The sequence below is a fragment of the Pezoporus occidentalis genome, unplaced genomic scaffold (genome assembly GCF_034315485.1).
Source record: "Pezoporus occidentalis ecotype Australia unplaced genomic scaffold, CSIRO_AGI_Poc_V1 ctg72, whole genome shotgun sequence".
Taxonomy (NCBI): domain Eukaryota; kingdom Metazoa; phylum Chordata; class Aves; order Psittaciformes; family Psittacidae; genus Pezoporus; species Pezoporus occidentalis.
The window spans coordinates 2,682,539-2,743,486 of record NW_026916072.1 but is presented as its reverse complement, the minus strand read 5'-3'; the positions used below and the strand labels follow the sequence as shown (position 1 = coordinate 2,743,486).

The window sequence follows — 60,948 nt, the reverse complement described above, 5'->3', positions numbered from 1 at the left end:
AAGGGACCTTAAAGCTCCTCCAGCTCCAACCCCTGCCACAGGCAGGGACCTCTTCCACTGGAGCAGCTTGCTCCAAGCCCCTGTGTCCAACCTGGCCTTGAGCACTGCCAGGGATGGGGCAGCCACAGCTTCTCTGGGCACCCTGTGCCAGCGCCTCAGCACCCTCACAGGGAAGAGCTTCTGCCTAAGAGCTGAGCTCAGTCTCCCCTCGGGCAGGTTAAAGCCATTCCCCTTGGCCTGTCCCTACAAGCCCTTGCCCAAAGCCCCTCTTCAGGTTTCCTGCAGGCACCTCAAGCCACCAAACTCTTTAACCCTGTTTCCATGCTTTCCACCTTCATTACAATTAAACCCTTCTGGGATGCTCTAAAAGGAGCCATCTCCATCCCAGCAAGACAGCAGCTCACGGGGGCTCACCTGTGACCATGCCCAGGGCAGAAGGTACCAAGGGGAAGAACGAAGACGCCCCATGTCCGTCTTAAGATAGAAAAGTTTATTTTACAGTCTTATAAAGCAGCTTTACATGAAGCACAAACAAACGTTGAGCCATTTACTTTGTATAGAAACATAGTAGAACCTTTCCCGCTGCAAAAAGTCATGTCTGGCTGGATATAAAACTAACGTGTGCACATTGTGCTTAAACTGCAAAGTCTGTACAGCTTTACAAAGGACTACCCTTCACAAGAGCATCCTGTAAACAATTTATTGCATATTTAACACATGGTGGATACCCCACATGTAAAAAAGGAAACGTAGAAAAAAACCTAAGGGACAATTACAAGGTGAATGAAAATAGCAGCTTTCAGTGAATGTCTTGCACAATGAGGGAAAGAGCACTGTCACACTTGTACACTTGTGCTTGTGTGTCACTGGGTTGCACGTACCCATGCTTCCAATGAAGTCTATGTACAGTAAACCCCAGGGAAAGACTAAACAGGGCTTAATCCCCAAGGGCTTTGTCAGTTTGAGCCTGAAAACGGAGGAAAAAAAACCCCAAATTAAGTGAATTTGATGAAATTATGGGCACCAATGTCCAAGAATCCTCTTCCACCGCACAACTGAACTAAAAGCAGTAACAGCAGAAACCCCACGCTACCTCTCTTGGGTGCTGCAACCTCTGGTGGCGGTTGCTTGGAGTTACACGAGTGCTAAGACCGACAACAACGCAATGGAGCTGTTAAGGATAAGGTGGTTTGAGAACACGATGGTGTTGGCCCGGCCAACCCACGCTTCTGAGCTCACCCATCCAACAGGGTCCGGGCTGACCCGCACCGTAAGAGAGCAACACTGCCATTCTCCAACTGGCATTCATTGAAACAACAGAACAAGGAAGTGCTGGCCTCCATAAGGCACCAAAACCATCTCTTGAGCAGTACCCAAAGAGCCTCTCTAGATCCTCCAAAGCCAAACTGGGCAAAAGAAGGAGGAAACGTGCGGGAGAAAGATGCTTGTGTTTGTCAAGGAAGCACGTTCTGGGGTTCGTGTGCGTGTGTGTGTGTGTTCACATGGACGTAACAAATTCACCTCTGCTACCTTTGGTATTGAAACTTCTCCTGTGAGAGCCACTCCTGCAATGAACTGACACGATCACAGCATGCATTTGCAAAGATCAAGTAACGAAACGCTTGCGTCTGCGAGAAACAAGAGACAGCATCAGAAAACAAGGAAAAAGGAATCACGACGCCCATCGTCCTTGTGCCCAGCCTTCCGGGGATGCGAATGAGCTTCATCCTCAGCGTGAACGTCTTCAGCTTAACCCCCACCTACATGTACAACATGTAACAGGATCAGCCAGGACACTGCCCGCCGAGAAGGCAGAGGAACGGTGGGTGTCAAGGGCTGCTGACCAGGAAAAAGCAAGCTCCTGGTTTCTTCTGCATTGCCACGGGATGGTGGAAGCATTTGGGTTTGGATGCGTGTATCGGGTTATTGCACGGGTCCCCTTGCTCGCCTGGCAGAGCCACAAAGACAAAGCCCACCCCGAAGCCACCGCTGGAGATGCAGCGGCCCCTTACACCATGAGTAAGACAGTACGCAGAGGTGAAACTTGGTATTAAAGCACAAGTGGAGCTGGAAAGCCCTCTTGGGGTGGTTTTCCTTCTTAAAATGCTTGATTTTGAACCTCAAGCAGGTTAAAAACGAAAACCACCCTCGGAAACCCTTCATTCATCCAACCGAGCTTCCTGCACGCTCCTCAGGGAGCTCCACATCACACCCAGCGACTCGGGTCTCCCGAAGAATGAAGTTGCCAAAGCTCAGAGGAGCCTCTCAGGCGTAATTAAAACCCACAGCACAAACCACGGGGCACCAGGATGAGAGATCCCAGGTGCCCAGGCGGAGGTGACACCAGCAAACCCGATGGGTGATGGTGAGTTGGGCTTTACAGCAGGGGGTGGCGTGGTCGCAGGCTTTGTGGCGTCCCACCGGGTTGTGCTTGGGTGACGGGACTCTGAAGCCTGGCACGCGGCTTGAGTGGCTGCTGTCCCCACGTCTGTGTAGAAACCATCCAGCGTCAGGACCTCCACGCTGGGGGGAAGACCACAATAATGGGTATTTTCACCCCAAGAATAGGACCTGCATTAAAAAAACACCTTTAAAAAGATACACTGAGCACCACCCAGGCTGTAAGTTGATACACATCGACGGCGTTACATCACATGCCCTGCTCCACCGTAGACACAGATAACCCCATTTTAAGAGGCCATGGACTAACGCTTCAGGCAAGTGCTGGACTTCAGAGACCTGTATGGCTTCTGCAAATGTCTTCCTAGTAAAAGGAAAAGAAAACCCCAACCAAAACCCACCCCCAAACTCAGGAGCACCCAAGGGCTTTGCTTCGCTGTGGAGCGCTAAGGACAGGCTGAAGCTTCCGAATCCATCCGACCCAAATGTTTTCACACTGGAATGCAATGATTTCCCGAGATCAGTTTTAAGGATCACTTCTTTGAAACGGTCCATAAAAAAAAACAATCAGGATGCCACCTCGGACACTGCAGCTCCGGGAGGCAGCAGGACCCAGGGGTTTGGTTGTGAGCTCTAGTTGTGCTTCGCCCGCCCGCCTCGCAGGTAGCTCTTCCACCGCTTGACGAACTCCTTGAAGATGGGCGACTCGTCAATGGTGCTGAGGAGCTGGAGCTGGTTGATGTGGGTGGTGTGATAGTCCCAGCGGGCCAGGTTGGGTGCGGTGCCGAGCATGAAGTGCCGGAGGTCGTAGATGGTCCCTGACCCGGTGTCGTAGAGGGGAAGCATGGCCTTGAGGGAGTCCATGCCCCGCTCGTAGAGGACCCGCGCCTCCTTCCCCAGCTTCTCCCCAGCCGTTTCTTTCAAGTCATAGAGGCCGATTAAGGAGTACATGAAGCCATTGAGCACGAAGGAGCTGGGGGAGGTCGGGTACTCCTCGTACCAGTCGTGCCTGTTCATGAAGACAGCCTTGACGCCGCGCTGCTCCGACGGCAGCTTGTACGGCGCCGTGGCGCGCAGAGCCGAGCTGAGGAACGCGTGGTCCTTCGTCAGCAGGTACGCCCGCACCAGCGTCGAGATGGCCTGGCCTTGTGCCATGGCCGAGTACCAGCCCGGCTCCAAGGACTTAAAGCCTTCCCCCAGCTTCCTCGTCACCATGATGGGCCAGCCACCCCTCTCGTCCTGGTTCCTCACCAGCCAGTTGCTGGCAGCGAAGAAAGCCGCCATGTGAGCAGTGGCCGAGATGGTGACGTTGTCGAGGAAGCCTCTCCCCTTTGCCACCAGCCTCACCACTCTCTTGGGCATGATTTTGGTCTGCTTCACAGCTTTCGTGTTGGAGAGCCCGACGCCTTTGCGCAGGTCGGTCACCAGGTCTCTGGTGAGGGTGCTCCAGCTAGTCCTGGGGCCGATGCCGTAGTAGATGTCTCGGTCCTTAAAGGCGATGAGCTGGTTGTTGGAGACGTAGTGCACGGTGAAGAGCTGGTTCTTCTCCGTTGTCTCGAGAACCACGGAAACGCTCCCGTTTGTGATGAATTTGAGATCAAAGGAAATGATAAAATCTCGGGTGTTCCCAAGCTGCAGAGATATCCCCTCGGTACTGTCTGCAAAACAAACCAGGAGAGCCTTGTTCAGTGCTACAGCACTCGTTTCTCCTAAGCATTTAAGCTCTGAAGTGCAGCTTCCAGAGGCAACCCCTCTTACCAGGCGGGATCCAAAAGCTTTTAGGGCAGCCCATCAATAATTCAATCACTCTTTCTGTGCACATTCATGTATTATTTAATTAAGCACAAAGTGAATCCATGAGCAAAGGCCGACTCCTTTGCATCTTACATTAACGCGCTGCAGCACTTGGCTGCCGAGCAGACGTGCCAGGGGCTCCATCGACGGCTTTAGCAGATGCTTCTGGTACCTGATTGATGGAAGAGGGTAAAGGACACCAGAAGATCCAGGGTAAGGGAAATGGGGGGTTCTTCCTGCTGCCTGCAGCTGGCAGGACACAGGACAGGCAGAGCCAGACTTATGGGGCACATCAGCGTGACTTTGTCTTTCCCAACCTGACAGTTATAGAATCATAGAATCATAGAATGGTTAGGGTTGGAAAGGACCTTAAGATCATCCAGTTCCAACCCCCCTGCCATGGGCAGGGACACCTCACACTAAACCGTAGCACCCAAGGCCTTGTCCAACCTGGTCTTGAACACTGCCAGGGATGGAGCATTCACAACCTCCCTGGGCAACCCATTCCAGTGCCTCAGCACCCTCACAGGAAAGAATTTCTTCCTTATATCCAATCTAAACTTCCCCTGTTTCAGTTTTAACCCAATACTCCTTGTCCTATCACTACAGTCCCTAATGAAGAGTCCCTCCCCAGCATCCCTATAGGCCTCCTTCAGATACTGGAAGCTGCTATGAGGTCTTCACACAGCCTGATTAGTTTAATGCAGTAAAGGAAGAAAATAATATGGAAAGACCGATGCTAAAGTATTTATTAACCTCTGCGTTGGCAAAACTCAGTTTAATTAAAAACCATATAAATCTAGATAAAGCTCCCAGGCAATGCCACAGAATAAAACCCAGTGTTCTCTCGCAGGCTAGATTTTAGACTGCAAAATCAACTTCTCCCCCCAAAAGCCTCTGTATTTGGCAGATCAAAGGGCTAATTAGTTTGTAAGGCTGCGTGCAAATCCTGTAGCTTTGAAGGCACAGAGGGATGATGAACACTTAAAGACAGGCATCTTCATTTAACAGCTTTCCATAGGGTAAAACTCTCCCACGCAAAGCAATTGTTTCCCTTCTGTACAGCACCCATCATTTTGACCCAAAGTCATATTTTCCAGTCTTTTAAAGCAAAAGCTTCATTCCTTTGAGCTCTGGAGATCAGCATCTGCTTCGGGAGGAGAAAGCAAGCGCTTTGCTACACATTGTGCTCCTATGAAGAATCTAATTAAAACAACCCCCACTCACAATTCCTGTCAAGTAAGTTTCATGGTTCCCTGTAAATAAATGCTTGTGTGATAAGGAAGGGAATTATAATAGAGAGGAGGGAAAAAAACAGAGCTTTGAGAAGAAAGGCTGCCTGTTGTTTGCACTGCCTTGAGCGCCTGCAAATCCCTTACTTAAGGCCATCTAAGACGAGTGGATGCAGCCCATGGCCTTCGAGCCCTGCAGATTACTCTGCCATCAATAAAGGATGAAGAGAGAATACATAAGAGATCTTTTAGCCTTCTCTCTCCCTGTATTTATCTACTACAAAGAGACGAGAGTGTTCGACAGCTCTTTCCCTGGAGACCCAGGCCTAAGGTGCCAACTGAAAATTACTTCATTGTCTTTTTAAGTAATGGACTCATTAATTCTAATGGGTATTGATTGAGGAAAAACACAATCCCTGCTTATTAATGAGCCTCTCCTGGCACAAAGGAAACTCGCAGGAAATAGTGAATTTCCCTGCTAAGTACGAAACAGGACATGGTAAATGGAAGAGATGGTAACAACGCATCTCGAACGGCTGCAGGGGATGGGGAGCGCCTGTGTTCAGTCCCACATCAACCCCATTCCCCCCTCCCTAACCCTCTGCAAATACCTACACACCATGGGGGCAGCTGCAACCTTGTTTAAGGCAACTTGGGTTAAGCAGAACCAAGACCTCACATTCTGCAATATCAGTTGCATCCCCGTGAAGAGAGTGATGCCAGGTCCAACAGGAGAGCTGCACGTGCTGAGCTGGCTCCAGGCTGAAAATAGACCTTATCTCTCCTCTGTCAACATCTGCTTATCACACGTCAGTGCTATTTCCCAGCTGCACAACTGGTTCCTCTTTTTCTACTTCTTTTGTTGCTGCTATTCTGAGGCAGGAGCTGAAAGGCTCGGGAAACGTGACTGCAGCTTCTCACTGCCCTCCCTGTGTGCATCCACCCATTGGGTCACGGAAGTAGTGTTGGGAAAAGCAGTGATGGGGAGGAAAGAGAAGACAAGACAAACTGCAGAGATACAGGAATGAGGTGACGTTCTCAGGTGAGCTCTCAAGGATGAGGAGTCACGGAGGGTAAAAGAACACACATTAATCCCATGTACCTAAAGCTCCCCAGGCACCATCTGTGCAAATCAAAGGCTTTGCTGCCCCGCTGGGGAGAACCCACCTGGAGCGATGAACTGCTTGACACTGGTGAACTTGGCTCTGTCAGACACTGTGGACAGGGAGCAGCCTTTGGGCACCGTCCACTCCGCAGACCTGCTGGCTCTGTCCTTCTCTTCGGCTGTTTCATACACCTCCACGTGAGGGGGTTTCTCGGTCAGGTTCTTACTGTAGTGACTCAACCCGTACTGTGCAATCTGGATGGGGTAGAAATAGCCTTGAGGGCCCCACTGCGTGGACAATGGCACACCTGCAAGAGAAGGAAAAGGGGGACGTTATCAGGAGGCTTTCAAAGACCAGCGCTTGCAGCTCTGCACACTCCTCCTCCACAGCCCATCGCTCCTTTACTCCTAGCAAGTGGCATTCCCAGGCTTCACCATTAGCTGGGCTCAAGGAAAGCCGTGTTCAAGGAGTGAATTGCTCCCTGGTCAAAGCAAAGCAGATTTGAGTGGCAGAGGAAGTCCTTATCGTGGTCTCCCATACATTCTCATTTACTGAAGCATCACACTTGGTTTAAAATACATTAAAAAAAGCCCTAACAGACGTTTTTCCCCATGCCCCAGGGACCACTCAGTCTCCAAACGATGTTACATCCAACATGATCCCTTTAACGCCACATCAATCTTTGCAAATCAAGTGCATGTGTTCCTGCTGGATTTGGGGAAGTTACTTGATGCTAAAGGATCAATTCACCCCGCATCCACGAATCCGCTCCAATTACCTCGGCTCCCCCAAGAGCACTACAAGCACAGTCTGCAGTGATGCCTGCACAAACCAGCCAGGCTCTCTCCACCCAATACCAGCACAAAATGCCCCAGTCCTTCCCCCCAAAGCTGTCCCTTGTCTTCAGAGGCACAGCTCCAGCCCAGCTGTCCTTGGGATTAACCCTCCTCACACAACTCGCTGTTGTTGGTGCCCTGTAGCAGAGCACGCTTCTTCACTCTTAATTCTGTGTTAAGGTGAGTTAGATTTAAGAATCTGCATGACCCATGAGAATCCCAAGCTGGTTTGTGTTGGAAGGGAACTTAAAGCTCCTCCAGTTCCAACCCCTGCCACGGCCAGGGACACCTTCCACTAGAGCAGCTTGCTCCAAGCCCCATCCCTCGAACACTGCCAGGGATGGAGCGTTCACCACTTTGTGTCTCACATGATGGCAGCAAATATTAGGAACCATTTCAACCATTAAAAAGAACTTAAATAACCGGACACAAACCTTCAACACCACTTATGCACTTCACTCTGTCCCGAACCTCCACGTTGTAGCCCTCGAAGGACATGAAGACCCCATCGGGGTGGTAAGGTGCTCGCTGTGTGTATACTTTGGAGTAGCTATGAGAGAATTCAAACCTGTCATAACCATCGTACTGAGCAATTTTCCCATAAACCTCAAAGTATTTCTCTACCCAGCTGAACGGCAGGAAGACCTCGTTGCCTTCCCTCCTCCCTTTAACGGTGTGCTCGTCATTGATCAGACAGTCTATCTCCTCGTACTTCAGCCCCGGGCCTTTGTTGAAGCCCCCTGCGATGGGGGGAGCCTTCTGCTGCTCCTGGGGGGATGCCTCCTCGCTCTGCTGCCGGGCCAGGTCGCTCTCGGAGGCGGCAGCTCGGCGCTCGGGGCCGGGCAGGCTGCGGGGGAACGGGCCGGCTCTGTCCGAGGAGCATCGGTTCCAGAGCAGCACCATCACCAGGGTGAAGAGGGCGCAGATGATGATCAGAGTCTTGTAGTTGACCCGAGCTGCCAAGCAACGCATATTCACACCATACCTGCAGGACAGAGAGGGGAGAGCTGCGTAAGGAGTGGTGCTCACAGCCACAGCTCTTGGAGCATCACTGAGGGCCCCATGTGCACACCATGGTAGCGGTCGGTAGGAAAGGGACAGGCAGGAGCACGTAGAAGAGAACTTGGGTTTTCCCAGTCCTCCATAAGCAACCAGATCAAAAGGTACCAAGTCCTGATTCACCTCCTGGCTGCGACAACGCCACCGAACGCAAAGGATGCAAAGAAAAGGTGGCAATCACAGGGCAAACACTTCTACATGAAAAGCTTGATGACAGCGACCTGCTCGGCAGCTCTGGGAGCCAGAACAAACCCTCAGCACAGCACCAGCGCATAAGGGGAAGGGAAGTCCTCAAGACAATGTCATCACCACCTACCCAGCACCGTGGAAAAGGGATTTGCAACAAAACAGCTCTACAATCCAAACCTGAAGCCTGGAAATGCTCATAGCTGGCTCTGAAGCTGAAGTCACAGAGATACCTACAGGAAAAGGCAGGGGATGGAACCAGCGGCCCCAAGCCATGAGCATCCTAGAGAAGAAAAGGAGGGACTGGGAAAGTATGGGACCGCCCTGGGGACAGGACCTCTGCAGACACGCGTGGGGACTCGTGTTGTGGTCCCCAGGAGAAGGCAGGAACTGTGTAAACCCCCCTTGGGATCTTTGATTATTGCTTCTTTTTGTGAGATAAACCTCCTGGTGCACGAAGCACCTCCAAGACCGGTGCTACAGCTCAGCACCTTACCTTAGGAACAAGGATACAGGTGTCAAAATAAACCCAGCAGCTGATTTAAGCACACTTGCTCAGAAGAGCCTACTTTCGCCACAGCATCATGGAATGCTTTGTGTTGGAGGGGACCTCAAAGCTCCTCCAGCTCCAACCCCTGCCACGGGCAGGGACCCCTTCCACTGGAGCAGCTTGCTCCAAGCCCCTGTGTCCAACCTGCCCTTGAGCACTGCCAGGGATGGGGCAGCCACAGCTTCTCTGGGCACCCTGTGCCAGCGCCTCAGCACCCTCACAGGGAAGAGCTTCTGCCTGAGAGCTCAGCTCAGTCTCCCCTCTGGCAGGTTAAAGCCATTCCCCTTGGCCTGTCCCTACATCCCTTGTCCCAAGCCCCTCTCCAGCTTTCCTGCAGCCCCCTTTGCAGGACTGTTACATGCTCTCCCTCCTAACACCTCCTTAAAGGGATGATTCCTTCACATGACACACGCATCGCAATGAAGTTTTAATCCCATCGTTTAAGTGCAGCCCCATCCGATGCCCCCAGGGCCAGGCAGCTTGTGCAGCCCAGGAGGCTTCAGCAAGGACCCCCTAGCTCTCAGGGGTAGCCTGGTGCTCAACAGGAGCTAACCACACAGCAATTAAAAGGAGTTTCCCCTCCAGTCCCGCCCCCCTCTTTTTAAATGGAAATAATCAGTTACCTCTCCCCAGCTTGATGCTGCAGCCGCACTGTAAGCACCATCTGGTCATTTAAAGCCGGACTTTCAAAGGCAAGTGGCGTGTTTTCCGAGAGCCCACTCTGCTACAAGCTTTCAGAGAACATAAATTTATGCCTAATGGTATTGTTATGGAAATGCTCACAGACGAATAAATCCAATTTTCTGCCTCAGCAGATCATTTTTAGTGATGATGCTTTCGGGATGACCTCAACAACTACGCCCCGCTCCCTTCACACAAAAGGGGTAATTCACTTTTAAGCAGGGAACAGCATTGCTGACACACTTCACCCCTGCCTATAAAACTCAGGATTAGTTAAACCATCTGGATTACCAGGGGATGCGGATGGAGGGAAGGGGAACACCATCACCATAGCTTTTTGCATCCCTGTTACCATCGCTCCATGGTTTTAAAGACTCCAGAGCTGCAAAAAGGCCCTGGCTGTGTTACACACAGCTTTGATTTCATTTTGGTTCTGCTGCTTTGGATAAACAGACAACTGGGAGGGTGCAAAGTGTTTCCTATGCTGGCCTGGCAGCGCCAGGGATGAGCAGGAGATGCTGCAGCTCGGGTCCAGCTGCATCCGCGCTTCCTGGCAACGCTGCTGAAATATTTAGTTCTTATCAAGTATAAATGAAGTGAAGAGGACTCGGGGAAGCAGAGTATTTTCAGGGAACCGTGGCATTAAACATCACCAGTCACTGAAGTATGAGTGCAGCAGAGAGGCTTATCATGTTAAATGGATAGATGGAGTTTTATTCAACCGCAGAATAAAAAGAACTGGGGTTTTCAACAGCAAAAAGAGGTAATTTAAACCCACAAAGGGCCTGTGGTAAATTGGTTTATTCCCCTGCTGCTCTTATGAAAAGGATTTCATCATACCCTACTTAAAAGATTTAAGGGGTTCAACACAGCAAAGTAGTTTCAGGTTATGAAGTGACACATAGACGAGACCCACAGTTGTGTTCTCCTCATTTGGCTGCAGGATGCACTGAGCCTCTCCAAAGCACCAAAACATCTCCTACCTCTGTTTCAAGACATAGGCTGCTCATCATAAAAGCCAATCCTTACCCCTCAAGTAACACTGGAGCCACAGGTTTAAAAGGGAAAATACTTGTCAGAAGCCTGCCTAGGATTCCTTTATTCCTGTGCTGAATCACTGGGCTCCAGGAATGGATGCACCACGACAATGCAAATAACCTATACATTAATACTTGTGTAGTTTGACACTGGTTGTGCTTACGCAGCTGCTGTACAACTCACCACAGAAATGATAAAATGCAATGAAATGGCATTTCCTACAGAGCAAGCAGGTTTTTAAACACATCCCAAAGCGAGGATGCAATCAGAGAAACTTAGAATCATAGAATAGTTAGGGTTGGAAAGGACCTTAAGATCATCTGGTTCCAACCCCCCTGCCCATTCGAGTGAGATGTCAAGGTTTGAGGCACTGGGTTTAATGTAAAGAACAAGTGGGTTAACTAAAAACTAAACCTCACTACTGCAGCTTTGTTAATGATGCCTGAAAAAGGGACAGATCTTGGAACTCCATGCTGTGAATTAGGAATCCAGAGTCCCAGCTGTGTACCCGAGTGACAGATTCAGTTCTGGTGCTCAGTTCTTACATAAAACCACATTATTCACATGCTAAAAATACCTCTCTCACCAAGTCCCTCCAAGACAGAGTTTTTGATCTGTAAAACTGTGTTGAATGTATTAAAAGGAAGAATTTCTCTCAAGCCCAAGCCACTGACAGGCTCCTGTGTACCCGGCCCAGGAACCATCCCAGTGCCTCATGTGGCATGGCTCAGCTTCACAGCCCAGGACCAACACAGAGCCTCCTCTCCTGGATACAAGCATCCACTCAGGGCATTTAGGCCTTTGGATGGGGCTTGGAGCAAGCTGCTCCAGTGGAAGGGGTCCCTGCCCATGGCAGGTGGCTGGAGCTGGAGGAGCTTTAAGGTCCCTTCCAACCCAAACCATTCCACGACTAGGCTTTGTCCCCTTGGAACAGGGTGCCCAGAGGAGCTGTGGCTGCCCTATCCCTGGCAGTGTTCAAGGCCAGGCTGGACACAGGGGCTTTGAGGAAGGAGGGAGGGGAGGATGCACTCCAAAAGCCCTTCTGCTTTCCCAGTCTCCATCGACAGGATGTGATGAATGCATTTCAAACCCAGCGGTGTGGAAGCAGGTAACCTGCAGCAGAACTCAGACTTACCAGCCCCATCTGGTTCCAGATAGCAAGACCGAGGCACTGCAGGCTATTAACAAGTGCCACGTTCCGACACTGGCCACAGCAGTTTGCACAAGAGCTGGTGCATTCCACTCAGGCAAGTGGCAAGAATCACTTACAGCTCTCCAAGGTCCCATCGATGCAGGTTACCGGTGACAGTGGGATGAATGCAGGCAGGAAAACCGCTGCTGGCCATGCATGTCTCTTTATTTTTAACCCTTATTCCCATTTCACCTGGGTGGCCCCGACACAAACTGCGTGTTCAGAGAAGCAGTGGCTGCGTCAGTGCTGCCTTGCCTGGGTTTTTGCTCACACGACATGGATCAGCTTTTAATAAACCAGATCAATGATTCTCCAGCCAACAGAGAGGACTCACATTTGACTTGAATTAAAAGCCCCCCAGGCTGCATCACGTGCAGCAAGAGCCTGATGTCCACAGTTCTGCAGCCACCCTCCTAGCACGAGCAAAGAGCAGGGTTTCAGAGAATGGTTTGGGTTGGAAGGGACCTTAAAGCTCCTCCAGCTCCAACCCCTGCCACGGGCAGGGACCCCTTCCACTGGAGCAGCTTGCTCCAAGCCCCTGTGTCCAACCTGGCCTTGAGCACTGCCAGGGATGGGGCAGCCACAGCTTCTCTGGGCACCCTGTGCCAGCGACTCAGCACCCTCAGAGGGAAGAGCTTCTGCCTAAGAGCTCAGCTCAGTCTCCCCTCAGGCAGGTTAAAGCCATTCCCCTTGGCCTGTCCCTACATCCCTTGTCCCAAGCCCCTCTCCAGGTTTCCTGCAGCCCCTTTAGGCACTGGAGCTGCTCTCAGGTCTCCCCTTCTCCTCTCCAGGCTGCCCCAGCCCAGCTCTCTCAGCCTGGCTCCAGAGCAGAGCTGCTCCAGCCCTCGCAGCAGCTCCATCTGAAGCTGGTTCAAGATCCTGGACGTCTTCCTTAACGAATGAGGAAGGACTCCAGAACCACATCACTGAGTAAGTTCCACAGGAACTCGGGGGTTGGCAGCAAGTTAAAACCTTCACGTTGAAATCCTCCGTGTTTAAACAATAATCACCAGTAAGTTGGCCACGGAGCTCCGGAGGTCTCTGTGCCATCTAAACTCACCAGCTCCCTGTTTGCTCAGCAGGAAGACAGGCAGCGTTTTCACTTCAGACCAGGGATTCCTGCTGAATAGAGATAAGCCACCTATTTACTTTGAAGCCTCTATGCCAGACTAAGCTATTTAACACAGAGAGAAAAAAACCCACCCTGAACAGTGACTGCCGACGTGAGATAGATTAAACTCGGTATCTGAAGAGCAGACACTGCATCACTTAACAAAACACAGCAACAAGACTGAAACTTCAATATATACCCAGCCCTAAATGTTATACTCGGCTACACCCAAATCTCAGGCATTTTCAGCCCCTGTTTCCTGCTTATTACACACAGCAAAACACTCTTTAGGCTGACGTGAGCTGGAAGCGGGGTGGAACCGTGACAGCTCATTGGTGCGATGGGATAGAATAAAAACACAAAGAACTCAGGAACTGATTTCAAATAACTGTAGAAAATGCTTTCTGATAACTGCAGTGACATCAACCCTTCACATCCTTTGCCAAGGCGTAATTATGTCTTCAGATGGGGTATTTATGAATGAGCAGAACGCTAACCTGGCCCCATTGAGCCAGCCTCGCTCTTACTGTTTTCTATCTGCTTTGCTCAGCGCCTGTGTTCAGTCAGTATTTAACACCCAGCACATTGTCAAGATTGCTTGTTTTCTCCCTTAAGCACCAGCAAATCACAAGAGCAGGAATGAATCCATCCACCGTAACTGAAGCTCGATTACCAGCCTCGCCACCGGTTCTTTAGCACAGATTTACTGCCTAATCCTCACCACTTCCAGAGCTCCAGCTGGGGATGATTACACAGAGAGGATCTAAAATACAAAGTGAAGAAGCCACATCCAAAGCTTATCCTACAGTTTTTCAGTCCAGTTAGAGCCTAATACAGTTTTATTTGTATCAGCATATTATTAAGCATCAAAGTCTGTGGCTGTATCATATCCTAGAATGGTTTGGGTTGGAAGGGACCTTAAAGCTCATTCAGTTCCAATGCCCTGCCATGGGCAGGGACACTCAAAGAGGGGAAGGAAAGACGCTGAGGCAGGACAGGGAAGAGCTTCCCAAGACCTCATCTCGATCTCCCTCTCTGCCTAAATTTCCTTAACACAAGTTAGAGCAAAGCATTTCCCCAGACAAAAGCAGGATTTCAGTGACTCATGGGCCTCTGAGGGTCACGCAACCAGAAAGGTTTTATAACAGAAACTGGGAAAAACACACTGAAAACCAGCAAAAATCTTGCACGCTTCATCGCAGTGCAGGGGACAAGCTGCTTCAAGACTCGACAGGGCCAGCCTAAGCCCTGCTTTCAACAGGAGGTGGGGCTAGATGATCTCCAAACGTCCCCTGCAGCATCAGCTTTTCTATGCAGCCACAGTAAGATGCCCAGCCTTAAGAGAGTGCATTGATGGCTCCACACGAGGACATGGAGCATTGGAGCAAGGCCAGAGGAGGCCATGAAGCTGCTCCAAGGGCTGGAGAAGCTCTTCCCTGTGAGGCGCTGGCACAGGGTGCCCAGAGAAGCTGTGGCTGCCCCATCCCTGGCAGTGCTCAAGGGCAGGTTGGACCCAGGGGCTTGGAGCAAGCTGCTCCAGTGGAAGGGGTCCCTGGGTTGGAACTGGGTGAGCTTTAAGATCACACAGAGGCAGCTCTCTGTGTCCTTTGCCTTCCTCACGACCCGGACAATAACGCTGCAATATCAAGCAGCCAAAGCTGCACGAGCTTCCTTCATTCCACAACAAACCTGTTTATTTTGCTCCCAGCGTCCGCTCCGAGAGCCCTTTCACATGAACAGGAAAGGAAAACCTTTTACCCTGGTGCCAAGAGAAGCAGCTCTGTGACCCCGAGTGTGTTAGACCCATGACCTCCTGCTGCCCAGGAAGCCTCAGGTTCACTCTGTGCTTTTCCTTCCCTCCCTCCCTCCCAGGTTCCCTCCAGGAATTCCCACTAAAAAAATCCCGATTATCCAGAAGAGCAGCATTTTCTCCCTGCCATTAAGCAGCCCGACACGCTCCCCGCATTCAGTGGGAGGAGAGAGCAGTGTTTTCTTTCCCAATGGGGTACCGCAGGCAGTAACCGCACGGACCGAGATGGAGCCACTTGTGCTGCCAACTCATTACAACGCCTACAAGAATCCAGTACAAAGTGGGCTCCAAATTACAGCTCCGACAGCTGGCAAGCATTTGGCATGACTGCTCGCATGCAGCCCTCAACCAAAAATAGAAGAGCCCTTCGAGCCTGAACGCTGCCATCATTTAAAGAGAATGGGCAGGAGCGCTTGGGGAGGGCACACACCTCGCCCCAAAGAGGACACAGCTCCCAGCAGGCAGATGAGCTTTGAAGATGTGGTCCAACATCTTCACGAGAGCACGGCTTTGTTTGGGAAATGCTTCGTTAAGTTCTGCACTTCACCACAACTTACCTTCCACCGAGTGATGGATACGCAGAGCCCGCATCCAGCAGCGCTCCAAGAGGCAGGGTCACAGCAGCAAATGCATTAGCAGTTCCCCCCACGCGGCTTCTAAGTGCTCCCCTGAAAGCTCCACTCTCTGGGAAGCCCCAAACCCCACAGCTTTGGTTCACTGATGTTTACAGCTTATTTTTGGCACAAACCACTTACAGCCATGCTCCGGAGGTACAAGTTGCATCGGCTTTTTCTTTCACTGTGCAGAAAGCGGAGGTTAAGGAAGTAACACTGCTCATAGCAGAGAAATAAATAAAATCTGCTTGAAATTCAGAGGAACTGGCTAAAAACACCTCATTTTTCTTGCTTAGCAAACCCTGACACTCCGTGCAGATGGTGCTCCAGGAAGGAATTACTGATGGTAGTTACTCAATCGCAGAATTAAAGGTTCCAGGAAGATTCTGCTGCTTCACCAACTCAAAGAGAACCAGGATAACCATAAGTAATGCTGCTTGAAAGCTGCAGTAAAGGGATTTTGCCAGGAAAGTTTGAAGCTTCGAGTATAGCTTTTCATGGGTACTTTCTCCTAGAGCCCACTTAAAAAACTCACTGGAAATACTATGAGGAAAGTGCATCGTGTCATATATTAGTACTGGCTGAACATCAATAGTGGCAAACACAAGCTAGGCAGCAAAATAAAGCATAAAGTTTTCCATGCATAGTGGTCTGAAGAAAAGGGAGAGAGGACAGAGACTCCCTGTGATGGCCACCTCTGGGTTTCAGAGCTTGGCTTAGATGTACAATGGCCACATAAGCCAACGTGATGGGCATCAGAAGCATCTGGATGATGCCGAAATGAAGCAGCATCCATCTCCAGCCCCACTTCTGAGCTGTCTAAGGATCAGCACCCAAAAACATACACACCAGGTCAGGGTGTCCAAGCTGTAGGGAACAGGGTCAAGGCTCCCAGGAGCAGGGTCTCCAATCCATGAGATGTCTGTTTCTGAGGAGAGGCGCTGTTTGCTTCTCCTGGTCCTTCACATCAAGCTCTGTCTGGGACTTCAGCCTCCAAATAACAGCCTGTCCTGGCAGAGTTTATGTTTAGACTCTGGCATTAACCCTGGCAAGTGCGTTGGCAACCTTCTGCTTCTAGACTTTTCCATATTCAGCACAACAGAGATGACTCAGAGGCAGCAGCACCAGTGCTGGGGAGCCCCCGATAACACAGATCCTGGTTTATTGAAGTTCCCCACAAAGGCTGGGCTGCCTTTTCCGTAAGGCACAACAGGAACTTCAATTCTGGCTTTCAGAATAGAGCCCTCAATGCATGTAATAAGGTATGAGACAGAGCTATCCTTTTCTCCCACCTTTTGCAGTCCTACCTTTCAGCCCCTTCGAAGAGCTGATGAAAAAGGAGGGCGGAACAGAATTAGAAGTGATCTGAAAACACGCTGAAAGCTCCTTGACAGCAAACTGCTTTGGCTGCAAATTACTCTGCATAGCTCTGACAGTGAACTATTTACTTTCAAGCTCAGGAGGGGGTGACCATGAAACACCCAATAGATAAATAAAGTTACCAGGGAAAGGTCGGAACCGCTGCGATGAGAGAAAAGGTTTCCAGAGAAGATTCCTCTCTTCAGGAAGAGCCGTGGCTCAGCAAAGCAGGAAGAACCACTGCATGGGCAGACATGGAGTATTCCTGTCCCTGGCTCCTTGTTCTGCTGACTTCCAAGGGTCTTTGGTTCTTCACTTCCAATAAAACCAGGATGCGCACCTACAATCACTGCGGACTTGTGTATCCAACACAGGGTCAAGCAGGGTTTGTGGCTCTGAAATCCTAGCAAACAAATGGAACTGAATCAAGCAAACCAGCTTTTCTTTGTGGGAAACAACTGCAAGATCTTCAGACTGCTTGTTCAGGGAGATAAGAGCCACAATGCCCACCTGGCTTCGGAAAAGCACCCTCCTCTCTGCTCTGCAGCTCTATTCGGGAAGGCCAGGGCTGAGTTTTGCCAGTTGGAGCAAACAACAGAGTCCATTTGTAAAGACAGCAGGAAATACCAGACATGAACATTGTACTGCACTGCCAAATTCCTCATTTTTGAGGCTTTTTTTAATGTCTATCCCTGCCTGGAAAATAAATTCCATTTTACAAGCATTCTATCCCCATATTTAAGCACCAGGATCTCAGTTCTCCTCCTATGTGTAGATAGGTATATACATGGGAACAGCTTCTAAGTTGCAAGACATGAAGCAAACCTCCTGCTCTGCACTTCTGGGGATGCAGCCAGAAGCATGATCCACTTTGGGTACCACATCAGGACATGGGTGATGCAGAGTGCAGCAGCAGGGATGGATGCACAGGCACATTCCCTAGTGCTCTCTTCCATGTATCATCTATCCCACATCTCCCCAGAGGCACTCTCTGTGCTCGGATATCAAAACCAGGAGTGACAATCAAAGTTATTTGGTTGATTTGGTTTTTTTAATGGAATATTTATGTCATTTCCTGCAGCAATCAGTTTGATTCCATCCCAGTTTAATGGACTTGAGCAAGTTGAAGTGGTTTGTCCTTTGGAAAGGCAGCCTTGCAGAAGGGTGTCCACACATCCCCTACAGAAAGTCCTTTTCTTCATGTCGTTCACTAGTAAAGAGGTAATAATTGTATTGAAATAAGGAAAAACAACTTCACTGTGCTCTGTGCTTTACAACATTTAGAAGCAGTTAATGGAGGATAGATGTTACGATAATGGCTCTATTCAGTTTATCCAACAGCTTGAAGTGGAAGCTTGTAAAGTTGCTTTTTGTGGCAAAAAGAGCTCTGGATGCATTCTGCTGGCTGCATCTTTCCAGTCTGTGCTTAGAACTCAGGTTAACTCACGCCTGACCCAACAAAAAAGCACTTAAGCTCTCAAACTCTCTTCCAAAGCACATTTCCCTTCTCCAGCTCAACCTCAGGACATGGTAATTCAATCCTGAAAAGAGCCTCAGCCTTCCAAGGAAAAAAAGGTGTGGGGGGGATTTTCCTTCATCTGGATATCCTGGAACATAAGAAATAGAACACCCTGGCAGTGCTCAAAGCCAGGCTGGACACAGGGGCTTGGAGCAAGCTGCTCTAGCAGGAGGCGCCCCTGCCCCACGGCAGGGGTTGGGACTGGATGAGCTCTAAGGTCCCTTCAACCCAAACCATTCCCTGGTTCTATGAATCAAGACAAGCAGTTCCCAAAGTGCTCAGGAGTTTTGGCTGGTCCCTCTCTGGACATCAGGCCTCTTGTGACTCGCCCTGATAGCACAGAGATGCCCCAAGCCTATTCTGACATTCATGAGCGCACAACACAGCCTGGTTTTGCTGCCTCCTGCCACCTTCCCATAATTAGGAGAGGGACCGCTCTGCCCCTGCTGGGGTGAGGGAGGTTTGGATTCCGCTCTCCGGAGCGGCTGTGACAAAGAGGGAACCCATGGTTTCTTCTCTATGGAGAGAGAACGGGCACCGGCAGCGCGCCCACAGCATTCCCACGCACCGGCCTGCGCTCCCCGGGCGGGAATGGAGCCGCAGCTGCACTGAATTGCTTCTCACAGGCTAGAAAAAGAGATGAAACGGCTCCAACCTCCTTGGGTTCACAATGGAGTCTGAAGATGAGGCTGGCGTAATTCCCATCTGGATAGAAAAGGGCTTTTGATAACGCTCGTGTGCGGGAGGCAGCTCTTTGCCTACATGCAAACCCCTCCGTTTGCCAGGGAAGATGAGCAGCTTCCCCATCCCTTCCATCACACCCTTGCTCTCTATATGGCAACTGTAACGAGCACTGGACCAGTTCAACCGTACTGATAAAAAGAGCTCTTATCATCAGGTTAACATGAATATCCTGATTATACACAGCCATTCTTCCTTATGGAACTCTGCTCTCCATCAGCCTTTGTAAGTAAGACCTCCCCCTGCCTCCATCTCAGTCATTAGGGGACTGAAGATGCCTCAACTGCAGTTGCTTTTACTCAGGAAAGAAAAGGATGCATGAAGAGACAATGCTCAGCTCCAAATGCAGCTTTACAGTCAGCCTTAATCCAAGGGGAGTCTCTAACAATCTTTGGCTCCACTCCTCAAGATAGATTTTAGCTGTTCTTCCTGTTGCAATACACCAAAGTATAATCTTCCAACAGGATGCTCACTACTCTTTAACAAGTGGCACTCCAAATTCTTCAAGCTCTAAATGCTGGCAACCCACAGAATAGAAAGCTGCAACCCAAACTCCTTGCTCCTGACAACATAATCTTCCTGCTTTTCTTCTTGGGATCAGTACCATGCAAAAATCCCTGGAGTCAACCCTAGTGTCTACCAATATCATTAGACAAGACATGGAAAACGGATACTTCATGTGTTTCAAGAGAAGTAACTGGCAGTGGGATAACCTCGATCCTAACAAGCACAGACTGATTTTGGTTTGTGGCTACACGATGGTTTCCATTTCCTCTACGGGCTCTTAGCTTGATTGGATTAACTCTAGCTGCAGGCCCTCCAGCAGTACTCCCAGTTGGATTTTCACATGAAAAAACACAAGGGATGGGGCTCTTGGAGCTGCTGTTACGCTGGGGTTGAGGGGTTTAATACCTTCAGTGCTGCCAGGATGGACTAAACATCATGCAGCCATTAAGGACTCTCAAGCTCAAGGATGCTGTGATGCCCCTTGCAGCAACCATCTCTCGTTTAAACTATTTCAGCATATACACAGCTGCTGCCATTAAATTCTCCTAAATAACTCTCTTCCCTAACTGCCTGTGAACATCCCAGATGAGGTGAGCCGGACCTGGCTGCACGTAAGACTCCTGGGCCCATCCAAACCCTTGCACCCATCACTGTGATCACCTGGCACATGCATGTCACCATAGGATTGGGAACCTGGTGCTCAGTCTCCTCTGCTTTTTAAAAAACCACATATTACAACAGGGTGAGTAACTGAGGAGAAAACTACTGTCTCCTTCAGCCAAAAACACCTTTTCACCAGGAGCACGATCATGCTCAGCAATCACAGACCCCGACCTCGATACTCCCACCAAATACTTTGAGTAGCCCCAGTTAAATCAGCAAAGATGCATCTGATGCCCTCTGAAGACATCAGAGTACATTGTCACAGAAGCTGTGCAATGTAAAACCCAAGATTTACCTACTACTCCTTATAGAATTCCACTTAAGAGAAAGCAGCCATTAACATATAACGAGCAGGAGAGGCAGTTCTGTTATTCAGTTGTTTTCCTGCAGAAAGAGGCCACGATTCCCTCCATCTCCCCTGGCGCTTCAGGTAAAAGGGAATGATTTGGCATAGATGTGTGGTCTTTGATCGCTACTCTGAGACTGAATCTAATGGACCACAAACTACCAACCTCTCCCTTGTCGATAAATAATGTATGAATATATATTCATACACACAGATCTAATGCATGGGACAGCAAGTCAGACCCAGCAGAGAACTATCCTCCTCTTCTCCCAGACAGGTTAAATCATCGCTCCTTTATGCATCCATTCCTGCTGCTAAAAGCAGCTCTGGTTTGTGGCTTACCTGTTCTTTCCGACGCAAGTTCTGCAGCAGGAGGAGTCGATTTTCCTGTTTTAAATAAGCTGCTGTGAAACCTCAACAAGCCCAAAGCCCTCTCTCCCCCACAAAGGTAGGCAGCACCACTACTGCAGGCTTAAGAGGGAGGGGGGGGTTCAAGGTAAGAAGGAACAAACAGGAAAGATGCAATCAAGCTATTCTGGGGAGAAGCAAAGCAAAACCCACCCCCAAACCCTTTCATAATCCTTCTGAAGACGAACCCAATTCCACATGGGCAACTTCCAAGTGTGACACGTGGCCACTGAGGTGTCCATGACTAAAGTGATGCTCTCGTTTTCCAAACCCACACATTTTCCAATGACGGCAAGCGTTGCCTTAAAGACACCAGGGCAGCAACTTAACAACCACACAGAGGATATGCTCCAAAGCCAAGACAAAGGTTCCAAATGCTTAAACTGAACACAAAATAAGGACACAAGAAGGTCCTCCAGCAACCCAGCTACACGACAAGCATCGACCTTCTCTCTCCTCTCCACGATGTCTATTCTAAACTCGTTGATGGAGGAAGGAGGGAAGAAGATGAGTCAAATATTACCTCCTGATCTGAAATACTTTTCTTTAGGTTTCCTAGAAGAGCTTTTATTATTAAAGCAAGAAAAAGCACATTTTGCAGCAGCAGCTCCTAAATCCTCACCTAAGCCCACACTGCTGTACTTCCACCTATTTTTCCATGATTATAAATACCTGGGTTTGCTGCACGCATCTCAGAAAAAGACTGTATTTCCAGTTTTAAGCTGGCAATAGAACACTTTAATATCTTGGTTCAACCCTCTGATGATAGTGTTTTCTGTTAAATCCTGCTGATTCACAGTGAACAACCAGCACTATTTGCTACCTCCCAGAACAGCAGGAATTGCAGATGCTCAGGTCACTAGGAGATACTCTAGAGAGCAAAAGCTTGTAACTACTCTGCAAATAAGTTAAATTTTAAGTGTTTAAGATCTCTGCCTCTTTGAGGGAAGAGGTTTTACCAAAATGACAATATCTTCACCAAAAAGAGAAGCAAATAGAAACGCTTTAATCTCAACTAAATAGACTGAGAAGCTTCAGCACTCAACGTGCTGGCAGAAATCTCCACTTGAAGATGCACTCGGAGCCTTCACGACCATCCTCCTGGCTCAGACACTCAGCTCAGTGCCACAAACGAGAGCGTTCACAAGCAGCACGAGCTGACCTTGAAACTTCACTCCACACAGAGAAGAAAGCTTCAGTGCTTGGGAGGAGAGCAAGCACAGCAAAGCCAGCGCTGGTTTCTCCTGCTTCCCTGCTCACCAACTTGCAAAGAAGACGAAGGTAGGGCTTAAAGGCGGAGAACAAGCACGAAGAGGAGAGCTTTATCAATCCACCTTGTCACAAACATAACGACTGCTTTATAGACAAGTTATGGCTACCCTGCAATGAGGTCATTAATCTAATGAAAACGTATCAAGAAAAATGCATTGAGACTGACAACAACGCTGTACCTCCATCATTAATCCTGACCATATAACACTGCTGTGGGCAGAAGAGCTGTTAAGAGGAAGACACTTAAAATCACTCCACAGATGGAAGTCATCACGTCACTGTAAAAATGGTTTATTAGCAACACACTTGAAAGCATGATCTGAAACTTAACAAGTTCTTTAGTGCATATTTGGGGCTTTGTTGTTGGGCTGCCCTGACACATAGAGCCCTGCAAGAACCGGCTCACAAGCGGGTGGGTTTCAGTTCTGAACGACTGGTGAGGGCATTGCCAACACATGTCTGCAAACACGCAAAGATCCAGTTAGCAATGAGCACTGACAATGGTTCCGCTGATGACACTGCTCACGCTGAACCCATTCAGCGGCATGCACTGCAGCAAGAGGCTGCGCACGCAAGCAGGATGAAGTGATTCACTGGGGCTCGGTGCTAGCGGCTTTGCTGAAAACTGGAATAGAAAGAATGTTCAAAGTAAACGTTTTTAAGCAGAAATGTATGCAGTTAGCATTCTGTGCAGAGATAAGCACTTCCATTCTGTGCATATATAAGTGTTTCTAGTCTATGCGTTATATACGTTGACTAGTAACGCAAATCAAGTGTTTTTGAAGAGGGCAGATTTAGAGTAGACATTAGGAAGAAATCCTTTATTATAAGGGTGCTGAGGCGCTGGCACAGGGTGCCCAGAGAAGCTGTGGCTGCCCCATCCCTGGCAGTGCTCAAGGCCAGGTGGGACACAGGGGCTTGGAGCAAGCTGCTCCAGGGGAAGGGGTCCCTGCCCGTGACAGGGGCTGGAGCTGGATGGGCTTTAAGGTCCCTTCCAACCTCAGATTTGTTAGCTACAACCATCAGGACATGTAAGCAGGCTTCCTCCATTAATGTAAGTTGCTGCAGATCAACGAGTGCTATCCAAAAGCATTTCTATTTCAGCCAGAGCGAGGGCTGCATCCCAGGAACGCACTTGTGAGGCTTGATGTTGTTAGACGGCTGCAAAGACAAAGCATTTGCTTGTAAAGCAAGAGGGACAAAATGCCATTAGCAAAGCTGCCAGAGGGAATACTAATGCCATATTCATCTCTGAGAACTCCTGGTGGCGGGATCTGCCTACTCGAGTGGTTTCTGGTTCTCAAGAGTCACTTGCAGAAGACAAGGGAAACCCAATTAAGGGAAACAGCAGTATCTTTGTCAAAAACCAGCAAGCAATTAAATCTCCCCTACACATGGCAACTTGTATTAAAGCTAATTATTGTACAGCGGTCAATGTAATTGCAACTCAAATGCAACATGGCCCACGTAATTAGTTGGCACTAATGGAAGCCTCCTAATACAACAAATGCACTAAAGGTCCACCTCAAGAACGCTTCCTCGCAGTACCAGGAAGTCGTGCTACTTCTCTTGCTGAATTTAAAGAGCACTTTGCCGAAGAGACGATGGATGGGCATCCCCCCTTTCCCTGATATCAGAGCCCTGGAATGGTTTGAGTTGAAAGGGACCTTAAAGCTCATCTAGTTCCAGCCCCCAGTCATTGAAATATATGATAGATCAAGCAACCTACACAGACTTCATCCTAATTGCTGCAGCTGAACAGTTACCACTGAAGCACAAGTAGAGTTAAGAAAGCATCACAGAATTATTAAGGAAAAAGCTAATTTAACAGCCAGCTCTGGAAACATTAACTGAGGCCATTGACAAGGACGAGAAAACTTCACAGAAGGGCATCAGCCTCCAAGAATAATGTAGAACACCCTCGCTGCTTTGGAAAGGCAATATTGACCTGGAGGTGTGGCATGGAAGACAGACCGATGCAGAAGTTGAAGACATGGGTGTATTGACCGTGTGGGTGCAACCAGCGAGTTGCTCCTGCCTGTAGTGCCCGGGCACCTCTAGTAGTGAGTGAGAGGAGTGAACAGGCCAGCAAAACATCCTGTTTTCATCAATATTGTAAAGGTTTCTTGAAGTTGTGCCCACACATCCCCATTGCCAGGAACAGAGGCTCCTCCTAACGCTTCTTGAAAGCAACTGTTCAATATTGAAGCAGAAAAATAAAGTTAATCCTAGCTTCTTCAGGATGCTACAGGCTCCCTTCCTCATCTACAGAGTCAATGCATTCACTCTTTATTCTCTTTCAACCCCATTGACAGCCTATAAATTATTACTTGATATTGCAGGGCACCCAGAAGCTCCAGCCAGGGTCAAGGCGATGCACTACAAGAGAGACACTGGCTCCAGAAAGCTTCAGTCCTGGGCCAGCAAAATACCAGATGCTAAAACGCTCCCTGTTTGTGCAAAATAAACTGCTCAGTCTATGTCAAACGCTCCTCTGCTGCCGTTTCCCCTGGCAGATTCATTATCAGTCCACCCCGATCTTCTTCATCCTATTAACTGATGCACTGTCATTTAAAAAGTATTAAATACAGCACGCTACCACACTTGAAAAATTGAATTAATTCCTGAAGGCAGGAAAAAAAGGGCTTCAGAAAGCAAGGAAATGTCACAGACTATGTTCTTTACCACCCTCCCCTCTATGTTTTACGCCAATACTGAACTTGGGGGCAATTAATATCCGATACAGCTCTAGCAGCAGCAAAATAAATATCAGCATCTCCTTCAAACCACTGTTTCGTACCATCCATCACTTCCAGAAGCACACAATCAAGGCAGGAGTCAATGAAGAACTCTGCTTTTTCTCCAGGATTCAATCTAGACTGCTTCTAAATATGGATAATGCCCAGACTACATTCACACATTAAAGCTTTGTAGATTGCCATCAGTGCTTCTGCGGCTTAATTTCATCTGTCCCTCGCAATTCAGACCTTCACTACTTCCACCCTAAAGGAAAGAAATTGCAAAACCCCACTCCACTTTAAACAGAAAAAGTCCTGATGCTCACATAAGCAGATTGCTAAGCGTCTTTGAGAGGATATATATTTAAAACCTGGCAGCAAAACTTGATTCCCCCACTAAGCAGGAGCATTGTCTCAGCTTCTATTGCCTCGGTGTTCATAAAAACCATGTTCTGCCATCAGTTAAGCTTGGAAAAGCCAGCGAAGAATGATGAGCTTGACAAGGCAAACAGCTCACGAGTAGATGGGGGGAATACAGCGAGTGAGAGAAGAGTGAACATTTTAAGCAATGATAAAACCCAAAGCACCACAAGGGATTCATTCAGAGTGTTTGGTTTTCATTCCAGCTGCACAGAGGATAGAAAGCCCGGTGCAGGAACACAAAATGGATGCTTTTTCCCCCCTCATTTCCAAAACAAGTTGGTCTGTCTGCTTAAAAACTCATCTCCTCCTCCTGAGTGAGGATGTTAACTGCTCACACAGATGCTGCCTGCTGCTCATTCAAAAGTAAGGAGAGAACCTCAGACATTCTGTGCCCTAAACAGCCCTGCTGCCCCAAGTAACGGGCAATGACAGATCCCATCCACCAGCACAGCCACGTTTGCACAGCCAGCTCCAAACCCACCCCAGCAGATTCACAGGAGCACTCACCCAGCCTGGATGGATTCAGCAGCCAGAGCCTGAACAATGGAGCTCCCCCATTCCAGATTAAGCACAGCACAGCAGACTGTATTAATTACCAGGCAGAAGTTTAAAGTTGCCTTTCATCATTTGGAAATGCTTTGAAATCACTTGTCTGGTGTAGCAGCTCCGAAAGAGCTTTTATCTTCCAGCTGTAACACAGGAGGCACCGGAAAAACCCAGACAACATTCTCTGCCTTCCAGTTCTGGCATCTCTGCCTTTGAATCTCCTGAAGCACAGCAAGAGAGAGAATCCCAGACTGGGTTGGAAGGGATCTTAAAGCTCGCCCAGTTCCAGCTGCCTGCCATGGGCATAGACTCCCTGATATATGACAGGGTGAGATAGACAACAACTAGTAAAAGAGCTGGTTAAGTAGAACCTCACTTGAAAATTCAGACTCATAGAAAGCCCAGCTTCAGTTTAATGCCTGTATTTTATACAGCATCCAAAGGCTCCATGCTAGTCCAACAGGTTAAAAAAAGCCTGCCTCTTCTGCACTACCAGCTCCTGCTTAAAGCATGGATAATTATATATAGCATACAAAGGAAGGTAATTAACACACTTCTCACCTAAAAACAAACAGCTGAGCTAATGGCATGCCTGTTCTCACACATCACCTTCCCCAGGATCCGGAATAATTCACCATTGATACTTCCCAGGCACTCACACTGGAGTAATTTAGGGATGCCATGGTAACATAACTACAGCTCACCACGTCTCACCTTTCATGAAATCCATGCAACTATTACCTCTCCAAAGTGGGATTTTCACCACCTCCAGCCCATAAGTCTATGATACGATTTGATGATGAGTCTATGGTGATTTAAGCCCCCCCCCCCCCCCCCCCAGCATCCTTCAGAAGTTGCCAAGCTCACTTACCATCAAACAGGGGAAAAAAGCCTCCAAAAACCAGCTTTTAAGCATGAAACCCCTTCAGCTGCACCACGAGCACCACTTCATCCCCTCCGAGCACCACACACACACACACACACACACACACACCCCTGGAGTCCCAGCACGGAGCAGCCCAGACCTGGGTCTCACACACACCTCCCACAAGCACACAGCCATATGCCTCCTGCAGCTGCGAGTTATTAAATGGGATGAACATTAACCATTTAGGCATCGGTGGCAGGCTGAACATGCAAAAAGGCATTCAAGAAACTCCAGCCCTGGAGTTAACTGAAAATAGGCATTTATCAAGGAGGAAACAAGGGGAATCTGCTCCTTTCTTACCTTAAGCAAAGGGAGGTCTCTGAATCCTAATGCATCTCCGAATTTTCAACTTCAAAACTGCATCTGTTGGCGAGTTAAAGTGATTTCCCTCTCCGATCTCCTACAGGGAAGATGTGGAGAAAAGAAGGGAGAACTGAAGTACTCAAGGGTCTGCAACAGCCATCGGAGTTGGATGTTTCCCCCTCTCCCTGTACGAATCCTCTCCTTCAGCCCTGCTGGCTCTGAAGACAGCACTGCAGCCGGATTTCAAGGCTCAGCTCTTGACATGCAGAAGCACTGAAGGATCAAGAACATAAATGTCACTTCCTCCAGGCATCACATCAGCTGCAAAGGAGCCTCATCTGCTCTCGCCAGCACAATCCTGCCCAGCTGAAGAGCAAATCCTGACATCTGCCTTGGGGGGGCTTTCGTCACACCCTGCCGAAGGATCCCAAGTGTAAAGCCCCGATCTAAAGGATCCCTGTTTCAGCTACACCATGGTGTAGCCCAACTCGAGACGCTGCACAAGTGGAGGGGCACGAACTGAAAAGCTAATAAAACAGAAGTCAAAGCCTAACCTTGAAACAAATCACAGCTGCCTCCATCTGAGCGGTAGCAGAGGCTCTGCTATTATTAAATGAGCTTCAGGAGAGATTTAACTAACTGGATTCCACTGCAATGCTTTATTTATGGCATGTGTGCCTGTCCCAGAATACTTCCTGAAGGTTTTTCCCATCTCTTTTATTGCTTTTGCGTATTTCCTGAACAAATCCAACAGGCACAAGCCCTGTGGAGGCTGGAATCCGTGTATTGACAGGGTTGGGACACTATTGCATAACAGTGGCCTAAAGTTGCTTAAAATAGAAATTAGATGTCACGACCACAACATCCTAAATACACGCCACACGTCGATTAAGCAGAAACCAGGACACCAGCATCGACTGGAAACACCATATAATTAACTCCTAAAATGGCATTTTAATGGTCTCTGCCCTTGCTCCAGCCAGCAATAGCATGTATAATTACTCTCTTATTAGCTCTCTGCATCCTTCCCTGGCATTCCCAACTGAAAACGAAACAAACCCTCTTCTGTTGGAGTTTGCCTGGAAGAAGCCTTGTTTTAAACGGATTACGCGCTGCTAAAAGCAAACCAGACCCGTCACAGGAGGCTTATTCATGCACTTGGAGGCTGCTTCTTTAGGTATCTACCACACACCTGGATCTTTTACAGATCTATCGGAATTCGCTCCATAAAGTAAATGTTATCCCCCGTTCAGCTGCGTGCCAACGCAACGCTGAGCCTGCAGCGATTCCTTCCTCTAATCCTCTTGCTGGAGGCTCCATTTAATAAACAAAGGCAGCTCCAATAATTCAACCCGTACTTTCAGAGATGCGATGTGCCTGTCAGAAGCTCTCTGCAAGAGACTCAGGGCATTTCTTCAGCCCCTTCCCAAGGCTTTGCATACGTTTAAGCCTGCGTCTTGCCGTTTGAATGCTGATAACCACCGCGCTCCTTCGTTCCCCTTTGGAGGCTTAAACACAAGCACAGACGTTTTTATTAGCGCATCACGCACCATTAAACTGCCAGCTTGGCTTCCAGCATCCTCTTTAGGAAATAAATAAACACAGGGCCTCGAACACATCTTCACAACAAAAATACTCATTTCCTTGGCACTGGTTTTTCTGATCAACCGAAGCGAACAAAGCCCAAACCCAACAAAGCACCGCGTGGTTCCCTTCCAGCCAGGCTGCAGATGATGGGAACCACTCGACACACCACATGTACTGTTAAAGGCTGCTCGGTATGTTCACAGAACACCCAGCCAAGAGCTCTTCCTTCACCTGCCTCCTCCAAGAGACTGATTTTCGTTACTGAAGAGTTCACAAAGGAGGAACTGCCCCATTCTGCACCACGCTCACACAGGAACAGCTCCCAGAGAAAGCACCCCATACACAGCACCATGGCAGTACTGTTGACTGCTGATGTGGAGATTGGGGTTGGGCAAAGGTCCCCATGGTCCCTGCTGTCAACACACAGGATGGCCAGGGCTGCTGTGTTACAGGTGAACAGAGAATCACAGAATCCCAGCCTGGGTTGGGTTGGAAGGGAACTCAGAGCTCCTCCAGCTCCAACCCCTACCACGGGCAGGGACCCCTTCCACTAGAGCAGCTTGCTCCAAGCCCCTGTGTCCAACCTGCCCTTGAGCACTGCCAGGGATGGGGCAGCCACAGCTTCTCTGGGCACCCTGTGCCAGCGCCTCAGCACCCTCACAGGGAAGAGCTTCTGCCTAAGAGCTCAGCTCAGTCTCCCCTTGGGCAGGTTAAAGCCATTCCCCTTGGCCTGTCCCTACGGGCCCTTGGCCAAAGCCCCTCTCCAGGTTTCTTCTCAGCCCTTTTAGGTACTGTAAGACCGTTACGAGCTCTCCCCCGAGCCCTCTCTGCGAATAAGCATCCCTGCAACAGCTTGGACACAGCCAGGAGAGCCAATCTGGCCACGTTATGGATCTGTCTGCTGCTGGCTTGCGGGAAGAGCAGCTGCAGAGCCTGGAAATAAACCCAGGAGATTGCCTGGGGCTGAGCACGGAGCAGCCAAGCAGGTGCCTTCCCCCTCAGCTTCCCTCTCACAAGGCGAGAGGCAGCTCCTGCAAACAGCTTGCACCGGGGGCTAGATCAGGGCATCGCTCCAGCAGTGAAGAAACCCCTTGGGATACCTCCAGAAGAGAGATTCGGATCTTGGTGCAGTCAGACTGCCAGCCAGCACCACCAGGACTGCAGTAAGCAGAGGGTGAGAGGGCAGAAACAGAGCAGGAGAAGGCAATGCTTAATGCAGCCCCGAGGGATGGAGAGCACCTCTTCTGCGTTCAGAGGAGCCCAAAGCCACGCTGGAAGCAGCAGCCCAATGCCCAGCAGGAAAGCAGTTGAGGGTAAACCTCACGTACGCAGAGCTGCACATTTACCAACAGCTTTTATGAATATATGCATGAAATGAGAGATTCCAAGCCATCGGCAGAGACCGGTTTTTGCTCGCTGGTCCAAGCCATCTGCTGCGCTTTAAGACGCGCTCCACTCAGCGCTTCGCTTCTCCAAACTCAGCTTCAGCACTGAAACGAAGCTTTGGATCCCTTTTGGTATACTCCCGGAATTACAGTGATTCCAGCAGTTTGGTGACTCATGGGTACATGGAACCTGGTGATTAAAACCCCTTTGCCTGCAACCTGCAAGCAAACAGATAACGTGTCCATAGCCCGCTGTGCCTGAACGCGGTGTGACGGGGGCACGTGCTGCCTTCAAAGTGGCAAAACAGCCAAGAACATGGATTTTGGTACAGGGTGCCCAGAGAAGCTGGGGCTGCCCCATCCCTGGCAGTGTTCAAGGCCAGGTTGGACACAGGGGCTTGGAGCAAGCTGCTCCAGTGGAAGGTGTCCCTGCCTAGGGCAGGGGTTGGAACTGGATGGCTTTAAGGTCCATTCAACTCAAACCATTCTATGAGATCTATGATCTTTCAGGACACAGCCTAAAGAGATGCTCCAAAAGCAGCTGAACTAATTTTGTTCCCATTTCTCTCACGAATCCAAAGTAACACTTTCTCTTCATGCCCCGGCAGGAGGATTTTACCCTGTTTCTATTAAACAGCAAGACCTCCTATTTCACTTGGGGGATCCATAAACCAGAAGCTGTTGTTTCTAAAGCCCAAGATTATTAAGAGAAAAGAAACCTCTGCTCCCAGCTGCTGCACACTTGACACTGAGCCACAGGCACGATTCCTCCTCCCAGCTGCTTTAGCATTTTCCCATCCGAGTCAGGAATGTGCCAGGTTCAAGTTACACACTTCACATCGAGCATCTGACACGGCCAGAAACCCCCAAGCTCTGGGTTTCTGCTCTCATACAGTGCCTGTTACCCATGCAGCTCCTCTGAGCCGTGCCCATCCATCGGGACACAGATGGGTGTCTTCTCCCTAACCCTGCTTTTCTCACTTCCCAGCTGTGCAGGATGGTGGTACAGACACTCAGAAGAGCAACAGGGAAGCGGGGACCTGATGTCTCAGCTGAGATGCCAAAGGCCAGCAAAGGGTTTATATCATCACGCTGCTCGGCTGGAGGGCACAGAGGAAGAGATGCAGGCACCCCAACACCACGCACCCAACACACAGAGCTTCCTGATGACATTTGTCACTTACTAAGAGTGCTTTTCAATTTCAATAAGGTGCTTAAAGTGACAGCACCCAATTAACTGCTCAGTGGGAAGACAGCATCAATATTCATGAAGCAGTCATGGAGCAGACGTGGGATTCATAATTGGCTGAACCCACCCGCAACAGAGCCGCACTAATACTGTACCATAACCCCCCGACAATGTGCTTTCCTTTAAATCAATATTCATTCCAGTGGCAGCATCACCTTCTCCCCAAAATATAGATATAAACCCCATCAATAGTCAAATCAGGAGCTGGTTTGGGTTCCAGCCTCATTTTTGCCCATTTAAACAGTGCTCACCTTTACCCAGCAATGTTTCCAGTGAGAGGAGGAATTCCAGGGCCATAGAAAGAGGAACCACAGCCTGACTCAAGCTCACGGGCTTAAACCTGACTAACGAGTCCCTCAATTTGAGCCACGGAGGCACTAAAACCATTCCAAGTGCTGCCATTCCAGTGCTCAGTCCCAGCACAGCTGGGTTTTCTGGCTGCTGTGTAGTGCAAAGTGGTTATTTCGATTAAAACCAGGGCTCAGTTTAATAGTGATCCCTTTGTTCTACAGGGTGGGGGGAAAAAAGTAACATTATAATGCTGAACCTGAATTATTTCAGCCCAGAACTGTCTCGAACACAAAGGACCTGCCTGCCTCTGGCCACCAAAGCAGAGCAGGAGCTGCTGCAGGTCCCAGAGCAGGGCAAATCTCTGTTCAACAGCACCAGCATGGCAAGCTCTGCTCTTGTAGCCACAATGGTTTCACTGGCATCTTGTTTTCCACCCTCGCTAGGCTTGTGAGCCTCATCCACGCAGCCCCAACATGCAAGATCAGGAAGCCAGGGGCTCCCCATCCAGACTAACTTTAAGTTTGCAATGCAGAACAGTGGAATAAGAACGTTTTGAAGCACATCCCAAGAGAAACGATGACAAACAGCAGGAGGCCAAACTGCACTTGGATACCAAGGGGACCAAACTGCACTTGGATACCAAGGGGACCAAACTGCACTCGGATACCAAGGGGACCAAGCTGCACTCGGACACCAAGGGGACCAAGCTGCACTCGGACACCAAGGGGACCAAGCTGCACTCGGATACCAAGGGCACCAAGCTGCACTTGGATACCAAGGGAAAGGGGTTTGCAGGACACAGAAGTGACAGCAAACACGACGCAGGACCTGCTGCAGTCAGAGCAAACCTGCTCCCTGGAAGCAGAGGAGCCAATGCCAGCAGAGGGCACTCGGAAGCCAAGAGAGAACAAACCCACCGCGTGTGTGCAGGACGTGGGGATGGCTCTGCCAATGCCTCCGTGGAGCGGGAATTGTCCCTTTCAGTCCTCAAGCAGCCACCAAGGCAACACGTTTGATCCGTGATCCGATTTCCATGCCACAGCAAACCGCCTCCACTGCCAGCTCCCGTTTCGAAGGGTCTCTGCGATCCCACGTGCTGGACACGGGTGGGTTTGCTCTGATGGCAAAGACCAGAGAAGAAGAACCCCGAGGAACCCCTTCCCAAAGGGAAATGTGCAGTGCTGTCAGCCCCAGGGCTGTTAAATGAGGAGAACACAATGCCACAAGCCAAGCCTCTCGCTAGGTACGTTCTACACTGCAACCTTCTGCAAGGGAAGCTTAAATCCTCCTGGAAAAGTGGACAACTTCACAGCAGCCAAATCTGAAATTCCCTTTAGGCACTGGAAGCTGCTCTAAGGTCTCCCTGGAGCCTTCTCTTCTCCAGGCTGAACCAGCCCCATTTACATAGGTTTAGAAGCTAATACTCGAGTTTTTAGGCTCACACAGGTGGGTTTTAAGGCAAAACCAGAACGTGCCATTGCTAAGTCTGCAGACCCAAGTCCTGTGTGCTGCTGCACCACCACCAGAAGATGCATCCTGCAGCCACTACACCCTTAGCAAGGTTCTCCAGGCAGCTCCAGCTCCTGACCTCCTGAGGCTGTGCCCTTCTGATAAAGACACAAGGCAAGCAATCGAGTGTCAGAGAAACCCAGCAGCACCTTAAGCTTTCCAAACCCCAAACCAGCCATCAAAACGTGGCGGTTCTGCAAAGGATCTGAGAGCTTTTGTTTTCCCAAGCCACCCATACTATAAAATTGTGCAAAAAAAAAAGGCATTTAGAGACTTGAGAATGACACCCTTAAAAAGGTGAGAACCTGATAAACCTCACACCTCACTCCTGCACCAAAGCCAAGTTTTGCATATAGCTAAGGAGCACCTCGCAATGATGCACTGCTATGGAGCCTGCAGTGTTGTGCAGCCCATTTGCATCTCTATTACTCTGTAAATTTTACAGTGCACAAATACCAGGAATGCTTCACTGTTACTGAACCCCGATGCCAGGGTTTGCCTTCCCAAGGAAACGTGGAACCGTGCAAAATCCTTTCTCTAATGCAAAACATCCTCTGCTGGTGCTTACTGCGATCCTCAGCTCTGCGACCCAAATTCACCTTCTCTATGTGTAACTCTTTGGTAAATACAAGGCACCAGATATTTGCTTGTAAATGTAGCCTGAAGATCCCAGACTGGTTTTAGCTGGAAGGGACCTTAAAGCTCATGAAGTTCCAACCCCCTGCCACGGGCATGGACGCCTTCTACTAGAGCAGGGTGCTCCAAGCCCCATCCAACCTGGCCTTCAAAGATCAAATATAAGCACTAAATGTGCATTGTGAGTGACTCTGTCCATGTTATACCAATAGGGATACATAAGCTCCTGTCCAAAGCAGTAATAAACTACTCATAGAGTGATAAAAAAAGCCCTTTAGGAAACATTCAGTGGAAATAAGAGCAGTCCCTATTGAGGAAGGCATCTGGCAGACATGAAACCCAAAAGCACACCTTTTTTCTCTCCCCTCTATCTGTCCATTCTCACCTCTCAGCAAGGTGCTGCTCTTCCTCCTTCCAACCAGCATTCAAGGGGTTTGATACTGCAGGTTAAAACTGTGTTTGAGCAGCTCATTTTGATATAAAGCTATTTCCCTATCAGAGGGAAGCAAAGCAAACACACACCTCGCAGTAACTACAGAGTTAAACGTAAGGACATGAGTGCAGCTCCCTTCTTTTTTCCACTGCGATCTTATTTAGTACATTAAGCAAAGGAATCCAAGTGTTGCATTAAGTTCTCCATAATTCATCACTTTTCCCGATAACAGAATAGAAAGAGTTCTTTTAAAAGTCTAATTCCCAGCAGGCTTCATATGAACATTCTCCGAGAGTGCTGCTCATGCTTTAGAACAGGCATTAAACAGCTACAGCATTTGATGTTTGGAAACAAAGTCACCCATCTGCCAAGGGCTTTGGAAGCAGTACATGCCACCAAAGATTTTCTGTTCTAAACCCACTTCATGGGAAAGAACAAATCCCCAGACAGGCAAAGCTTAAAGCTTAAAAATAATCCTTTCCACTCGCTCCCAGCTCTCCTTAGGGAAGGAGTTTGTTTACTGGGAAGCACCAGTTTCCTGTTGCAAAGAGCCACCCCTCACGTAAGACTGGAGGGCTAAGATCTACCTTATCGCAAGGAGATAATGGCATTTATAAATGAATCATAACGCTCAAAAATAACTGACCTACTTTGCCTGGCCACCAAGGATCCGCAAGCAGCCAAGCTCCCAGTTACCACCGTGCCAATGGAAGTGTGAAGGCGTTGCACGTCAAGCTGAGATCTCACAGCAAGGCACAGCACAGGCAGCTGCCTGCAGAACCTCACCGCAGGGCTCGCTAAGCCTCCCAGTTCACCGCCAGTTACCTCCATGAGGCTTCCTCAAACCCAAAGTGCCTCAGTCCGGCTGGTCCTGGCATCCATAGCATGCTCTTTCGCTCTGGAGGTACTCAGAGGTTCAGCTACAGAGCAGGGACTTGCAGAAAGCTTCTTGTCTGCTGAGGGAAGCACTGAAAATAGCTCAGAGAGATAAACACCACATCCCTTGGTTGCAATGCGCCCATAGAATCATGGAATGCTTTGTGTTGGAAGGGACCTTAAAGCTCCTCCAGCTCCAACCCCTGCCACGGGCAGGGACCCCTTCCACTGGAGCAGCTTGCTCCAAGCCCCTGTGTCCAACCTGGCCTTGAGCACTGCCAGGGATGGGGCAGCCACAGCTTCTCTGGGCACCCTGTGCCAGCGCCTCAGCACCCTCCCAGGGAAGAGCTTCTGCCTGAGAGCTCATCTCAGTCTCCCCTCGGGCAGGTTAAAGCCATTCCCCTTGGCCTGGCCCTACAGGCCCTTGTCCCAAGCCCCTCTCCAGGTTTCCTGCAGCCCCTTCAGGCACTGGGGCTGCTCTAAGGTCTCCCCTTCAGGAGCCTTCTCTTCTCCAGGCTGCCCCAGCCCAGCTCTCTCAGCCTGGCTCCAGAGCAGAGCTGCTCCAGCCCTCGCAGCTCCATGTCCTCCATGAAGCTTGGGACAGGCTTCCAAGCAGAGTGGCTGGAAGAAAAGCCCAAGAGCAGGTCACAGGGAGCTCCCTCACTTTGGGGACAAAGGCAGCATGCTTGGGACAACGAACATCCTGGTGCTTGTGAGGCCACAGGCATCAGGGAGCATTTTGGAAGCTGAACAGCAGAGCTCCATCTGTAGCCCCACACAGCGAGTGCTGGGGTCCTGCTCTGCCTGGGCTTAGGGGTGACTGAATCCTCACCCTTTTGTAATCCTAACCCCCTGCTGTCTTTAAGGCACTGCTAACATATGGCTGAGCAGGATGCAGCTCTTCCTCCCGCCTACCCAAAAGCGAGCAGCTCTTCTGACAGCTTCACTTCCTGGGGAATTCAGATTCTTCTGGAAGCGTACTCAGGGCATGAATTAGAGCAAAGCCCACCAACAGGCGGAGGCAGGCGGCTGTCAGCGCACAAAGCACTGCGGGACTGGCTTCGGATGGCATCGGATCCAAATTCACCTTCTCCAGTGCTGATTTGTCATGTAGGCAAGGGGAAAAGCACCCCAGACCCATTATGAAATGGAGCAGAGGTGCACAGCTATTTAAGTAGTGATTAAAAATACATCATGACAACTACAACTGCACTCAGCATCTCCCCTGTTCTTCCACAGATGCCTCATTCTTTGGATCTTCAACCAGGAGAAAACCCCCTCAAGCCCTGGAGAATCCCTGCCCGCACATGCATATTCCCTTTAAGTACAACCAGAGGGTCCCGGCGGGTGCCACCACATCACACACCAAAGGCTCCCCTTCTCTGCAGGATGAGGGATGGGATCTATTCTGGTTTCTCAGCCACACGAAGGAGAACACTGCAACAAACCTCCCCAAGCCCAAACCACACTGAGAAAATGACCTCTCCCTTCCCACAGCAGCAGATGCTCTGATCTCATTTGTTGACATTTATCATTAGGAAGGGAAACGTCTGAAAGCCCTACGAGGAGAGGAAAGCTCCTTAGGGGGTTTAAGAAAGCCTACATTAAACAGCAGCGATGGCAAGAGCCGATTATACACGGAGCAGTTAACACAGACTTAGCTGTGTTAAAGAACTTGAGAAAACCTGCTCAGACAACGTCACAGCAGCTTTCTGTGCTCAGCTTCACGTCAGGAACCTTCGAACAGGAGGGTTCCATGAAGAAATCATAGAACCATGGAATGGTTTGGGTTGGAAGGGATCTTAAAGCTCATCCAGTTCCAGTGCCCTGCCACGGGCAGGGACACCTTCCACTGGAGCAGGCTGGCATTCACCCATTCCTAGTGACCAATAGAACCAAAGTCCTATTTCCTCAAGTGCTTTTTTTTTCCCCAGGAAATACTTGGGATCTCTTGGTATTGTTGGGAAGATTTCTATGGGAAATTCAAACATTCCTTAAATAGAACAAGGGGGAAAATAAGCTCGTTCTGCTCAGATTTAAACTTCCTCTTTTCTACAAGGGAATGAAACCAGCAGGAACAGTTCTTCAGGAAAACCACACCCCAGAAGAAACAGGGAGATCATCACTTGCAGCACGGGAACCAGAGCTTAAGAGGCACAGAGCTGCCTTTCCAAGCACCAGACACTCATTAAAGCTGAGCTCAACCTTTGGTATCTCCAAGACCGAGAAGCTCAAACACAGATCCGGAGTTCTCACCTCCAAGGGCAGCCCCATGGCTTCAGCAGCTCTCGTTGCTCCTGATGAACAGCTTTTGTGCCAGAACCATCTGGAATTTCCTGCATGACTTAATGCAATCAAAAAGAGGAAAAGAAACACACAAAGACCCCATTTCCCAGGTTAAACCGGCTCAGGGACGCTCCTTTCAAACCGGCCTCTTCAGAGGGCTTCTCACCAGGGCACAGCCTGAACCAAGCTCACAGCCACCCACCAGGGACACAGGGAAAGCTCCACGATCCTGGAACAGGCAAGAAGAGGACAGAAAACACGGAGCTTGACTGAAGCCACTTGAGAAGCTAAAGCAAGCGTTAACCTTCCTGCTCCCCACCACACACGAGACCATCAAGTGTTCTACCACCAGCAAAAGCCAAGCTCATTTCACTCAGCCACTTCAGCTCTGTCCTCCCCTTGCCTTTTCATGGGTCTATGCATTAGCCCTAAACATTTTGAAGCCCAAGCCTCACTGGGTTGGGTGTCTGAGTGGCTAACCTTGCTGCTTAGATCTACAGCTGCTTCAGATTTCATTACCAGGAAACAGGGAACACATGATGCCTGAGAGAGCCAAGAGTCAATGCTCCAAAGTCTCTATCCAGGAGATCCTGCACGGGAGCACACACACACAGTATGCTAGAGATTGGAAGGGACCTCAAAAGATCATCTAGTCCAATCCCCCTGCCGGAGCAGGAACACCTAGATAAGGTTACACAGGAATGGGTCCAGGTGAGTTTTGAATGTCTCCAGGGAAGGAGACTCCACAACCTCCCTGGGCAGCCTGTTCCAGTGTTCCGTCACCCTCACTGAGAAGAAGTTTCTTCTCAAGTTTAAGTGGAACCTCTTGTGTTCCAGTTTGTACCCATTACCCCTTGTCCTATCATTGTTTGCCACTGAGTAGAGCCTGGCTCCATCCTCGTGACACTCCCCCTTTATATATTTATAGACACTAATAAGGTCACCCCTCAGTCTCCTCTTCTCTAAACTATAGAGACCCAGCTCCCTCAGTCTTTCCTCATAAGGGAGATGCTCCACTCCCTTAATCATCTTAGTTGCCCTGCGCTGGACTCTCTCCAGCAGCTCCCTGTCCTTCTTGAACTGAGGGGCCCAGAACTGGACACAATATTCCAGATGGGGTCTCACCAGGGCAGAGTAGAGGGGAAGGAGGACCTCTCTCGACCTACTGACCACCCCCCTTCTAATACACCCCAGGATGCCATTGGCCTTCTTGGCCACAAGGGCACAGTGTTGGCTCATGGTCATCCTGTCATCCACTAGGACCCCCAGGTCCCTCTCCCCTACACTGCTCTCTAACAGGTCGTTCCCCAACCTATACTGGAACCTGGGGTTGTTCCTGCCCAGATGCAGGACTCTACACTTTCCCTTGTTATATTTCATCAAGTTATTCCCTGCCCAGCTCTCCAGCCTGTGCAGGTCTCGCTGGATGGCAGCACAGCCTTCTGGCGTGTCAGCCACTCGTCCCAGCAACACGGGTGCTCCCTGAACATCTTCATTTCCAAGAGTGCGACTATGGACAACAATAAACCCCAACTCCTGAACCCGTGGCCAAACCAATCCATTCTGTGATCCACAAGCTACCCGTTACCTAAAGCCTGTAAATCAGATCTTACACAGTGACACCAGCCAACTGGCTCCCGTACCAGGGGACACCGGCTGATCTTTGACTCATAACACAAGCAATATAAATGAGGACAAAACAAAAGGTACCATACTTGAGATAAGGCACTGATTAAAAGCTCACTGCCTTTGGAATGAGCAGCCAGCTTGCTTCAGAAGGATCTCATTACCATGCATTCCTCTGTCACCTCCAATATTTCCGATTCACTAGTAACATTTAAAGCATGGCTCAGGAGCTATGTGGGGTTAGAAGGTAAACTTGGTTAAACATTACCTAGAGCATTACAAAGCCTGTCTGTGCTGCCCCAGGTTTGAGCCATGCTTCACTCACATTAAAGGCAAGAGCTGAGGCTCACCTGTGGCTCAGTTGGCACCAAGATCAGCAGTGAGGAGGGATTTCTAAGCCAACAACCCACTTATCACACACAGAGGAGGTGCCACCTCCCAGCGCTGAAAAGACACCAACAAGGAGCAGGAAGCAAAAAGGATGCCAAGAGGAAAAGAGGTGAAGAAACAGAAGCAAAGGCTGTGACTGTGGAGCACGGGGGCAAGGGGGAGTCAAGCAAACAGTGAGTGCTGAGAGGAAGCAAATTCCCATTCCATTCCAGAAACGAGAGGTGAAAATCCACTGAGGCTGCAGGAAAGCTAAAGCTGCACAAGGGTTACTGGCACGAGGAAATACTTCCCACTTATAAGTGTTGATTTCACAAATTTGCTTTAGAAGCATCAGAATTTTAGCATTAGGGGGAAAAAAAAGGGAAAACATCACAAAATGGCAATATTGTAAAAGAGGAACATCTGACATTTTAGGTCTGAAACACAAGGCTAAAGTGATCATGGAATGGTTTGGGTTGGAAGGGACCTTAAAGCTCCTCCAGCTCCAAACCCTGCCATGGGCAGGGACCCCTTCCACTGGAGCAGCTTGCTCCAAGCCCCTGGGTCCAACCTGCCCTTGAGCACTGCCAGGGATGGGGCAGCCACAGCTTCTCTGGGCACCCTGTGCCAGCGCCTCAGCACCCTCACAGGGAAGAGCTTCTGCCTAAGAGCTCAGCTCAGTCTCCCCTCTGGCAGGTTAAAGCCATTCCCCTTGGCCTGTCCCTACAGGCCCTTGTCCCAAGCCCCTCTCCAGGTTTCCTGCAGCCCCTTCAGGCACTGGAGCTGCTCTCAGGTCTCCCCTTCAGGAGCCTTCTCCTCTCCAGGCTGCCCCAGCCCAGCTCTCTCAGCCTGGCTCCAGAGCAGAGCTGCTCCAGCCCTCGCAGCACCTCCGTGGCCTCCTCTGGACTCACTCCAGCAGCTCCACGTCCCTCCTGCATTGGGGCCCCCAGAGCTGAAGGCAGTTGATGAGTCAATTGCTTTGAAACCCAGCAGAAATCAGATCTCCAAGTTTTGACTGCGGCTCAGACATGAAAGCTGCTTCATTAAAAACATACCCAAACACGCAAGTAACCAGTTTAAGAAGCACCACAAGTAGATGCCTTTTAATCTTCTGCCTCAATTAAATGTTCAGAGAAAGAGAACGACTTTAGATGTAACCTCAGTGAAGTCCTTCTCTTAATGAAGGAGTAGAGATCCTGAAAGAAGAAAGGAAGAAAGAAGAAAACCCCCAGAGACCACAAAAGGCAAAGAGACCACTGTGTTTTGGTTATCACCTCTTCATGCTACAATACCACAGGTGACCACTGCCAAACATTTTGGGTGGCTCTGGGGATTTTGTTGGTTTTATTTTTACCCGCATTTACCTGTTTCTCTGGAGCAGCCACCTCCTGTTTACTGCAGCATGTGCCCTGCCCGGTGACTTGTGCTCCTCTCTCTTTTCCTGCCAGAGTAGCCCTATAGACTCAGCATTACAAATGGGAGTGCTATTGTTAAGGAATCAATTGGACAATGAAAGAGCTAAGGACACTTGTCTTACAGAAAATTACTGTCAAATGCTGCCAGACCCAGCTTTCCTTCTTTCTGGGCCAGCAGCCAGATACTAATCATTTCAGGTCCCTACTAATTCTTCACTGTGTAACACGCTGCGTGGTAAAGAAAAGGGGCCGCTTACTCGAGGCTGTGCTTCAGGATACTTCCAGTGATCGCCGAAAAAGGACACTGCCACCATCCCAAATGCAGGCAGGGATGTTCTTACCTCCTGAAAAGCAAAAGGACTTCCCCAGGCACCACCTGAAGGGCCCCGTGCCAGGATCTCCTTGTTGAAACAAGTCCTCGTTCCTTATTAGAGCACAGTGTCAAGGGCCATTCCACACGCTGGGCAGAGAGAAGGAGGCGTGGAAGCGATGCTGTGTCTCTGTAGGAAGGGACTGGCTTCTATAAAAGGTGTTCCTGGCTAACTGAGGGGCCTCTGACCTCAGCTCTATTTGCTGATCCTGACTGGATCCGAAGGGTTCGTGGGTCGCTGAAGTGAAACCAACGCCTTTGAGTAAACAGAGCGCAATCATTCACCCACATTTCACAACCATGCCAAAGAGCATCTTAGCAGGGCAAGAAGCCTCCACACACGCATTAAATATTGTTAAGGCTTGTTCCAACTGGCCAAGTTAGAAGCACGCGGCCTTAAAAGCCTTTCTTGCGTGGCCAGTTCTAACTAGCAGAACTATTAACGACTGGCAGCTCCTGTATCTCATGGAACAAACCAAAAGGCTCCAGTTGCTAAGTCAAAAGGATAAAAACACCCCAAAACTTCACACTTTCTGGCCTGCGCTCACCCTGCAGCTAACAAGCACCCTTTGGAAAAACTAGATCTCACTCCCATACATACACTGATCCTCTTCCACTACCTGGAAGGTATTTGCCTTCAGAACATTAAAATCCTGCTTAAAGGCAGAATGTATTAGGTAAAAGTTTGCATGGTGATACTACTGCCGGGCATCCTTCTTGGGCGCTTCCAAATGGGCAGAACAGTCCACAAGGCTCAAACCTGCCTGCAACTACAAGCATAAGCACAACTTGTGTTCTCCTAACTTTGCATTAAAGTGCCCAAAATCTCTTTTATTATGAGACCTCTTCCACACTTTCATAGAATCATCAGGGACTGGTTTGTGTTGGAAGGGACCTTAAAGCTCCTCCAGCTCCAACCCCTGCCATGGCAGGGACCCCTTCCACTGGAGCAGCTTGCTCCAAGCCCCTGTGTCCAACCTGCCCTTGAACACTGCCAGGGATGGGGCAGCCACAGCTTCTCTGGGCACCCTGTGCCAGCGCCTCAGCACCCTCCCAGGGAAGAGCTTCTGCCTAAGAGCTCAGCTCAGTCCCCCCTCTGGCAGGTTAAAGCCATTCCCCTTGGCCTGTCCCTACAGGCCCTTATAAAAGCACATGGTTCACGCACGAGGTCCAGAGCAGCTGATGTGCACATTGTACTCTGACAGAAGCCACCGTACGTACCCTGAGACACATTGTCCTCATCCCCCGTGCGCTCACCGGTGCCCGTTCTAGCTCTCCCAAGAGCACATGGATATTGCTTCACTTCCCCTTCCCATGGAAGGCATCCATCAGGGTTTCTCCTCCTCACACTGCTCAAGTGGGTGTGAATTCCAGAAGCAAAACGAAGAGCATGAACAGGCCGCATCTCTTTGCATCAAGACCCATTAAAGGAGAGTAATGACAACAACTGGTCCTGCACTAAAGCACCTCCAGCACCCCCCCATGGCAGCCTTCCTACCAAAGCCGATTTCACCTTGTGCTTGGAGCACGCAGAGATCCCTCACACAAACACGGCTGGAGGTGGCCAATACCTCCCTGCTCCCAGCAGCACCAACAGTTTGCTGCTACAGAAGCAGTTCCAAGGCTTGGTTTGACAAAGTCTAACTCACCTTAAGCTCCCAGTGAGGACCTAAAGAGTAAGGAAGCATCCCGAGTGGAGTTTAGCTTTAGGGACACCTGATGAAGCAGCTCAGCCTTTCTGCGACTGCCTCTGTGGTGGTTTGCTTACACCCTGGGGCAGACACAGACACATGCAAAACACCTTGACGGGGGAGAAGAGCACCCCCAACAGCAGAGGCACAACCCAGTACCCAGCCAAGCTGCCCAACAGCAGCTGCTGGTCTATGCTGGGAGCCGACCCAACGACATCCACCCCCTTGTCGCCTTAAAGCTGATTAAACACAATTCCTTACCCCCCCCCACCAAGTGCATTGGGGTATGAGGCACCCCCTCACCAGTGACACCCCCATCGCGCTGCCGAGGCACAGGAGGCGGCTCTGCCTCCATCCACCGGTGCCGGAGGCCTCAGTTACCGCCATTAACCCTCGGGAGCCCGCTTCTCCTTGACTGGAGGCTTCCCGGGCAGGGCTCGGCGCTGGAGCCCCGCGGGTGCGAGCCCCGAACCCCCCCCAAGCGCAGGCCGAGCGCACCCAGGCACCGGCGGCGCGGGGTGAGGCCGAGGCCGGCCCCGGCTCCCCCCCGCAGCCGCAGCCCACCGGAGGGCACAGCCCAGCCCCGAGGCCGCTCTCACCGGGAAGCGGGGCCGCGGGGGGCCCGGCGGGGGCTGCGAAGGGGCCGGGGAAAGCCCCCGGGGGGCAGCGGAGGGTCGGGGCCCGCGGGGCGCGGAGGGGGCCGGGCCGGGCCGGTTCCTACCTGCGGGCGCGGGGCCTCTCTGGCGGCGGAACCCAAGCGCCGGGCAGGAGGGGGCGCACGGAAGGGGCAACGCCGCGCCACGCCTTCCCGCCGCGCCGCCAATAGGAGCGCAGGGGGCGGTACGCGACGGTGGTTGCGGCCAATAGGAGAGCAGGGGGCGTGGCTCGATGGATGCAGCCGCCAATGGAAGCGCGCGGCGCGCCGTGACGGCGGCGCCAGGGAGGCGGGGAGCGGCGGGCGGGAGGGGCGGCGGCACCGGGGACACCGGCGGGGCCGCTCCCGCCCTTCCCTCTGCTCCCATCCGCCGGTGCTCAGCCCTTGTGCCACCCGCACTCTGCTCCCCCGCCTCACCCCTCCCATCGGGGCGCCCCTACCTGCGCGCTGCCGTAGGCATGGGCGGCGGGGCCCCGGTACCGGGGGCGTGGTGCCGGTTATGGGGGGGGGGACGGGGGGGGACGGGCCAGGCCCCGCCCCTACTTCCCGCGAGAACCGCGGCTGTGGGCGGGGCCTGCCGCCAGCCAATGGAATGCGGCGGGGTCGGGGACGCTGCTGATTGGCTGCTCGGAACCACGCCCCCTCGGCGGCGCGCACGTGGCGGGGGCGCGGGGTGTTCCCGGGGCGGAATTAAGCGGCCCTCGAGGCTGCCCTTGCACCGATTTGGTCTGGTTTTAACTCAAACTCAAGGTAATGACGCAATAGGTGACCTCAGCGTGCTGACGTCACCCCCCAGGCCGCTGCGGTGCCGCGGTAACCTGGGTGCCACTGGTCGATGTATCCTCAGGGACGCGAAGCTCACCCTGCACAGGGACACGTGCCAAATTCCCCCTTTTTGAGCCTTTTCCTGCAGTTTCTTTTCCCGATGGGAACAACCGGCCACCGGAATAACGTCCCCAGGGAAGCGGTGACTCCCCAGCACTGCACACTGTCAGGGTTCGCTGGGACATCCAGTCTAGGTCATGCTGTGCCTGGAAAGGTTGGAGCAGGGGATCCTTGAGGTCCCTTCCAACCTGATAGTCCATGGTTCTGCAAAGCTGTTCTGCTTTGGCCCTCCGAAGGCTGGCTCCTGCCCAAATGTGCTTGCACAACCTGCTGCCTCTTGCAAAACCTCTTTTGTATGTCGCAGCTTTATCCTCTCTGCTCCTGCCCTGCTCCCCTTGCCCTGCTCCCACACTGGCTTTGCCATGAGCTCAACCCCCAGTTCCAAACTGCCTTTGCCCAGTGCTGGTGCTGGGACAGCATGGGCTGGATCTCAGAGCACGGACGTGAAGCTGCTCAGTGCTGCAGTGAATGGATCGAGCCCCCCAGCCTGGTTTGGGTTCATGGATTCACCCACCATCATTCAACCCCTGCTCCCTTCAGGTCTTTTATACCCTACAGGCTTCCCGTGCTAAACCCCAGGTCCCTAAAATCCAATGGTGGACTTTTAATCCCCTGACTTTAAAATAACCAAGTCAGAAGACACTGAGAGAGTGTCTTGATTGCAGCATTATCTTCATCACCTATTAGCAGACCCAGGAACGGTGAGGACTCCACACTGCCAAGCCCCCTTCACCACCTCACCCTGTGGTTGCAGAGCAAGGTCCTTTGGTCTTACCTTCTGCAGGACAAGCAGAAGAGCCTCAGCACATGGGATGCAAGGTTTGGGGTGCAAACAACAGTAGAAGGGGGTGCATGAAGCCCTTGACATGGTGCTGGGGTGCACTTTAGGAAGCAAGAATGGGTATAAAAGGTGGATGCTGACCTTATGTTGCAAGAGCTGCTGAGGGTCGGGCGCAGAAGGGACCTCTCAAATGCCGGGATTCTGGTGGCTTTGCAAAGCAGGAATAGTCTTGAAGAATTCCTCTTTCAGCTGGGCCCAGGATTGTTTCCATAGCAATAAACACACGCACACCCTGTTCCTTTGTCAGTTACGCTTCAGACTTATTTATCACACACCACGGATATGGAAGCACGGGGTAAAACACAAGAGCTTTGAAGTTAAGGAAAGGGTTTTCTTGCTGCTGCTGCTCCGTGTGGCACCGGAGCCATCCACATCGGGGAGCTTCCATTGCAAAGGAGTTCAGCATCCCCGTGATGCTCTCACAGGCTTAGAGGTGGGGCAGGACTCGTCTGGGCTTTCATGGGAGAGGTTCCTGAAGTGCTGCGCAGGAGGGGGTGTTAAAGGGATAAAACTTAACAGGTTCCATCATTAAATGTGATAGTAAAGATAAAGCATCCAGGTAAAACTTGGAGGCCCCTTTCTGCCCGCTCCATGCTGGCGTGATAGCACATCAGCTGTCCTGGCTTGCTCAGTGCTTTGGAGTCTACCCAAAAGCAAGCAGCATCCTCAACGTGCACTGTAAAGCAATACATCAGGTGCTGTTGTTCCAGCAGAGGATAAGGGATGTGAGCAGAGGCCCCGTCTACCCTAATGCATTTAAATAGAGCTTAAAAGATGCAGCTCACATGCCGGTGTGAAACAATTTACATTGCAATTACTCTCTTGTTCCAGATTAGCTGCTGGGCCCTGTCTGCTAAACCCTTCCTTTCCTCCAGCCCCTATCCAGCTCTCCTGCACGGGGCTCTAAGCTGATGATTCATGTATTAATACATGGTTATGAGATGCCTCCTCTCCCTCCGCTGCTGCTCCCCGTCTCTGGCAATAGAAGGAGGAAATGAATCCTTAAAACCTCAGGAACAAATAGTCCGTGTGTGGAGATCAATCCTGCTCTCGCTGACGTCAATGGAAAGATTTCCATCGGCTGCAGCGGCAGCAGGATTAGTCCCATCTATCGGATATTGGCTTGAGTTATAACCTCACCAGCCCCCATGGAGTGAAGGGGGAAGCTGTATCTGTTAGAACAACTGGGGGGCATTAAGTGGCTGTTAAAGATGTTGCTCTTTAGTGGGGGAAAGCAGCTACTGGGGTTGTGAGCAGGGAGGTGCCTGTGTTGTAAGCAGCATCCATGCCTGCACAGGGACCCCCAGCTCTGCTTATGGGGCTGGAGCGAGTCACTGCTCTTTAAGTAACTCCTCCACCTCCCCTGTGGCAAGGAGGGGATGGAGCAGGAAAAAGCACCTTGAACCCCACCAGCCCCATTGCACCCCATGGACCATCCACCCCGCTGCAAATAACCAGGGCCAAAGTTGGAAGCAGCCCCTCCAGCTGTGCCCAAGGAGGGGTCTAACATCTGGGCATCAGCAGCAGAGAGGAAGGTGTCGTTGTCGCACTCAGTGCTTGTTGGGCCACCCCTGGAGTACCGTGTCCAGTTCTAGCCCTGCTGCACAAAATGAGATGTGGACGGGATGGAGAGGGTCCAGAGAACGGCCACAAAGATGATCCAAGGAAGGAAAGGCTGAGAGAGCTGGGGCTGTCCAGCCTGGAGAAGAGAAGGCTCAGGGAGACCTTATCCCCGTGTACCAGGGTCTAAAGGAGGCTACAAAAAAGATGGAGACTCCCTCTTTACAAGGAGCCCCATGGAACAGAGGAGGGGTGATGAACACAAGTTATGGCTGGGGAGATTCCCACTGGGCACAAGAGGAAAATGTTTCCCAATGGGAACAACCAGTCCCTGGGGTAATCTCCCCAGGGAAGAGGTGACTCCTCAGCACTGGACACCGTTAAGGTTCAGCTGGACAGGGTACACCTGGGACACCCACTCTGGGTCATGCTGTGCCTAGAAAGGTTGGACCAGGTGGTCCTTGAGGTCCCTCCCAACCTGGAATTCCAGGATTCCAAGATTTGCTGCTGCCTTAATATGCAGAATCCTCCTTGTTACATGGTCCTCCACCCCATGGCCCTTCCCAGTCCCCATCTCCACCAGTCTGGGACCACTCGTGCTGGGGACAGTGGGAGCAGTCACATCCCCTCCCTGCACAGCCTTTCCCACCCAAATTCCCAGCTCTGGAGCATCTCCCTCCTTGTCCCACTGGCCAGAGGGAGGAAAAAGACCCAGAAATCCCCATTTCCCTAATGAGAAGCCACAAACTAATGAGCCACCATCCAAGCCAAATATTAGGAGTCACATAATAATTATATCAACGGAATCAACACCAATTTAACAGCAAAGGTTAATTACAGCGAGTTAACAACCTGATAGACAAACTGATGCTCCAGCAGTTGGGCAGACTAATTGAAAGCTAATGTTGCTCCTAAATTGAATTTCAAATGAATTTTACATCCATAGTTCATTTTGCTAATTTCATTCCCTGGATCCTGTAATTTGTTGGCAGTGATTGATTACTTAAGTGAATAATATCTATGTACCAGGACCACTTAGCAATAGAACATGCCAAGTGTGATCATACTGATAATAAATACAGTTTCTTGAGGGTTTCCTGCTCTGTCTGGGTTTCAGTGGAGCTGGGATGTGGTGCTAGAGAAGCAAAGGGCTTTGGGCAGTCATCAGCTCCTGTTTTGGGGTCTCCTTTACATGGCACATTTCATCCCCTCCCAAATCCTCCTTTTCATTTATCCCTGGATGAACAGTATGCATTGAGGGCTTATGAGGGAATACCTGCAGGTGATATTCCATGCATTCCAGGTGCCTTCAACCAGCATTCTCCAACCTGAAACCCAGCACCGAGCCCCAGCCCAGCATCCCGATGACATCCCAACACCCATCCCGTTGTCCCAAGGCCCAGCCCACACTGGAAGCCCATCGGGCGTCGCTGCCTCTCCTCGGTGGCTCTGGAGCATCCGTTGCTGCAAGATGAATGCAATTAGAGCTTAATCAAATTTGAATCCAGGGAATGATGCGCTTTGCATCCAACCAACAATCAGCTGTTGCTATGCTACAGCCCCAGTGTAATCACAGTAATGAAGCCAGCCAAGGGAAGGCATTAATCAGGAGGCAGATCATTATCCAGCCTCACCCCCTGCCTCCCCAGCTCCTGATGCGGAGCCTCCTGTTGCTTTAACATGAGAAACAACCCCAAACCAAGGCAGATCCCGGGATCCAGGGGGCAGCCCCTCTCCGGGTACCATTTCCCATCCCAGCTGTGGCTTGGTTTGGCCACGGAGCCCAAGCTGCCCGTGTCCCACTGCTCCAGCACCGGAACCCCACGAGCAGCAGCAATTCCTCCCCCACAGTTCCACATCCTTTAATCATTTATTCCTCAGATCCAAAGGAAACCTCTGACAAAGCGGAGCTGTGCGGATGGAAGGGGAAGGGCTTCATCAATTTTTCATGGCCGTGGCTGGGATGTGAGCAGCTCAGGATTCATCCTGTCAGCACTGACCTTGATGCTGCCTCCATCGCCCCTTGGAGGTGCCCACCAGCGATGGGAAGCACGCTGGGATGGGAGTGGGAGCAGGCAGCTGAATGCCTCCGAGATGCTTCATGCTCCAGGGCACCAAGCTACCTCCTTCAACGTGCCAGGCCAGGGAATGCAAGTCCAAACCGGGAGGAGCAGCCAAATTCCTCCCCACAAGCCATGTGCATGACTGGGACAGGCCACTCTGCATCTCGGTGTCCCCAAAACCCCAACACCTTCCTATAAAGGGAAAGTAAAAGCAAAACGCACCCAGCTCCCAACCGCTTTCCAAAGCATTCCCAAGCAAGGCTGCATGATCCCCATCAGGGCGGCATTCCTGAATCTGAGGGGATTTGTGTGCTTCCCCCCTCCCAGATTCCTCTGCTTTGGGCACGCCGGGGCCACGAGGCTCACAAAGAGCTCCAGTTGCCTCTTTGGGTGGTGGGGTTTGAGCTGCGGCAGCCGGGCAGCGCTTCGATCCAGCGGGATGCGGGATGTAAGTGCTCACGGGCAGACACCTCGCGATTCGTTCTGCTCATAATTGCCTCGGAACGTGGGGCGAGCTGTAATTAACTCTTCTTTATGAGCGAAAGGAGGGGGGGAATGGGGTCAGTGAGGAGCTCAGCATCCCGACATCCCCCTCATTCCACGTGCGGGGCCGGGGTTATTGCCCTGCAGCTGAACGGATTTGCCCTCGGAGCTGGCAAACGGGATCTTGCCTCATCCCCGGGTTGAAACAACCCCTTTAATTACAGCGCCTGGGCTGCGGCTGTGGTGATGCCGGTACGTGGGAGCCCTGCTCCATGCCGCAGCGGAGCAGCGATCGCATCCAGGTTCTGCTTCTCTGGCAAAGCCCCTGAGCAGGTTTGGCTCTGCATGAGCCTTTGTTCTCCCCACGGGTGACTTTGCCATGGGACGAGTGTCTCATCTACATTAATCTATTACTTTTAACACCGAAGCACCAACGTACGGCAAGGGTGGCCCTTAAGAGACCCTGTAAATCAGCCTCATGTCACCATTTGATCTGAGCACTGAGGGGTCCCCGTGGGTCACACCAGCAGCGCATGGGGCCATCCCTGCATGCCGTCAGCCACCCCGAGGCGGCTGGGCTGTGTTGGGCACATCCACACAAGCTGTTTTCTGGTGTAAAAAGAGGCAAAAGCGCTCTTGTGCTGCAGAGCAGGGATGGGACAGGACAGGGGGTGCCCCCTTATGGGGCTTGGCAGAAGGATGCTGGGTGCCCCGCTGGAAAGGAGCAGCCGGAGCTGCTGGGGCCGGGCTTGGGACCCGCGCAGCCCCGGTCAGCCGGCACGGCACGGCCCCGGTTACCGAGGCTGCAGTGCCCTCCTGTGGGCATCCCACAGGGCTCCCCCGTCCCAGAGCCCTACGAAGTGATGCAAGACCCCGGTCACTCCATGCCAGAGCCCTGTGGAGTGATGCAGGACCCCATTTCTCCATCCCAGAGCCCTGTGGAGTGATGCAGGACCCCATTTCTCCATCCCAATGCCCTGCAAGGTGATGCAGGACTCCATCCACCCCATCCCAGAGCTGTGCGAGGTGATGCAGGATCCTTGTCCCCGCATGGCTCCAGGACCCCATCCCATTCACCTCAAAGCCCCGTGGCCCAACCCAGCCCCTTCCCCTCCCTGGCCCCTGCTCCCTGTGCATCCCACCCTTCCCAGCTCTGACCCAGCATCACCCCACGCAGTGAATAAGGGTCCATCCATGGAGCCCATCACTCCGCATCAGGCCTGCTGGTGCCGGCAGGGGACCAGGGCTGCTGCTAGAAACGCTCATTGAAGAAGAGGAAGCCGAAGCGCTCGCAGTGCACCCTGATGACCTTGGCAAGCGCTGGTGAGCCGCAGAAGAAGACCTGGACCTTCCCTTTCTTCTCCTCTGCCACCTTCCCAAACACCTGAGGGACAGGCGAGAGGAGATGGTGGCAGAGCCAGCCGGGATGGCCGCATCCCTGCGTGCCTTGGGAGCTGCTGGCCCTGTGATGCTTCCCCACAGGAGGAAGAGGCTTCCCTGGGTCTGGATACCCCAGTGGTGGATCCTCCTGCTCCGAAACAGGGCTCTCCTGTGGTGTCCCCGCAGGAAGAGCGGCTCATGGGGACACGGCTCCCTCCCCATGGGTGATGCCCCCACTCCTCACCTTGCTCCAGTCGGGGCGGCCGGGCTGGGTCCTGGTGCGCAGCCCGGTGATGGAGTCCCTCTGCTCCTTGGCCGCCAGCAGGTCCAGCGCCATCTGCAGCCCCATGCCCTTCACGTCGTGCTTGCCCAGCGCCGAGGTCATGTACATGTGCATCTCCAGGAAGCGCCCTGCGTGCGCCCGGGGGATGCTCACGCCTCCGGCCCCACACCGCGAGCACAGGGGCTGCGGTGTCCCTGCCTCCCGCTCACCTCCCGGCTCCTGCTCAGCCTGCTCCAGTTCCAGCTTGGTCAGCAGGCTGACGAACCACTCAAAGTGCTTCTGGTCCCGGTTGATCCAGATGAAGTCAACCTGGAGGGACACAGCAGCTCCTCAGTCGGAGCTGGCCGGCAGCACGGGGACCACAGCCAACCCAGCCCTGCTGGACCGCAGGGATGCTGATGGGCTCTGCAGCCTCAGGAGCCTGCAGCCCTCCTGCAGGGTACACCTCGGTCCCACAGCCCCCTCCATCATCTCCTACCTTCCTGAGTGTCATCTCCTCATCCTGCAGGTCCTCACACCAGGAATAGTGGCAGCTGGGGCAGCTCTGCTTTCGCCGGCGGTACCTGCACAGGCAGACACAGCCCTGTCTGCATCCTTCGGACGCCACAGACCGAGGGATGCAGGAGACCTCGAGCCCTTGCTCCTCACCAGCTCTGGGTCATGCCCACGGCTAACACAGCGTACATCACACCCTGTGCCTCCCAAAGCCACACCAGAGCTCCACCAGCACATCCACAGCCTGTGCTGCTGCGCCAGCACCAACCTGTACATGATGCTCTGCAAAATAGAGGCGAAGGGGGTGATGCCGATGCCGGCGCCGATGAGCACAGCGTGCTCCGAGGTGAAGATCCTCCGGGTCGGGGTCCCGTAGGGGCCATCGATGTAGCACTGGGAGAGATGAGGAACTCAGGGAGCACTCAGGCAGCCCATGGATGCTAAAACAACTCTTAGGCTGTGAGCAGGAGCAGGCTTATGGAACCGAGGGTGACTTTGGGGTCTTTTATGGGAGCAAAGGAAGAGGAGGATGAAGCCATCCAGTAACACAGGGTTTGGATCAGCCCCAGACGAGACCATCCATGCACAGGGGCACACTTATGGGTCCCCCCGGGGATGCTGAGCACAGCCCTGCTCACCAGAGCCAAGGAAGGACCAAGCATCCCTCACCTTGATGCTGCAGAGCTGATGGGGCTCCCGCAGACTGGTGGGGACCTGTGAGGTGAAGAGAGCAGTGACCACCTCCTCATCACCCAAACCCCTCCGTGGCAGCTAAAGCTAAAACCCTGCTTGTTCCCGAGGCTGGGATTTGGGGTGGGGTTTTCCCAGCTGGGGTGATCCAGGCTGCACACGCGCTTCCAGCCGCATCCCTTGGGCAGAGCCAGGGCACTGCTCAAGCCTCTGGTGGGACACCCCAGCATCCAGCAGCAGGAACCCAGCACCTCATGACATTATCTGGATCATCCCTTTGAGCATTGATGCAATTATCCCAGTCCCCACACGAGCTGGGAAGGGAGGAATTGGTTCACAGCAGCCGGGAACCGTTGCTCACCAGGGGACAGATGAAAGCAAGAGGGTGACAGGGACACTCACTGAACCCAGTGCACGCAGATGCTTTCTCTGCCAGGGCTGCTCCTCCAGCCCGGGCACAATGAATATCCTGGGAAGTTTCCATGGCAGGGATAAGGGCCTGTAACGGGTGCTGGTGGGAGATGTGCTCACCTCTGATGATGGGTCCTGCTCTCCCGGGGCAGCAGCACCGCTGGCTTTGTATGAGGTCAGCTGAACGGCTCCATCCTCATCTGTGGCCACGGAGCCCCCGTCTGAGCCAGCTCTGCTGCAGAGACCTTCCTGAATCCAAGCACAAAGGCATCAGTGGCTGTGGTGCCTCATCCAGCAGGGCCATACGGCTTCAACAGAGAGAGGGGGGTGCCAAGTCATAGGCTCAAGGAATGGTTTGGGTTGGAAGGGACCTTGAAGCTCCTCCATCTCCAACCCCTGCCACGGGCAGGGACCCCTTCCCCTGGAGCAGCTTGCTCCAAGCCCCTGTGGCCACCCTGCCCTTGCTCCTCCAAGGCTGCACAAGCACCTTGCAGGGGATTTGCACCACGAGTGCCCCCAGCCTGGTGCTACCCAGGCAGCTGAGCCCTGGGGTGGCCCCGGGGGGAGGCACTCAGCAGAGCCCTGCCCGCACCAACCTGTGCCCAGCACCGGGGTCTCCTCGCCCGCAGGCTCCTGCTGAGGGGTTCGGGCTGCTGGAAGTGCTCATAGAGCTTGGTGGTCCATTGGCCCAGGGACCTGATGTGCAGCCAGAGGGTGTCTGCGGGGGGAAGTGGAGCAGCGGGCAGCATCCTGTGCGTGGAACTGCCCTGCAGCCCTGGCACCGCTGCACAGGGCTGGCCCTGGGGACCCTGCAGCACTCATAGGGTCATGGACAGGTTTGGGTGGGAAGGGACCTTTAAGCTCATCCAGTTCCAGCTCAGCTCAGTCTCCCCTCGGGCAGCTTAAAGCCATTCCCCTTGGCCTGTCCCTACAGGCCCTTGGCCAAAGCCGCTCTCCAGGTTTCCTGTAGGCTCTCTTTGTGTATTGGAAGACTGCGGAATCAGGTGGCATCCCCACCAACATCCTTCACATTCAGTCCTCATACCTTGCTTGAAATAACCCGAGTATCTGATTTTATACAGCACGCAATGCACAGGCAGAGAGGGAGGTAGGTGAGCTGAGGCATGCATGGACACGTACTGCCCTGCTCCATAGTATGGACACCTCTTTGCAGGACCCTCAGAGGGGACCCAGACACCCAAATGGGGCTTGTGTGATGGGAACCATTCATCTCAGGGATGGGAACCATCATCCCAGTGATGGGAAACATCATCCCAGTGATGGGAAACATCATCCCAGTGATGGGAAACATCCATCTCAGGGATGGGAAACATCATCCCAGTGATGGGAAACATCATCCCAATGATGGGAAACATTCATCCCAGTGATGGGAAACATCATCCCAGCGATGGGAAACATCATCCCAGCGATGGGAAACATTCATTGCAGGGATGGAGACCATTCATCCCAGTGATGGGAACCATCATCCCAGTGATGGGAACCATCATCCCAGTGATGGGAACCATCATCCCAGTGATGGGAAACATTCATCGCAGGGATGGAGACCATTCATCCCAGTGATGGGAACCATTCATCTCAGGGATGGAAAACATCACCCAGTGATGCAGCACATCATCCCAGGGATGCAGCACATCGTGGTGATGCTATGGGAAACATCACCCCAGTGATGGCCAACATCACCCCAGTGATGCAGCACATCGTGGTGATGCTATGGGAAACATCACCCCAGTGATGGCCAGCATCACCCCAGTGATGCAGCACATCGTGGTGATGCTATGGGAGCCAGGCCCAGCGATCACCTTGCTGCTCAGGCGCGCTGCTGATGGTGAAGGGGTGCCACTCGTAGGAGGCGATGGCCGGGATGTTCAGGTAGATGTAGTCACCGGGCTTGTAGTGGAAAGACTGCGGCCTCTCGATCACGAGGTGAGTGACCTGCAGGGAACAGAGACCAGAAAACCGGGAGCATCCAGCGGGAACATGAGGCTGGTCAGTCACAACCGATGGTCCTCCTGCAGCCCGTGACCACCAGGGTCTCTGCGTCCCACGTTAAACAGTGGCCAGCATGAGAAGGGCAGATTTGACCTAAGGAAGGGGTTTATTCCCCTATCCCCTGCCCATCTTCGCTATCAAACCAAGGTCTCAGTTAGGGCTGGCCTCAAACCACAATGTTTGAAGAGGAAATAAGAGTCGCAGCAGTTCGTGCCTTGCCTCCAGGCATTCTGTGAGTTTAGACCTTCTTTTACTTGAAAAACAGGCAAAACCTCTAAATAACAAAAAACAGTGGCTTGAAAATGAAGAACCTGCTTCCACCTCTTGCTGCAAACATCCACCAACACAGCCCGAAGCCACCCGAACCTACGTCTTTTCCATACGAGCTATTCATTGCACCCCATCCCTCCAGCACGCGGCTGGGGAAGCACCCAACACATTGGGGCCGTCACTTCTCCTCCATGTCCCACTGTCCCTCCTTGTCCCCTGCACTGACTACGCACTGTGGTCAGTGGCAAAGTGCTTTTCGCCACGCTATGGGGTGCTTTGCAAACAGGGGAGGTGTTTGGGGGCACCTGTATTGCCACTCTGACACAAGGAGGGCCCTGGGAGGGAGGTGGGAATGGGATCGCAGACCTTGGATGGGAGCAGGTTGACCTCCACGATGCGCAGCCCCCCTGCCCGCCGCCAGGCCAAGCCAAGCACCTTCTCCAGCACAAAGAGGCAGCCGGGAACCACGAACCACTTCCAGAAGTGGGGACCATGCAGGATGAGGAGGATCCAGATGGGGATGTAGGAGAGGTGGGTCCAGTAGAAGACCTGTGGTGAGCGTCAATGGAGAGCAACGAATGGAGCCAAATGGTGCGGTCCCTATGGGGGTATTCATGGAGCCGCATCGGGACCCACCTCGAAGTGGCCGCTCCGTCGCACGCAGGGGCTGGAGAAGGCGGCCATGGCGAGCAGCAGTGCCTGGAGGACCAGCCCCGTCTGCGGGGCCGTGCCCCACAGGCCCCCCGTGCCCGGCCGTGCCTGCAGCAGGTACTCGGTGAGGGCAGGGTGCCCGTCCTGCTGCGCCAGCCTGCCTGGCATGGGACATGGAGGTGGGATCTGAGCAGGAAGCTCTTCCCTGGGAGGGTGCTGAGGCGCTGGCACAGGGTGCCCAGAGAAGCTGTGGCTGCCCCATCCCTGGCAGTGCTCAAGGCCAGGTTGGACACAGGGGCTTGGAGCAAGCTGCTCCATGGAAGGGGTCCCTGCCCGTGGCAGGGGTTGGGACTGAATGAGCTTAAGGTCCCTTCCAACCCAAACCAGGCTGGGATTGACTCTATTACATTCTCCCCTGGCTCACTCAGGAGCTGCGTGGGGATCGTTGGAGCCCGTCGCTGCCGGCCGGGATGCCACTAGAGGGGGGTAACAGACAGTGCGTGGACTGCACAGCACCGTGTTCCCTGGGGCTGCCAGCGCCCAGCCTGCAGCCTCACAACCCCCTCTGATCTGTGCACCCCCCACAAGCCTGAGCTCCCTCCCTGCGATATCTGCACCCCACGGGTGAGCATCCCCTCTATGGAGGATGTGCATCCCTCCTGGAGCACACGCATCCCCTTCTCCAGGACATCTGCATCCCCCAGGACACGAGCATCCCCTCTATGGAGGATGTGCATCCCTCCTGGAACACACGCATCCCCTTCTCCAGAACATCTGCATCCCCCAGGACATGAGCATCCCCTCTATGGAGGATGTGCATCCCTCCTGGAACACACGCATCCCCTTCTCCAGGACATCTGCATCCCCCAGGACACGAGCATCCCCTCTATGGAGGATGTGCATCCCTCCTGGAACACACGCATCCCCTTCTCCAGGACATCTGCATCCCCCAGGACACGAGCATCCCCTCTATGGAGGATGTGCATCCCTCCTGGAACACACGCATCCCCTTCTCCAGAACATCTGCATCCCCCAGGACATGAGCATCCCCTCTATGGAGGATGTGCATCCCTCCTGGAACACACGCATCCCCTTCTCCAGGACATCTGCATCCCCCAGGACACGAGCATCCCCCCTGCATGGCTTCATCCAGACCCCTGCATCTTTCCACCAGCACCCTGTGGGTGATGCCCCTGCACCAAGGGTCCCTTCCCTCAGCAGGACTGGAAGGGGGACCCCCCGCAGGGCTGATGGAGCACACTGGGGAGGGTCTCACCCGAGGTCAGGCCATGTCCCCTCCCCATGCCCGAGGGCTGCTACTCACTGAAGTTGGCGATGTGGGCGCCCGTGTGAGCGGCTGCCAGCGCCAGCACCACGTACCCCACGAGCTGGTGGAACAGGACGTGCTGGTCCAGCGGCAGCACCTTGGCCACGGGGGTGGCTCGCAGCCAGGTCAGGCACCTCCGCAGCATCAGCACCTCCAGGCAGGAAAGGGGGAGTCAGGGATGGGAGAGGGACAATCAGGGATGCTGGGGGCCATCAGGGATGCTGGAGGCAATGACAGATGGGAGAGGGACAATCCGGGATTCTGGGGACCATCCGGGGTGGGAAAGGGACAGCAGGAGATTCTGGGGGACATTGGAGATGGGAGAGGGGCAATCAGGGATGCTGGGGGCCATCACGGGTGGGAAAGGGACTCTAGGAGATGCTGGGGGTCATTGGAGATGGGCAATCAGGGATGCTAGGGGACATTGGAGATGGGAGAGGGGCAATCAGGGATGCTGGGGGGCATCATGGATAGGAAAGGGACTGTAGGAGATGCTGGGGACGTTGGAGATGGGAGAGGGGCAGTCAGGGATGCTGGGGGACATTGGAGATGGGAGAGGGACAATCAGGGATGCTGGGGGCCATCACGGGTGGGAAAGGGACTCTAGGAGATGCTGGGGGACATTGGAGATGGGAGAGGGGCAATCAGGGATGCTGGGGGCTATGAGAGATGGGAGAGGGACAATCAGGGATGCTGGGGGCCATCGCGGATGGGAAAGGGACTATAGGAGATGCTGGAGGACATTGGAGATGGGCCATCAGGGATGCTGGGGGACATTGGAGATGGGAGAGGGGCAGTCAGGGATGCTGGGGGACATTGGAGATGGGAGAGGGACAATCAGGGATGCTGGGGGGCATCATGGATAGGAAAGGGACTGTAGGAGATGCTGGGGACGTTGGAGATGGGAGAGGGGCAGTCAGGGATGCTGGGGGACATTGGAGATGGGAGAGGGACAATCAGGGATGCTGGGGGCCATCACGGGTGGGAAAGGGACTCTAGGAGATGCTGGGGGACATTGGAGATGGGAGAGGGGCAATCAGGGATGCTGGGGGGCATCATGGATAGGAAAGGGACTGTAGGAGATGCTGGGGGACACTGGAGATGGGAGAGGGGCAATCAGGGATGCTGGGGGCTATGAGAGATGGGAGAGGGACAATCAGGGATGCTGGGGGCTATGAGAGATGGGAGAGGGACAATCAGGGATGCTGGGGGCCATCGCGGATAGGAAAGGGACTGTAGGAGATGCTGGGGGACATTGGAGATGGGCCATCAGGGATGCTGGGGGACATTGGAGATGGGCTATCAGGGATGCTGGGGGACACTGGAGATGGGAGAGGGGCAGTCAGGGATGCTGGAGGCCATCGCGGATGGGAAAGGGACTGTAGGAGATGCTGGGGGACATTGGAGATGGGCAATCAGGGATGCTGGGGGACATTGGAGATGGGCAGTCAGGGATGCTGGAGGCCCTTGGTCTCGGGAGCCAACTCCCTGCCACCCTGCTGTGGAGAGCACCCAGAGGCAGCAATCAAGGCCCCATGTGCAGGGCGCCAGGAGTTCCCTTGTCCCAAAGAGCCTCCCTGAGCCCTTAGAACGCGGCGGCGCAGGGAAGAGCCCGGTCCCGAAGCTGCAGGAGCGCACGGGCTCCGTTGCTGCCCCCGGAGCGGCTCTGGCTGTGACCGCGCCGTCCCGCACCGCCCCGCACTCACAGCGAGCAGGGCGCAGTTGAAGTTGAGGCATTGCCCGCAGCCGCGGGCCAGCGCCAGGCTCCCTGCGTGCCGCGGCGCCGCCAGCGCGAACAGCGCCAGGTTGAGGCCCGCGTAGCCGCCGGCGCAGCGCAGGTCCCCGCCGTGGTTGCGCCAGAACGCGCGGCGCAGGCAGCGCGGCCGCGGGCGGCGCTCGGGGGCAGGCGGCGGCTTCAGCCAGCCCGCGGCGCTGGGGGGGGGCATCGGCATTGATTGAGCGGGGAAGGGGAGCCCCGCATCCAGCCCCGCATCACCCCTTCACCCAGCTGCGCGCCCAGCATTGCATCATCCCTGCACCCATCCGTGCGTCCATCCCCGCGCCCAGTCCTACCCCCAGCATTGCATCACCCCTGCACCCAGCCCAGCGTCATCTCTGCACCCATCTGTGCATCCATCCCTGCACCCATCCGTGGATCCATCCCTGCACCCACTCCTACCCCCAGCATCGCATCATCCCTGCACCCATCTGGGCATCCATCCCTGCACCCACTCCTACCCCTGGCATCGCATCACCCCTGCACCCAGCCCAGCATCATCCTTGCACCCACTCCTACCCCCAGCATCGCATCATCCCTGCATCCAAGCCCAGCATCCAGTGTGACATCATCCCTGCTCCCATCCATGTGTCCAAACCCTGCACCTATCCCAACACCATCCCTGCATCCAAGTTTGGCACCAGTGTGGCACCCTCCCTGCACCTATCCCTGCATCTGAGCACTGTACCAATCTTAACACCATCCTTGAACCCATCCCTGCACCTATTACTGCATCCAAACCCTGTACCAAGCTTGGCGTCATCCCTGCACTCATCCCAACACCATCCTTGCACCCACCTCTGCACCCAGCTTAGCACCATTTGCTCCCAGTGGTACCTCATGGTCTGGGCACCCCATTAGACCCTTGATGAGAGCATAAACCCCATGCTTTTTCCCCCACTCAGGACAAAGAAGATGCTCACAAGGGAGCTCCCACCCCTGTGGGCTTGTCAGAGGGACCCAGCAGCACACGTACCTGATGGTCAGGTTCTCCATGACCTCCGGGAAACCCTCCAGCTCCTCCCTGAGCTCCTCGAAGGTGATGGAGCCACTGTGGTCCTTGTCAGCGGCCTCAAAGAGGGCCATGGTGAGGTCCGTGAGCCGCTCCTCAGGCAGGGCTATGGCGCTCTCCCGCAGGCACCACCGCAGCACCAGGCGCAGCTCATCGGGGTCGATGGAGCCGCTGCCTGCATGGGGTGAGCAGGGACCCGGGGATGTCACAGAACCCTGAAACGCCTTCACCTTGTGCCCTTAACCCAGGAATTCCCAGCTTGCTCCAAACCCCTGTGGCCTTGAGCACTGCCAGGGATGGGGCAGCCACAGCTTCTCTGGGCACCCTGTGCCAGCGCCTCAGCACCCTCACAGGGAAGAGCTTCTGCCTAAGAGCTCAGCTCAGTCCCCCCTCTGGCAGGTTCAAGCCATTCCCCTTGGCCTGTCCCTACAGGCCCTTGTCCCAAGCCCCTCTCCAGGTTTCCTGCAGCCCCTTTAGGCACTGGAGCTTATTTAATAGCAATAAGCTCCTGATTAACGTGGTTTTCACCATCTCACCATCCACATCGTAAACCTGGAAGAGGAATCTCAGCTTGTCCATCTCACTCCCATGCACGAGCAGGCTCAGGGCTTTCAGCAGCTCCTCCAAGCTGATGCTCCCGCTCCCGTCCGCATCGAACAGCGCAAAGAACCGCTCAGCAAAGAAGGACTGTGAGGAGAGAACAAGCACTCTCACAGGCGACGGGATGAGCTTCACCAGCCCCATCCCGGTGCTATAGACAAAGCTGTTGCCACCAGCAATGGGAATTGCACGGCAAAAGCTGAAGGTCTTGGGGAAGCCCAAAAGCAGGAGGGAAGGGATGAAGGGGGCATTGGCACTGCAGCCGGAGGTATTGCCTGGAGGACACGGGGATGGACAGGGCAGCAGGGAGGGAATATATGGTGGGAATAGCCTAGCATGGTAAAAGCAGACTGAGAATATCCAATTGATTTTGCACTGTGGATGGTTAATCCAGGTTTTCCACTCCTACTCACTGCAGAGCACCATAGCATCATAGAATGGTTTGGACTGGAAGCAACCTTAAAGCCCAT

General features: G+C 52.5%; 2 protein-coding genes across 7 annotated transcripts in view; both read right to left on the bottom strand.

The window, feature by feature from the left end:
* Positions 1-469: 469 nt before the first annotated feature.
* GLCE (glucuronic acid epimerase) lies at positions 470-41,874 on the bottom strand. Of its 6 annotated transcripts, none has more exons than XM_062601726.1 (5): positions 41,366-41,874; positions 27,360-27,459; positions 7,803-8,353; positions 6,594-6,839; positions 470-4,058 (listed from the first exon to the last, which is right to left on the bottom strand). In XM_062601726.1, the coding sequence occupies exons 3-5, from the start codon at positions 8,338-8,340 to the stop codon at positions 3,034-3,036; spliced, it is 1,809 nt and encodes a 602-aa protein (XP_062457710.1). In that variant the 5' UTR covers positions 8,341-8,353; positions 27,360-27,459; positions 41,366-41,874; the 3' UTR covers positions 470-3,033. The 6 variants fall into 6 exon arrangements, with proteins under 6 accessions (XP_062457710.1, XP_062457711.1, XP_062457708.1 ...); XM_062601727.1 differs by having other exon boundaries at positions 27,360-27,447; positions 41,437-41,874; XM_062601724.1 differs by lacking the exon at positions 41,366-41,874 and having other exon boundaries at positions 27,360-29,126.
* Positions 41,875-50,754: 8,880 nt separating this feature from the next.
* NOX5 (NADPH oxidase 5) overlaps positions 50,755-60,948 on the bottom strand; it is a 10,437-nt gene continuing 243 nt past the window's right edge. Inside the window, exons 2-15 of the mRNA XM_062642626.1 lie at positions 60,415-60,565; positions 59,843-60,053; positions 58,796-59,021; positions 57,087-57,240; positions 55,748-55,923; positions 55,478-55,660; positions 54,652-54,784; positions 53,428-53,549; positions 52,952-53,080; positions 51,999-52,123; positions 51,714-51,798; positions 51,445-51,544; positions 51,197-51,363; positions 50,755-50,956 (exon numbers count right to left, since the gene is read on the bottom strand). Of these exons, the coding sequence (XP_062498610.1) occupies positions 50,825-50,956; positions 51,197-51,363; positions 51,445-51,544; positions 51,714-51,798; positions 51,999-52,123; positions 52,952-53,080; positions 53,428-53,549; positions 54,652-54,784; positions 55,478-55,660; positions 55,748-55,923; positions 57,087-57,240; positions 58,796-59,021; positions 59,843-60,053; positions 60,415-60,565 (2,094 nt within the window). The 3' untranslated portion in view covers positions 50,755-50,824. The remainder of the gene's footprint in view (positions 50,957-51,196; positions 51,364-51,444; positions 51,545-51,713; positions 51,799-51,998; positions 52,124-52,951; positions 53,081-53,427; positions 53,550-54,651; positions 54,785-55,477; positions 55,661-55,747; positions 55,924-57,086; positions 57,241-58,795; positions 59,022-59,842; positions 60,054-60,414; positions 60,566-60,948) is intronic.

Coding starts and splice junctions, on each gene's coding strand:
- GLCE (XM_062601726.1), bottom strand. CDS start 8,340: ATGCGTTGCTTGGCAGCTCGGGTCAACTACAAGACTCTGATCATCATC. Junction 6,840..7,802: donor GTGCATAAGTGGTGTTGAAG/GTTTGTGTCCGG, acceptor CTTCTCTTGCAG/GTGTGCCATTGTCCACGCAG. Junction 4,059..6,593: donor CAAGCAGTTCATCGCTCCAG/GTGGGTTCTCCC, acceptor TTTGTTTTGCAG/ACAGTACCGAGGGGATATCT.